General features: G+C 42.5%; 2 protein-coding genes, 1 long non-coding RNA gene and 1 pseudogene across 7 annotated transcripts in view; 3 read left to right on the top strand and 1 right to left on the bottom strand.

The window, feature by feature from the left end:
* The first annotated feature begins 4,301 nt into the window (after positions 1-4,301).
* Positions 4,302-33,421, top strand: NUCKS1 (nuclear casein kinase and cyclin dependent kinase substrate 1). Of its 2 annotated transcripts, none has more exons than XM_016140742.2 (7): positions 4,302-4,514; positions 20,084-20,133; positions 21,832-21,937; positions 23,890-23,945; positions 25,820-25,972; positions 26,909-27,058; positions 27,983-33,421. In XM_016140742.2, the coding sequence occupies exons 1-7, from the start codon at positions 4,498-4,500 to the stop codon at positions 28,180-28,182; spliced, it is 732 nt and encodes a 243-aa protein (XP_015996228.1). In that variant the 5' UTR covers positions 4,302-4,497; the 3' UTR covers positions 28,183-33,421. The 2 variants fall into 2 exon arrangements, with proteins under 2 accessions (XP_015996228.1, XP_036090318.1); XM_036234425.1 differs by having other exon boundaries at positions 4,315-4,514; positions 26,912-27,058.
* On the top strand, positions 10,081-10,199 carry LOC118613050 (annotated as a pseudogene).
* Positions 33,422-49,364: 15,943 nt separating the features above from the next.
* Positions 49,365-55,428, bottom strand: LOC107508770. Of its 2 annotated transcripts, XR_004955092.1 has the most exons (4): positions 55,335-55,428; positions 54,652-54,811; positions 51,291-53,088; positions 49,365-50,392 (listed from the first exon to the last, which is right to left on the bottom strand). It is a non-coding gene; the product is annotated as an uncharacterized LOC107508770 (long non-coding RNA). The 2 variants fall into 2 exon arrangements; XR_001596384.2 differs by having other exon boundaries at positions 49,365-53,088.
* SLC45A3 (solute carrier family 45 member 3) overlaps positions 55,336-64,493 on the top strand; it is a 20,026-nt gene continuing 10,868 nt past the window's right edge. Inside the window, exons 1-2 of one of the 3 annotated variants that reach the window (XM_016140731.2) lie at positions 55,341-55,430; positions 63,554-63,663. The gene's annotated coding sequence lies outside the window, so the exon portion shown is untranslated. Of the gene's footprint in view, positions 55,431-63,553; positions 63,664-64,365 lie in introns of those variants that run through there. The other 2 variants (XM_016140738.2, XM_036234424.1) reach the window with 2 other exon arrangements.

Here is a 64,493-nt window from a genome sequence, read left to right as displayed (position 1 = left end):
CCTTGGACACCCGCAGTGCTGAAAGATGATTGTTACTATTCTCACTGTCATTTTCTGGTGTACACTGGAGCAATCTTTGTGAACTCTGTTCCCAGGGCTTAAGGATGGTTGTGTTCTGTTGCAGGAATAAACCAGCAGTAGGATTGGGGGGATTTTCTGTCAGTGAAGACAGTGTGAACCATTCTACCTCCCACAGTGCTGCACTTTCACAAGTGAACCCATTTTTTTCTTGTTATTATGCCAATAGGACTGATTTAATTATTCCCATTTTACAGATAAAGGAGCTGAGGCTCAGGAGCTTAAAATTTGCTGAGGTTACCTAGGTAGTAAATCATAGTGCTCAGAGGCAAATATCCTTGATTATAAGTTCAGTGCTATTTTTGTTATATATACCTTGGGGTCTCCCCTTTCAGCAATGTTCACTTCAGAATATTTGTCAGTGATTTAGATGGATAAGGCTCCTTCAATGTTACAAGAGCAAGTTTTCTATGGATTTTATTGGCTTCAAGCAAAACAGAAAGTGTTAGTCTTTGGGGGGTTTTCCCTTCAATTTAAACTAGATGTCAAGTTGTAGGTCGTTTTGTTTTAGTAGCGGAAATCCACCTAAATGTAGCTCTTAACATTCTTAAAGGTAGAGAGGAAATGGAAGTGTAAAGCCAAAGAAATGTATATTTGAGAAAATGAATTTAAAAGTTTAAATTGACTTTGGCCCCACCTTTTTCCGACTGTGACCTGAGGGCTAGGGAGCAACCTCCTTAATCATGAACCTATCTCTAAGCAGGTTGCTTGGCCTTCGGGATTGCAGAAACACTAACCAGACACACAGCTTTCCCGTCCCATCCTTCTGCTCTGCGTGGTGGGGCAGAGAGAGTCAGCAGGTTGGAGGTAGGAGTTAAGAGAGGGGGAAAAAAAAAAGCCTGGGAAAAGCTTTTTTTTTTTTTTTTAACTTCCTGGCAGGGTCTTCAAAGAGAGGTGACTTTCTGTGTTCCTGTGTCTGTCTGTCTTTAGACCAGGTTGGCTGACTTTTATGAAGTCCCAGAACTAGAAGTGCCCTGCACAAAGTAAGTGCTCAAAAATTCTTATAAAGCCCCCAGCTTCTATAGCATAGCATTGAAGGAAATAGGTCTTTGTTAGGGACAGGAAAGAGTCATCTGTCCTACCCCTCACCTCCAGCACTGCTACTTCTTACTGTCTTTAACAGGGAAGAAGGAAAAGGCTATTTCTCAAAATATAACTGAAATCACCAGAGAAATTAAGCATTGAGTTTAAAAGGTCATTAAATCCCACTTCCAGCAAAAAGGAGTACCTGACTTTTCTGTCTCCTGCGCTTTTTTTTGTTTTCATTGTGTGTGTGTGTGTGTATCCATATTCCTTCAAGGTTATCCAGTGGTACTTCTAAAATGTAACCTATCATATGATCAGTGTCTTTCTGCAGTTTCCAACAAACTGGTTGTGGTTGAGACAGGTCCCCAGGGTAGATCATTTGGAGATGGGTTAAAGGGAGCTTACCTTGGAGATTGCATTCTCAGTTCTCTTGGCAGCCAGGGAGACAGTTCTTATAGGCAGACTTCTGAACTTATCCCCTAAGACAGCAGTCCCCAACATATTTGGCACCAGGGATTGGTGCTTCTATGAGAATCTAATGCCTAATGATCTGAGGTAGAGCTAAGCTGGTGGAGCTGATGAAGCTTTGCTCACTCAGCCTGCCACTCACCTCCTGCTCACCTCCTGCTGTGTGACCAAGTTCTTAACAGGCCACAGACTGTTACAGGTATGTGTCCTGAGGGTTAGGGACCTCTGCCCTAAAAAGTAAACTAGAAGTTTAAGTCTCAAGTTAATTCCTTCCTAAGAGATAGTGTTTGTTGAAATACTAAGTGAATAAACAAATGGAGGGAAGATGTTAACTGAAGCTGAAGTGAAGAGAGAGGTAGGACATGATCCTCACCTGGGAAGAGTTAAGAGCCTTCATTCAGTGGCCATCTGTATATTGGTCTTGAGCTAAACTATCAGACCAAGGCCTGGAAGATCTGTTCGGAACTTTCTGCCTGCCTGGACATGTTGAGTATGGCCGGTTCCTTTCATTACCTAAGAAATGAATAACAATAATTCATTTATTGTTATTGCTTCATCTCACAATACCAAATAATGGTATTTGCTAAAATAATAGCAATCTGCGCTAATAAAACAGCTTCCAACAAAGTCACTAGTGATCACTGCACGACCCTGTCTCTGCACTGGCATTTTGACAATAATATGGCTGACAAAATATTAATCAAAATATATTCGGCTACTATATATATATATAAAAAAAAAAAACAAATATTGGCAAGGATGTGGAGAAACCAGAACCCTCATGTACTTCTAGTAGGAATGTAAAATGGTGCAGCTGCTGTGGGAAATAGTATGCCGATTCCTCAAAAAATTAAAAATATAATTACAATATGACCTAGTAACTCTTCTGTGTGTATACCTCAAATAATTGAAAGTAGGGGCTCAAAAAGATATTTGTGCCCTCTGTTCTTGGCAACATTATTCACAATAGCCAAAATCGGGAAGCAACCCAAGTATCCATTGGTAATTAATTGGGTAAACAAAAGATGGTATATACATACAGTGAAATATTATTCAGCCTTTAAAAGGCAGAAAATTTTGACACATGCTACAACATAAATGAACCTAGAAGACATTTTGCTAAGTGAAATAAGCCAATCACAAAAGGACAAATACTATATGGTTCTACTTATATGAGGTACCTAGAATAGTCAAAGTCAAGTTCATAAAGACAGAAGGTAAAATAGTGGGTGCCAGGGGCTAGGGAGAAAAGAAATGGTGAGTATTCAATGGGTAATGTTTCAGTTGGGTTTGCTGAAAAAGTTCTGGAGATGAGTGGTGGTGATGGTTACACAACAATGTGAAGGTACTTAATGCCACTGAATTATATACTTAAAAATGGTTAAAATGGTGAATTTCGTGCATCTTTTTACTACCAAAAAAAAAAAAATTGGAGGAGAAAGAGTGGAGTGGCATGAAGGAGGCAGAAGGTAACTATAATGCTTATCTTCCCTTAGAAATGCCCAGATTTTACAAAGGAGACTTTCAGCAAGGTTTGTGTATGGCATATCTTCAGTTGGTTATTAACAGGCTGGCTGCCTGTGGCTGGGATTGAAGTCTATTTTACAACGGTGGGGTAAATATTAGCTGTTTCCTATAAGGATCCTGAGCTCTGCCTCTGAAGGTTTTAAGCACCCAACTAATGTTGGTGAATTTAAATGGAATGATCTGAGTTACCCTAACTTATTTGACCTAACTCTTGAGCCAGCTACATCTATCCATACTCAGGGATCAGATCATCTTTTAAAAATGGAATTAAACAATTTTAAGCACTTTCGTGGCGCTTTTTGTGTGCCACAGACTGTCCTAAAGGCTTTTCATATATCAACTCATTTAATCCTAATAACCCTATAAGGTAAGTATTATTGTTCCCCATTTTACGTATGAGAAAACTGAGGCACATACGTAAAGTTATATAACTAGTAAGGTGTGGACCTGCGGTTCAAACTGAAACACTTTGTGGCCTCAGAGTTCGTGCTCCTTGTCATTAGCGCCCCGCCACTCAAACAATGTCCGAGACAGGGACTTTAATGACCCTGAAGTGGAACTCAAGGGTCCAGAATGGAGAATGGAAATTTGGGGTGTAGTTATTCCCTGCTTATGATCCTATCTCTCTGCTCCAGCAGCGGCTGGCCCGCTGAGGGCTAATGCTAAAAGAGAGGGGAATAGGCGTGTGGGTTTAAGGTCAAGCCTTTCGAACCTATGGAATTTCCCTCCAATTCTAAAGCAACCCTTCTATGACGAATCAGCTGCCTATCCCACAGGTTTTGCTATTCGTGGACTTTGTCGGTGATTAAGGCAGAAGAAATAAAAGGTAATTAATTAAAATTAAGTGACAATGACCCCCTATATAAATATTTTTTTCTAGTGGTTCCAAGATGCGACCCAAGACGAATCTGCAACTCTGGAATGGAAACCAGGGGGCGGGCCGAGCAGCGACCATTTTTGTTTTGCGGGCGTGCGCTCTCAGAGCATCTTGACTAACAGGACCCCACGGAGGAGGCGGAGCCTATCAGAGAGTGGGGCGGGGCCTGGGAGACGTGATGATTCAAACAGACTAATGAGCTCAGCGCATCTGGCAGAAGCCGCCAATGACCGGGCATGTTGGGGCGGAGCCCACAAGCCCTAGTGGGTTTGGTTGCACGGCGGCTTTGGCGCATTTTCGGCTGGTTTGATTCATCCATTTTGAGGAGACGGGGGAGAGGGGGGCTCGTCTGCTTACAGGGCCCTGAACCAAGGAGCGGCGGAGTTTGAGAAGCCAGCACCTCGGGGTTCGGCGGCAGCGGCCCCCTCGGCCGAAGTTGGGGGGGGTGGGGCGCCCAGCGCGCGGGGTGGGGGGGGTTCTGGTCTTTGGCTTCTCAACTCGGTCCTGTTTCGACAGCGAACATGTCTCGGCCTGTCAGGTCAGTGTGGAGTCTGAGGCCTAGAGCGGGTTGGAGGGGTGGGGGCTGAGTGGTAAAGGAGTGGGGGAAGCAAGACTAGAGTCGGCTCCGGTGCCACGCGCGGCCTCCTCCCTTTCGGGGTTTGCGCGCGCCCTTGAGCGTGGGGGGCCTTGCTGGCGCGCGTGGCTGAGCGGGGGTGGCGGCCGCGCGCCCATGCGCGCTCCTCCCCGCGCCGCTGCAGGCTCGGAGCTGCTCCACTGCCTCCCCCACCCGCCGCACTGGAGCGGGTGGGGTGTTCCTGAACCATCAGTGGCCAGAGGGGGAGGGGTGTGAAGTCAGCGCCCCTACCCAGGCCCCACCTCCTTGGGGCCCGCCCCTTTGAGCCTGCCGGGGAACACGGGAGGGCTCTGGCCCACACTTCGAGGAGAGGCGGAGGCACCGGTGTTGACACTTTCCCCCTTATGCCTGCGTGGGAGTCAGGGGGGTACTTAGCTCTCTCTCTCCTATGGACCGGGGTGTTCCACACCAACGGGGAGGGCAGCACTGCCGCCTGGCCCCGCCTCCATCCTCGGGGGTCGCTGCGGGGCCCCGCCTCCCGCATCGGGCCGGGCGTGGGCGGGGCCCAGCCTTCCCACCTCTGGCAAAAGTGAGAGTTCCGAACCGGGCGCAGGAAAATGATGACCGCTATCTCTCCTAATTTGTAGTTCTGAGCGGGTTAATCCCTCGAGTTCGCCCTTCCCTCTGACTAGAAATGTCCTTCCTCGGGGAAATGTCCTTCCTTTGGGAGGTGAGGGTTAACAGCACCACCCAAATCCCGTGTGGTTCTCGTTCCCGCTAGCGCTCTACTCGCCGGCGTACACGGCTCGGATGTTTTCTAAACCCTCTCTTTACCCCGAATAACTTTTAATAATAAAGGGGCTAGATTTAGTCAACCGTTAGACTTTATTCTGAGAATTAAAACAAGTTTGCTGTTCCTCAGCAGACAGTCGAATCGCCCTTTGCCGTCCTCCTGGCTGGTGTATGGAATGTGCCATTTATGGAGGGGTGTGGCTTAATTCAGTTTGTTGAGGCCTTAAAAGAGCGCAGTTGCTAAATATTACGTTTAATGTAATGTCCGTGATGCTTCCGTTGTGAGAAATTGGCTACTTTCCATAGTTTTTCTGGCTGCATAGGTAAAGGTTTCATTTAAAAATGTTGTAACAGTTATTGCTTCCCCTTCTTCATTCCAAGTTTTGTATTTTGGGAAGGGCAGTTATTTTGATCTGGAGTTCTAAAGAGGTTTGGAACCCGGGAATGAGTTTTGTTCCATACCATTCTGTCTCCTGACTAGACCTTCCTTCTCCAGCTTGTGGTGGTATAGGAGGACTGCGTACTCTGCGCTCGGGTTGGGCATCAGAAGAGTGCTAATAACTTAACTGCTTGACTGCTTTTCTGCCTTCCGATTTCAACCCGCATCTCTGATATCTCACCATCGCAACCAGGAAGAGTTTTGCTGAGTTTTTGGCAAGGAGTCTGAATACACGTTGCAGGTTATAGTAGGCACGCTTTTTTTTCCCTCCATAAAAATTGACCGATGTGCCCATCAGTTTTTGTAGAATATTTTCTTTAGGAGCAGGTCAAACACAGTATCATAATAAAGATTCGCGTCATCTCGATTGGATCTTCTGTCTTATGGAAGTAAATTACTGTGTGATGAAATTGGACTATTAGCTTTCTCTACCTTTTAACTCTAGTTCACTAGGTTTTGGTGACTTTATTGTTTTGACTTTCTTATACTCATCTGCCTGAGTTTGTGATTCCAGATTTAGATTGGAACAGGAACAGAACTTTTTTTACTTGAAAACTGGATTTTTCATATCACCAGTTGAAGACAAATATATTAAGTACCTTCTATAAGTTTTTTGTAGGCATTAGGATTTCTACACAACTTTTTTCTTGCTCAATATGTTGTTAAAAAATAATTTTAACTTTGTTTTTTCCTAATTGATGAATGACGTTAATATATTATGGGATTTTTTTTTTAATCACTTCTAAGTTATTAATTTCAAAGCACTTTGGTTTCTGATAAAGTCTCTTTGTAACTTTTTTTAAGCCTTTAACATACTCATGACCAATAATAAAGCAGAAATAATTAAACTTGAGTTTGGTTGTTTGTTAAATATTTCAGTTAGAAAAGTCCTCTTAGGGAAGTGCTTTTATTTCAAGGTGTAAATATGTATTGAGGGGATTTAACAAAAAATCACTGGTCAGTATCAGAATAATCAGCCTTTTATAAAAACAAACCAAAAAAATGTTAATGAAAACCTTAAAAAACAAAATAAACCAAAAAAAAAAGTTGGAAAATAATAGTATTGGCACATCTTTTTTTGTAGTATGTTTCTGCCCTTAGGCCTATATAGAATTTTGAGGTTTTTATGGTTTTCATTTTAATATTAACCTAAGCAGTTAAAGATGGTTAAGAAATGTACTAATGGCAGCTTGACACCATTTTTCAAATGAAGGGAATGAAGAACTGATCAGCTACAGGGTTTTCCCATAGATGTGTGTAACACATATCTAAGTAGTTTTGTTTATACAGTATTGTTATCCTTACGGTTTATTGGATTTGTTGTATATTAATGAGAGCTCACATATTTTAGGCCTTGGATTCAAAGTTACAGCATAAAATTATAGTCTTGAGCTAGTAAGAAATGTAGGCACATTCATTTTACAAGGACTTACTGGGGACCTGGACAAATGAAGTGCTTTGTATCACACTAATAGGTGCCAAGGTTGAGCCTAAAACCTACATTTCTATCTTGTGCAGTCCTGCTCATCCTCTCTATACACAACAGTCTCTTTACCTTCTACCTGATAAGTACTGATGGTTTGTAATATATGGAACTTTTCAAAATGCTTTTCATATTACTCATCCTTCTGAAGAAGAAAAATACCATTACTTGTAAGAGATGAGAAAGAAAGTTGAGAAAGAGATTTACTGATGTGCCCAGACTAGAATCAAGGTTTCTTGAAATTCATCTTGGTATATTTTGCAGAGATCCTCCTCCCTTGTTGAAAATTATCTAAGTCACTCAAATCAATCTACTTGATGTCTTGCTATCTTGTCTTTTGTTTAGTACTTGAAATTGGAAGGTACTTTACCATTGAATATTTATATGTGAAAGCATAGGGTCTTGTAGGTTGATGTTGAAAATTTAACAGCTTCCCCAGATTCCAGATTGCTTTCATTTCCAAAAGAATTATGTTTGAGATGTCTGGATTCTAAAAATTGATGTACTTTCTTACCAGAAAATTAGTTTTGAAAGGTACTCAGTTAAAGGGAAAAGTTAGAAACCTAAAAATTCAAGGTAGCTTGGGGTTTATGATACCAAGTATGAACAGGAAAACATTAAAAATTTAGTATTCTAGTAAGTGTGGTTAAAGTGAACCTGGTTCCTTATATCTCTTATTCTCTACTCCCAGGTTATGTGTGTGTGTGATTTTTTATTAACCTTGGATCTGTGCATTTGATTATTACTTATGTGTCACTTTACTCCAAAAAGACAAACTCTTCTGTAGTTTTACCTTCAAAGATATGTCACATAATAACTTGCAAAGCCTGAATAATGGGAGTTAATTTCATAACAACACTTAAGTATTCAGCGTTTCCCAACGTACATGCAGGTAGTTAAGCTGAGAATTATAATAGTGTTTAAAGTGTAGCTTTTAAAAGTAATTTGTTAAACATTTACTGAAAATAAGCAGAGCCATTGTGCTAGAGGCTTTTACTTTATCTTGTTTTATCCTTATTACAACCCTATAAAGTAGGATTTTTAAATTCCTACGTAACAGGTGATTGAATAAGCTTAAAGAATATGTTACTCAAGGTCATAGAACTATTAAAGCAGAGCCAAGATCTGAACCCAGATTTTCTGAATACAAAGCTGGCATTCTTTCCATGGTGCCAGTCTTTCCTTTCTAGTATTTGGCATGAAGATGGTCAAATGTTTTTTATTTAGTAATCTCTCTTCAATAGTGAATACATTCTGTATACATAAGTTTTTAGCTCTATGTAGAAAATATTTAGGGAAAATATGGCCCAAATATTTTAAATAGTTCAATTCTATATTCAAAATAATTTTCAGAGATAAAGTCCAGTTCCTTCATTTTATCACTTATGGCTTTGAAGCCAAAGGAATAAAAGTGTAGACATAGCAGCTAGATTTAGACTACATGAGTTTTAGCTGTTCTCCTTTCTACTAGATTTACATTTATTGATTTTCAATTCTACATGGAATGTTTTACAGATCCATAGTTCCTTGTTTGAAACCATTGGGGCCATATATATTTGGAAGTTAATATTTTTGCAAAAATTTTTAAAAGGTGACAGTGTCTGTCTATATTAATATACATCACCAGTGAGTCTAGGGTAGTGCTCCTATCAAAAACATTACTATCTCTCTAGTAAAACCTAAGAATTTTCACACACACACAAAGCTAAGAAGCCCCTCACTGTTTTTGTCAAATCAGGTTTACTATGTAAGTTATGAATATATTTTGGTTTTTGAAACTTTGTCTAAATTGTGGATTAAAGATTTTGAACTTAATCAGAAGTTCATTTCTCAGCCTTCAGTTTTAGAAAAAAATAAAATCATGTGGCAATTCAATAGAGTTATCACTAAGCAACTCTTTGTGCTAAAATATTCTGCCAGGTACTTTACACATATTTCAAAACTTTGAAACAACTCTTTAAGCAAGGTATATATTATTCCTATTTCATGTATGAGATAGCCGAGGCTTGGCTAAATTAAGTGTCAGGCCCAGTTCACCTAACTTATTAAAGAGGTGAAGCAGGAATTCAAATCCAAGTGTGGCCAACCCAAAGCCAGTCTGTGCGATCTTTCCTGTGAGACACTGCCACTAGGTGTTACTCTTGCGGTAGTAGTGTACTTTGCCACCTCTGGACGGGGTTACAGTTCATAATGTGACTTTCGTGGGGAAGACCAACTTTTAAGTGAGCTTGGGGGAGGGGTAGTGGAGAAAAGGACAATTTTTGGAAGGAATAGGAGAATATGTGGAGGTATTAAAGGAAGATGCACTGCATGTAGAGGAAGGAGCAATGAAGGAGTATGAGGCTTTTGTAGGAAGACGTGAATATTGGATGTGGTGTTGCTTTAAGTGTATACATTTCATACTACAGAAAGGTATTTATTTCCCCCTGACTAGAACAAGTGAATAGATTCCAAAGCCACCTAAAAGATGCTATAAGAAAATTAGTGGGTCCATTCTACATGGAAGTGTAGATGGGGAAATGCCAAACAAAATGATAGCTAACTGAATTCATTTTGTACTGAAATAGGTATAATCAATTAGGATTTGTCCCAAGAACAAAACCTAAAACCTGTAACCGATTCATCATGTTAAAAGACAAAGAAAAACCATGACATTTAAAAAGGTTCAACAACTATTGTAACACTCATTAGTATATTACATTTAGAAGGAAATTAATTTAAAAATGGAGGTGATTGAACTTCAGTTACAAACTAAGTTGTTGAGTTTTTAGTGATTTAAATCAATTAGCAGTACTCTTGCTGGGAGGTAACATGGAATCTACAGCCATGCTCCCCTGAACAAGCTGGATTCCGTCTGATATTGGAAGCTAAGCAGGGTCAGGCCTGGTTAGTACTTAGATGGGAGACCACCTAGGAAGACCAGGTGCTGTAGGTGTGAAAAATAAAGGATTGTAAGATGACAAGGTCCTTGCAATCTATGAGGTCAACTAAGGGTTGCCTCACCTAAAAAAAAAAGAGAAATACTGGGTATCAGGAGACTTAGGTTCCAGCCTCTGCTTAGGTTTTATACAATGGAGATGTTTGAACTCCACTTGAATAATAATAGTACCTTATATTTACAAAGCATTTTATAGTTAAGCTTTTTCTTATAGGTTTCTTCTACCTCTAAAATAAAATTAATATGAAGGAGAAAGTAATTTTCAATAAAGAGATTGGTTTTACTTACTTAATTTATATATTTGGTCTGTTTTTCCTAGAAATATAAAACAAGGCCACCATGTTCTGTTACTCCAGGACACCATATTCTATCCACATCATAGTCCATGCGAATGGTGCCCTTCTGGAGTTAATAAGATTTAGAGTCTGCATAGCCAGATGCTTGCAGTGCAGACTTGGTTACTTGAACTTAACAATGAAGTTATTGAGCATGATGTGAACTATTATTCCTGTTTGCATTTTAAAATTCTTGGCTGCAAAGGGAAATAAATGTAACTCATTACTCTAGATTATAAAGAAGTATCTAGAGATAGCCTCAGTATAGGAGACAGCAGTGTTATGCATAATAGAAAAATACATTTACCAGAGGACACTTTGGTCAAACTGAGGCATCCCTTTGTCTTAAAAAATGTGTCACTATCTAGATTCTAGGAAGTGGAACTGATTTAAAGAATTGCATTGCCATGTTTTTCAATAACTACTATGTAAATAGCCATAATTACAGGTTTTTGAAATACTTGAGGTGAAGAGACCACAGGTTGCCAAAGAGTATTTCAACTGGGTATAACATTTCCAGGTGCTTTGTAGTGCATATCTATTTTTTTGAATTTTGTACATGTTCCAGTTACCTGCTGAGCAAGGTGATCTGCAGGTAGATTTTATCTGTCAAGAAAAAAATGACCCAGTATATGATTTACTTGAGAAATGAAAAATTTGCTTGATTGAGAACATAAGCCCTGCTTTTCATTGGGCTGGGATAACACACACCTGTCTGCCACAGTTATGCAGCTGTAAAGATAACAATTCTCTAAAATCGGAGACTATCAGAAACTTTGCTACTTGAAATCAAATCAGTAAGAATAAAACCTCACTTTTGTCAGAGCTAAGTCCTTTTGACATGGAGAACCAGCCTCAGTTTACAGCTTCAGAGCTTCAGAGCTTCAGAGGAAAGGTTGCTGAACACAAAATTCCACATCTACCTTAACTTTGCCAAGAAGTGGGACAAGAGGTCCACTTTGCAGTCCAGACTTCATTTGACCCCTTTACACACAGTCCTATTGTGCTTTGAGTTTATCAAGGCTCTGCTTCATTTAAATTTCACCTAAATTCTACCCTCCCCCAAATCCTATACGTTTTCCTATTTTAACTTCCTAAATGCTCCACACTTCAGATGTGCTATTGACATCATTGTAATGAGTCGATAAACCTGATAAACCCGGTTGTAGGTCTACAGATTTGTCCTGTGCTTAGGTTAAGACAATTGGAGATTCTGCTGAGGTTTCTGTTGCCTTCTCTACTGCAAGCAGGGCTCCGCTTGATAATGTGTACATCTGAGACCCCATCAGTTCTATCTGCTTGAAATTTCTGTCTCTAATGCCTTATGGTTTGCACTGAACTTCTGTTGGCAAAAATCTAGTCCATTTTATTTATCTGATACTTTATCTTATTATACTCGCTGAAATTTGCGTGTGACTTTTAAGCATATTGATAGAAAAAAAGATCTAGTGGGGGATTGTGACAATTATAAACAGATGTGCCTGCCTCATTCAGAACTCCTTCACTCTGATCCATTTTCTGCAGAAAATTGAAACTTGCTTTTCCTATTTGACATAGTTTTAGGAGGTCTTCCTATAATTTTTTTGCTTGTTTTGCATTTTGTTTTCTTGTATCTTTTTAAATTGTATATTTCATTGTAAATAGCAATAAGATGCAGTCAAAGCAATATATCTTCACCAAAAGGAACTTAAAGCTCAAGATAAATGAAACAATTGTAAGAAATTACCTTGAGTTGAGTTCAAGTATCCTGATTTCTATGGCTAACATTTTTGTATCCTGGGAAATTCTGGCATATGAATAATCTTTGAAGGATAGAAGAATGGAGGGGTAAATTCCTAAGTTTGTGTGTGTGGGGGGGAGATAGTTAATATGCAGAAACTTTAATGGCATATAAGTTCTGTAGAGGAGTGAGATTTGTGAACCTTTAGGCAAGGAAGATTTGAGAGGCAGCAAGTGCCCTGTAGGGTGTAGGATTGGATGGACCTGAGTTGGGAAGTTGACTTTACATTTACCATGGCTTGTGGCTATAATAAAGTTACTTAGCCTTTTGAACATTAGAGTCTTCAGATAAAATTGAATTAATGTTAATTAGCTCCCCTTGGGAGATTATTGTGAGAATTAAATGGGAGTTTAGGTGAAGTATCTGGCTCAGAGTAACTGCTATTGTAATTATCGACAAAAGTCAGCATGGATTCGCACACACACACACAAATGTCTCATATCAGTATCCATAATGTTGGCTTTCTGGAATATCTCAAGCATTTGATTCACATTTTGTTTTTCAAATATAAGTAATTTAGCACTTCTCTTTAATGCCGGACTTTCAAAGCTTTAACATGTTGAAGGAGATGATAATATCCAAATTGACATGACCAGGAAACCTTTAGAAAACCTATCTTGACAGAACACAAGTTGGAAAATTCTCTAATAATGAGAAAAGTTTATAAATTTGAAATTATAAGGCACGTTCCTTAAATTATTTTAATTAGCTGAGTTTTATTTTGTGATTCCTAGGAAGGTTTTGTTTGAACAAAAAGGTTTATTCCTAAAAAGTTTAATTGTTGATTTAAATGGTCTCATTTGCTTTTTAAATTTTTCATTAAAAGAATACTGTTAGTATACTGGGTTTCTCTTTCAGCAGGAATTTTGACAGCTGCACATGAGGTCCTTGTTGAGGAAAATAAAGAAATGTAGACAGAATGATAGTTCATTGTGATGGACTTGTGCCTCAGTAGCCATACCCAGAGAAGGCTGATTGATGTCAACCTGTAAGAATATTTCCACTGATGTCTAAAGGGACTTTGATCTTGGCCTGTGCTGATTAAGTTTGTAGATAATATGAATTTGGGAAAGACAGAAAAATATGTTGAAATGAAGTATCAGTGTAGAAAAAGTTTTCAGAGTTGGGGAAAAGAAGGTTTTAGTCATCGTAATTGCAATATCCAGTCCAGCATGTGCTATGACTGTCCAAAAGGCAGTCTTGGATTGCATTAGTTCAAGTGTGGAATAGAATGGGAAATGGAAGGTCATAATCTTGATGTGTTCACACACACACACCCTGTGCACCTCTCTCACCCCAACACCTTTTTAAAACCATGTATATATGTTGATAGATCTGAGGTGGTGCATAAAAAAGCGTCTAGGTCATGAGGGTGCTTGAAATATGCGATGAAGAAGAATTAACCCTAGTATTTAGCCTTGAAAGTGGAAACTCACATAAATTTTAAGGGCTGCTCTATTGAGGAGTTAGATTTAGACCATGGTAATCCTAGGAGGAAGACAAGACAGAAACAATGAGTGGACTTTGGAGGCAATTTCACTTCATTGAGAACTATTTCATTATTGGAGTTTTCTTAGAATAGGGTGCCTTGGGAGATCATGAGAGGTTTTCAGTCATTTCCTTCTAAGGAAACTTATTTGTTATAATTTTGGGTAAGACTGGATTAGATTGTCTAAAGTCCAATAGCTCTAGCTCTAGTGTTATAACACACATGGTATCATCGACATCATAAGACCCTTCCGCGCCCCCCCACACACACACACACTGGGCACCACACATAAATAGGTTTTATGAGTACTTAAGCTGGAAAAAAGTGATTTTAAAAATATACGGAACTTAAATAGGAAGAGATGATATCCTTTTGTGGTCATGGATCAATAACAATCATTTTTTTTGAAAGGTAAAACTAAAAACAACTTTAGAAATCTTTCTTCAATCCACTTTTTAGTCTAAAGCAATGGCTCAAACTTTTTTGATGAGATTCCATTAAGAAGTAAATTTTACATTGAAGTTTGCTACACACAATACCAAACACCTGAAGCAAGTTCAGGGACTTACCATTTAGGTGCAGTTTTCACTGGTGTTTCCTATTTGCTTTTTCTTTTAAAAATGCTGGTTATATGCCAATAAATTGATTTCAGGACCCGCTAGTAGATTGTGACCTATAGATTAAAAAACATTTTCTACAGGATCTCACTGATCTGATGAAGTGAGATTTTTACCACCTAGGTAATTGGTGAAGAGTTATATTGGCTGTTTTGAGTTTCCCAAAGCTCAGATTTCGAACGTATTTTAAGCGCCTAATAAGAAACTTTAATTTCTGTAGCGTTAGCAAGGTGGCTTTTTTGTTCTTATTCTTAGTCCCTGCATTCACCACAACAGTGTAACTTCTTCAAGGTAAAAATGGGAGTACAATCAGCTTGATTGATCTAAGATAAAGTAGTAGATTGTCAAAAAGTCTGTTTGCTTTTGAAAATAGTTTTGTACTTTTCTAAATGGTATAAAGCTTAAAGTGTCAATAATTAAATGTGGGTTTATGTTTAAAAGTTCTTGCTCTGCTGGAGATTGCTTGTTATCTTTGTCCATATTTTGATATATATCTTCATATTATTATAGAGTAGAACTGAGTTTTGTGCTCTTAGTTGTTTTCTCATATGTAAAGTTAAGAAGTCAGATGAGAGCATCTCAAAGGTATGATAATTTTTGTCTGAAATACTATAATTCTTGATGCTTCAGAATGTTGGTTTTGCACCTCACATTTCAGGAACATCATTCATGTGTTGGTGTTAGATGGTTGCTGCTATAAGAAAGAAAAAGCATTTGGGGGGCAGACTTGTCAGTATGTCAGTATTTAGTAGATAGAAGATGATTAAGAGTGGAAGAAAAAGATCCTATTACTTCTGAACTGTTCGAGTTACCAACTTTTGGTACAGATCTCTTCATGTTGTCTAGCTTCCCACTACCTTTCATCTCTGCACTCTAAACTGGTGTAGATGTGGGACTTCTCATCTCAGCTCTCTGGTGACCATCCAGGAATGGATTCCTTGTGACTGACTAAGCTACATTTAGAATCTAGATAGATTGTATCAGCTTTTAAAGTAAGAACAGGCACATAATTGAAGGTTTCATGTTCCTATTTTTTTCATTTAAACATTGGTTTTCCTTGCTGGGTTATAGTTCTTTCTAGTGCAGGCTTTTAGACTTCTTTAGCTGGAACTCCAGTTGATTTGAGTGATAAAAATTGATCTAATTTGTATGGTGGCTTTAAAATAGTTACTTTCTCTGACCTAAATGTTAACCTGAAAACTTTATTATACAGTTGGAAATAATATTTAGGGGGGGGGGTATTTTGGTATTGCATTTTAATGAAATAAGCAATAAACTTTTAAGATGTTCTTTCCAAATGGTACTAGAACCAATATTCTAAGACACATATTTTTAAAACAATGATTTAATCACATTCAAATAATTAGGAGTGTTAAGAGTGTTCAAGATTTAGTGATATTCTGGATAGAACAAATTAGTGCTTACAAGTAATAAGAGCTGCTATCTATTGGATATATGGTTGTGTACCTGGCATTCACAACAATCTTGAGAGATAGGTATTATTGCTGTTTTATAGGTGAGGAAACCTTGGTTGTGTACCTGGCATTCACAACAATCTTGAGAGATAGGTATTATTGCTGTTTTATAGGTGAGGAAATCGAAAGTCAGTGAGGGGAAATAACATGTTCAAGGACATACAACTAGTAAGTGACAGAGCCAGGATTTAAACCCAATTCAGAAATCTGTTTTTTAACCTCTATGCTATATTCAAATTTTGTTTTGTCCTCCGAATTCTAGTTGATGCTCATTTTACACTGAAGAGTATGTTTAGCTTTGGCATTTAATTTATGTACTGGTATTTGAGGAAGTAGGAATGTTTATTTTCCACTAGGAGTAGAACTTCCATGCCCTTAGACTTAAATGTTACTCTTAAGTATTGTGCTTCTATCCTAGTATATCTTGTCAGTTTCCAGTCTACATAAGAATATGTTCATCAAAAATGTATTTCAACCTAAATAAGGTAAATCTCCAAATAGTAGAAGTAGTATGTTTTGAATAGCAGCTTTAGAAGGCAGGCAATGAACCAAACTGTTATTATAACTTGGTGACATTGTTAATGAAACCTGTTCTCACAGAACCTTTATTTAAATTATTCTTTTGTCTCTTTAGCATTTATAAATGGATGCATTTTTTTGACTACCCATAAGATGATATTGCTTCTATATTCATATTTTGTTTTACTCAAGTTTTATAGTTTTGTCATAAATGACGTGTATTATATAAGATAATTCTGGCCATTTTCGCATCATTGAAAGTTAAAATATTTTGTGTTTCAAAGGAAGGAGTAGTCTTCCAATTTGATTTTGAAAAATTTTAATTTAATTGCTCATATAATGTCACTGTAGTCTACATGGCATTTTTGTAGTTCTTGTTGAAAACTGGGATAGAAAAAATACTAAATAGATGTTTTTTAAATTTCTTAGATGTAAAGTAACAAGTTCTTTAGTATGGAAGAAACTAAATTTTCTTTGGTCCTTAAGGGTAGCGGAAATTAAATGTCTGATAGGTTGAAAAAACTCCAGTTGCACATACATCCTCTACTGATCCCCATTCCCACCCACATCCTTTGCAGATGCCAAGTCCATTCATTCATGAAATGCATTTCTTGAATTTGGTGTTCTGAATGGAGAGACAGTTCCTATCCTCAAGAAATTCAATTTAATAAAGAAGATGGATATTTTGTAGGTTATATAGTACCAACGGATTAAAGGTGTTGAGGTGAGATTATATCTTATAAGAGTGGAAGTGATATAAACAGCATTCTAGACCAAAGAGCAGCATGACAGTCATAAGGAACAACATGATTGGAGAAATTTAAAGTTCCTGGGTTGCTTGATTTTTAAGTGGCAAGAGATGAGACTTTGAGATGGAATATTATCCTCTAAAGTATCTTATAAAATTAGATTTCTAACAGAACTCTTAAATTTGGCCCTAAGAGCAAAAAGTTCAGAAAACATTTGTGCCTACTTTTTTCCTCGCTGTGTACCAGAAATGTGGGTATAAGATATAGTTGTTATCTTCAGGAAGCTCAGATTAGCGAAGGAAAGATGGTGCAGTGATACATTAAGCTATGTAGCATACAAAAGGGTAGTAGGTGACGGTTTGCAATTGAAAAAGTCATCTTTTTCATTAAACTTTAATAATTATTTACAGAGTAATTTTTTAGATATGTCAGCAGTTTATGTCATCAGTTTCAACAGAGGAAGATCTGAGGCCCAGAAAAATTAAGTGATTTGCTTGAAGTTCTGGAATCAGAACTCAGAATTCCTTAGTAAGATTCTATACTTTTTACTGTATAATTCCTTTCTTGGAGTGTTCCCTAGTAATAGACTAATAGAGTAACTATTGTTGACGTACTGTTAGAAAGTTCTTTATGTTCAACCCACTCTTAGTCTGATAACCAAAGCTAAGCAGGTTTGTTTACTACTAATTTTCATTTCAAGGCCCTAGAGTGGCTAACGTGTTTTCCCTTATTCAAGTTAAAAATCTAGTTTATTCGATTGTTCTTCATATGATATACACTTCACCATTCTAGTTAGCTTTCTTTATATAGTCTCAAAGGATGTATCTATTGATTTGATACCCAGAAATTTTACCAGTACTTTAGTGGTTACCCCACTAGCATCAATAAGGTAGAATAATTATGCCTGCAATTTCAGAACCTGTACAAGAATTATTAGAGATTAAGACTTAAAACTTCCTCTTCTGGTTACTTTCCTTCCCCTGGTTCCATGTCCCATTCTTTGCATTATGATCATAACACTGTTTCTTATGGCATCTGTCATTAAAAATCACTATTTTGCTAGCACATGATAGGCATTAATTACTACCCCCCCAAATACTTTTTTTAGAAAAATATATATTTTTTTAATTATGGTAAAATAAAATTTTTCATCTTAACAATTTTAAAGTGTACAGTTTAGTAGTGTTAAATACATTCACATGTTGTGCACCAGCCTCTAAAACCTCTTACAACACTGAAACTGTACATCCCACTAACCCCATTCTCTCTACCTCAGCTCCTGGCATCCACCGCTCTTTCTGTCTCTATGAATTTGACTACTTCTAGGTACATCATATAAGTGACATTAACAGTCATTTCTTAAATTAACTTTCCTAATAGAATGGTATCTTTGATATATACACTCGGCTTATAACAAAACATGTACAATGGGTCCTTGAACACAGGAGTTAGGAGTGCAGAACCACCCCGCTCCCCCATACACACACACAGTCAAAAATCTGAATATAACTTTTGACTCCCCTAAAACTTAACTGTTAATAGCCTACTCTTGATTGGAAGCCTTACTGGTAACATAAACAATTGATTATTACTCTTGTGTACTTATTATAGTACTGTATTCTTACAATAAAGTAAGAGAAATATATCGACAGTATTGTACTGTATCAATACCCTAAGTTTATGTCATGTTTACAAAATGTAAAAAAGTCTACATATAAGTGGACCTATGCATTTCAAACCCACATCATTCACAGGTCAACTGTAGTTAAAGCATACTTTATAGATTTGCATTTTGGCTCATTGAGGCAGTCAATTGAAAAGATAATTCATTGTTGGTAGATTTTCCTAAAGAAAAACAAGGCAAACTTTGGAATTCAAAGTTTTCCTAAAGCCAGGGGTGTGGCTATAGGAAATCCAATCCTCAGCTAAACCTCAAACATGTTTTCAGAATTCACCTCTACTCCCGTCATTTTGCATGTTGTATGTAAGCTGTACCTGTGCTTGAAATCTGTCCATTCTGTCTTTGAATTTAAATGGTGTCTTAATCTATAAACCCAGGAATATCCCTCTACTCAGGTTTAATGATAGCATGTTTCTCTTAATCCTTTCAGTTCACTTGTTTTTCAGTATCTAATTACAGTCATCTAAGGTATTTTGGAAAGCCAGGCTATCTAGAAACTTACATGGAAGCTCTTACATATCTCTAGAGGAGGAATTATAAACTTACATAGATTCAGAATATGAAGTAGGAAAATGGAAATTAATGTTTGCTTGAGATGTTTTAAAAAATGCCTTTCCTAGTAGGAAGTACTTAACATCAAGTCAAGTAGATACATTGATCTGTGAGACTTTCATATTTTTCTTACAGACCCTATAATAAAAAGCATCTTTTGAATGGATTATTTTTTTCTTCTCCTTTTTTCATAAGATTTAACTTACTGTCATCGTAATATGTATATCATAATATAATTGTATTATATTTAAAAATCACTTTGTCTTGAAAAAAATTCAGTAATACTTTGTTTATCAGGTATACATGTGTATGTGTATATAGCAGTAAGAAAAAATAACATTTACAGTTTTGGTTTGTGCACATGTGATATCTGTATATAATGAATACAAATGGTACCTTGGCTCATATTGCTGTTTTATGTATGCGTGTTTTGGGAGGTGGGAGGTTGTTTCGTAGGAAAGAATAGTATTTGAGCTATCACTGAGATGAGCAATATGAGAATTGTAGTTTTAAATACTTTTAGCTTAACAAAGTGAGATTTTTTGGCTGAGGTGAGAGCTCGTTGAAAAATAATTTTCAGAGAGCTAGTTCTTATTCTGTTTATGAAAAAGAGAAGTGTGTTCTAATATCTTAGAGAAGTCCTTCATATATTTTTATGATCTTAATAAGAATCTCTTTCTACAGAAATAGGAAGGTCGTTGATTATTCACAGTTTCAGGAATCTGATGATGCTGGTAAGTTTTGTGATTTCTATAAATATAAATTGGGCCCTACTAGTGAAACAATCACCAGCTTATATACTTTTATTATGCTTTTGGAGTAAGTTATATTTATTTTTTATTTTTAGACTACTTATGTATATAAATTGCATCAGGATCTGTGTCACTCAAAACAACAGTTGAACTTGCAAGAATTTTAACTTTAACTTAGTAAATCATTGATGTAAACATGTGAATAATTATTTTTCTTACCTGCTTTTGGAGTCTAAAGTTTTAATGTGCAGCAATTCTGATGCAGTGTTTACTAGTTAATATACATCCTGTTGTAATCACAATTACAATTTGTATCTTATAATGAGGAATACTTTAGTTTTTTGCATAGTAAAATAGGATGAAAGTATTTTGTGAAACCACTTTGATTTGTGAACTGATTAATCATAGGAGTAGTGTGTCTTAAATCTTAGCCATAAAAGGGTTTTTTAGAATATATCCCTAATCTCATTATTTTCTGAATGTATTTATTTTTTTAGTCTAATATTACTTTATAAAGATAGTATGTACACGTGAGAAAATTTAGAAAATGGAGAAGTGTATAAAGAATAAAAACAGTAACATAATCCAACTTCCCAGAAGGAGTACTAACATTTTTAAAATGTTTGCTAAATGTTTGTAGTTACTCATTTAATCTTAAGAACAATCCTGTTAAAATGGAATGTGTATTATTATTATTATTATTATTATTATTCCATTTTAATGAAATAGATAAGGAAACTGAGGCAAAGATATTATTACTCAAGGTCCTTTAACCTGCAAATGCCCATTTTAACCATTTTCTTGAAAAAGCTTTTTGACTTTTTTTCCCCTTTTAAAAATGTAGTTGAAGCCTTGCAACAGAATTTTTGGGTTCTTTCACTCTCCCGCCTCACCCCTAATTATGAGTATCTTTCTCATTATTAAAAGTTACTTGAAATATTCCTATTAATGGTCATATGAAATTCCATAATGGAACTTATAATATATCCAACCATTTAATACTTAGGAAGCTCTAGACTACCAGATCCTCACCCTGTATAAATGGCGTAGTAAACAGGTTTGGAAATAATCACCTTTTAAGGTGGGTTGGTTTTCTTTAGTACTATAATAGTTTTCAAAGAAATAAGAAAATATGGAAATGTGGGAAATTTTTAATAAAATGGTAAGATGTAAAATGATAAGAGATTTGGCTATGGCTATATGAAAATATACACGTGAGGGAGTGGCTCCATAGTGTAGTGGTTAGCATGTCTGCCTTACAGACAGAAGGTCCTGGGTGCAGGGTGGGGGAGCGGGTGGGGGGGGGGTACCAGCTGCAAGCACATGGGAGGAGACCCTCCCCCGCCACCACCACCTTCAGCGATCCAGTTCTTAAGGGGAACTAGCAACATCCATAGGTCAAGGGTGAAAGTGGGGAGGGGGGATTAAAGAGGGGTGAAACACACACACACACACACAAGGACTAGTGAATAACATGCAAAAATGGAAATAACTGAATTAAGGTGGCAGAACTGGGACGGAAGGATCTACTTTTTGTAATAAAGGAAAATTGGGAATTCCTGCCCCCTCACTGTTTAAATAACATGAGAGATAATAATTATCTCAGTAAATGTAGTGGTAATTTCATCTTGTAAAAATTATAATATATAGTTCATTGAATTTAAGAAATGCTCTGTTTAGATGAAGATTATGGAAGAGATTCAGGCCCTCCAACTAAGAAAATTCGATCATCTCCCCGAGAAGCTAAAAATAAGAGGCGATCTGGAAAGAATTCACAGGAAGATAGGTAAGATGCATTATTAATTTGTTCCTGTTTACACTGTCAGCCACTCAGAGATGAGGGTAGTTTCTGATCTCTAAAATGGTGGAATCTTCATTTATTTTGAGAGGACAGTTGCAGTCCACTTAATGTTTCGCATATTTCATCTTATTTTAGGCAGTGCTTCTGAGAGTAGAAGCTAGCCCCTTTAAGGCCATGAGGCTTGCTTGGACTCAACCTGGAATCCAAGGTGATCTCCAAGAATGCCTTTGTTTCTCCCTCAAACCTCTGAACATAAGCAGAAAGATTTTTTTTAAGAATATAATTTGTTACCTAAGGTTAGTATTGACATTTTCATTGTAGTGATAGCAAATGAGTGATCTTTTCCATTCAGTCACAAATCTCTGGTAGAATCATAACTAAAGCTTATAGAGTTTTAAGTTTTATCGTCTACTGAGTTTTACTATCTATAATTTCTACTTTGTGTGGATAATTTAATCATTTGGGGCAGTTTCCTTTCCCTTAGTTTTATAAATGAGTTCAGATCATTGTAATTTTAAGTAAAATTACCTCGTGAGACCTGGATGTTTTGGCTTTCACTTCTGCTCTTACGGATATACACATATACTCTCATATTCATTATGGCGTACGTGTAAGGCCTCCTTGATGATGACTGATGATAGCTAATACTTAACGATTGTTATGTGCTAGTCTCTATTACATGCTAATTTATATTATCATTAATTCTTACAACCTTTATTAGGGAAAGTGATCATAATTTAGAAGGGTTCAGTGATTTGTCCAAGGTTGCCCAGCAAATGGACCAAATTTTTGAAACCATGTCTGTTGGACTCTGAAGTCCATTTTTTAAGTATGAGCAGTTCAGAGATATAAAATAATATTTCTTACTAATTCTCCTAAGATATTTACCTTTAAGCACTAAAATCACTATAATAAAGCCTCATGCAGAAGTCTTTCTATTCTTCCCATTTACAGGCTGCTAAATCTGTGGAGATAACAATACTAAATACACTTCTCTTGTGTTTTCTGTTTGCTTGTGTTGCTAACCTTGACAAGACCTGCTGTTTGAGAAAGGAAGACTATGAAGACAGTTTTTATATGAGTGTTTCTTTTTTTTTTTTTTTTTGATTGTCAGAATTTCTCATGGAATCATAAAATTTTAACACAGAAAGAGTACCAAGTAATTTGCCTGAGATCATAAAACAAATTAATGATAAAATGGGACACAGACCCAGATTCCCAAGTTGATATTTGTGAGGACGTAAAATGTGCACCTTTATGACTTAAAAATTTGTTTCCCAACTTTTCATTGAACTTTGAAACTCCTTCTTGTTTTACTTTGCAGTGATCTTGAACTCACTTGTATTTTCTCCATGATGCAGGGCAGGCCTATGTGGTCATGTTTCTGAAGTAAAGAAATACTGGAGCAAAAAAACATTTAGTTAATTGACATGTTTTCATTTTGTTTTAGATAAATGTTTAGACATGTTGTAATTTATATAACAATTCCAATTTTCTTTAATAATTGTATTTAGGTGTTTTGAGTCTATGTTTGGTGCTCTCCATTTTATTTGCCACTTTACCACCATTGACACATTTTATAATAGTAATACTTTTATATTCTGCTTCTAATAACAAAGAATTTTTTCTTATTAAGTGTTCTTAAGAACTAGACCTTATCCACAGGTAAGAAATTTTCAGCCTATGTTGAGATACCTCATTGGGTCTTTGGAAGCAGTTTTTTCCCAAGTAGATAAAATTGCGCTTATTCACCAGTATCCCTATAAAGTAGGTGAACAAACAATGGAAGCACCTTCACTCCTCAGCATCTGTTTGAATGTTTTATGTATAAAGAATGTTTTCTTTGGTGTTCTTAATGCAGTCAGATACCAGAGAGCTTACATTCCCTTAGATTTTGCTCTAGTAACTTTTCAACTTTTTACTCTTTCCCCTTGCAGTGAGGATTCAGAAGAAAAAGATGTGAAGACCAAGAAGGATGATTCTCACTCAGCAGGTAATAAACAAGTTTAATGTAGTAGATACGATTCCCTTTATGTATTTATTCATTGGACATTTTAATAAGTGGTTTCATTATAATGCCTGGCACTGTTATAAATACTGGCATTACAAAGATATGTTTTCATTTTTGAAGAGCTCGTAGTGATTCTCAGTCCTGCTGTTTTATAAGTCACCTGCAAAGGTTTTTAAAAACATATTTATACACCTTTCCACCCCAGGATTTCTGATTCAGTAGCTCTAGGTGGGACATTGGAGCTTTGTGGGATTTTGGGGGTTTTTTTTTTTAAGTTTTTACAAATTATTCTCATACATAGTCAAGATTGAAAACCATTTATATGGACAAATAAAAGACATCAAACTAAATCAGATAATAAGAACATATATAATACTAAGCGAAAAAGAGGGGAGTGATCAACTGTGGGTTGAAAAGCAAACAAAGATTAATTTCAATTCTACTTTTTTTTAGCTGAGAAGTAATCCTTTGAAGCAGTAGCCATAAAGAAACCTTTTTTTGTAAGAATTTTTTGACTTAAAAGAATTGATGAGGACACTCTGTGACCAAATAATATAATAATCTTGATTACTTATTGTTGGTATTTATATATTTGTTTGTTTGTTTTAACTCTTCTAAGAATTGAGAATTTATTTCTTATTGCTCCCAACCACTTCAGTTTTACTTATTGTCCCCTGTATGCCTTTCTGGACGTCCCTTTAAAAACGAGACTGCCGTTTAGCTGATATGTAGAGAGTAGACACAGTTCCACTGAATTCACTCCACTGAGCTGTTTTGCTTTTCTTTTCAAGTCCACTATCTGACTGTTAAAATTGAAAAGTGATTATTTTAATATTTTTCACTGTCTAGAGATGTTATGATAATATGCACCTTTATTCATCTGCCTTGTGCACCTTAATTTGAATCTTACATTTATTAGTTTATTGAGCACTTCAAGATAAATAACTCTATGCTAGTATTTAGCATAGCTCCTATCAGGTGGATTTAGTTTTGAGTTTACCAAAATCAGCTTTATTCCCTGTGTCTACTTGTCTCTAGATGAGGTTTTTGGAAGTGAAAGTGATGAACACTGATCATGGCGAGGTTTATAGGACTACAAGTGTTTCCAGAAGAGTAACAGCTAAACTTTAACAGAATAAAGGATCCTCGAGTCCAGGAAAAGGACTGTAGGTAGAGACTAATACAAATTACCTTGATCTAGAGCCAAGAGACTGGCAGCCTGCCCTTTAACCAGCTTTATTCACAAATACGACTGTTGAAAAATTTTTTTAATTGACAGATTATAATATATGAAAGTAATTTTTTTATAAGCTTGTATTAAGATCTAATTGATCTAAATATGTGCTTTAAGATTTCCCTTAATCTGTCTAAATTAAAGTGGCCACACCTCACTCATTGAAAAGGAGAGTAGTTTTGCATAATTTTCAGGTATACATGTTTCGTATCTTGGAATAAATATAATTGAAAGGCAGTCTTCCCCTCATCTACTATTTATATTTATTAACTTTAGTTTTTGAAAACTGTGACCATGGATTTGAATGTATTTGAGAATTTCAGGGCAAAACAATGAAAAAGATTTAAAGTGTGTTATAGGAAGGATGTATTCGCAACTAAATTCAGCTTCATTATTACTTAAAATTACATGCCTAGGTTTTATATGTAAAAGTGGGATACATAATCTTATTTTTGGAATTTTAATTCCTCTTGTAGGAATTTTTAAGGGTAAACTTTACCTTTTTTTAATGAAATAAAGCTGCAGGATATATCTTGTATTGGCCACTGCATTGGTTTTTCTAGTTGGCTGTCAAATAGACACACAGCTCTTGGATCATTGCATCATAATTTTGATATTTCAGAGGACAGTGAAGATGAAAAAGAAGATCATAAAAATGTGCGCCAGCAACGGCAGGCAGCCTCTAAAGCAGCTTCTAAACAGAGAGAAATGCTCATGGAAGATGTAGGCAGTGAAGAAGAACAAGAAGAAGAGGATGAGGCGCCATTCCAGGAGAGTATGTAAAGTTGGCTTGTTAACTTTGATCATGATTTGGTCAAGGTAGTTTGTGACCTTGATTACTTAAGTGTTCTTTGTGGATGCAGAATGGTACAAACAGGCCCTTAAATTACTTACTGTTAGAAGAGATGACAGTTTGACATCTGCTGATATTCTGAAAGAAAAGATTCTCGTGATTATGATGTTCATCATTTGTACTCAATATTTATAAATACAGTTAAATGGTGTTGTGTTTTAAGATTTATATTTGGCCTGGTAGACAAAAAAAAAAGTATTGATGACAGAATTTAGGTGTTTCACAGTTTACTCGGATGAATTAGTTACGTATATTGCTTCGTATGTAGTTTTCTTGTTTCATTTATTCATAGTTGACCAAATCAGTTCAGTTTCATTTCCCTGGTCTCACCAACACTATATGGCAGGGGTCTCCAGCCTCTGGGCCATGGACTGGTAGTGACTTGTTAGGATCTAGGCCACACAGCAGGAGGTGAGCAGTGGGCGAGTGAGTGAAGCTTCATCTGTGTTTGCAGCCGCTCCCCGGCACTAGCTTCACCACTTCAGCTCCCCTCAGATGATCAGGCTTTAGATTCTTATAGGAGTACCATTCCCTGCCAAAAAGGTTGGGGACCACTGCTATATGGGAATGATATAACTACCAAAAGTTTTTTGATGGCTTTAATTTGTATTCAGATTAAGTTTTATTTCTCCCTGTTTTCTACCTATTCTTCAAACAAGTCAGCAGTGTGACCCTCATATGTGTACATGTGAGGCCAGTGACAACTCCAGCCAAATTGGAGGTACACCTGCAAATAGAATCCAAGAGTATGTTGACTCTCAAATCCCATCCTCCAGTCATTCTTAGCACTCTCTCCCTTTGTTCACTTAGAAGGATATATACATTAAGTTGGACATTAAAATTCTTATTTCCTCTCAGAAGATTCTGGCAGTGATGAAGATTTTCTAATGGAAGATGATGATGATAGTGACTATGGCAGTTCAAAAAAGAAAAACAAAAAGATGGTTAAGAAGTCCAAACCTGAGAGAAAAGAAAAGAAAATGCCCAAACCCAGACTAAAGGCTACAGGTGAGCTCTACAGAATTGAAATTACTGCTTTAAAGAATTTCAAAGACCAATAAACTTTTTCTATAGAAGTTCTTCATTAGGGCTTGGCATTGGGCACATCGTTTATCAGAATAAATGAATTCTGAAAAGATCCTTCTACACCTGGAGATATCATTTATTTATTAATCAGGATACCAGGCCCTCCAAGAGTCTGGTGACTTAGCCCTGTTGTACATAAGCAAGCTTTGGGAATGACCAGTTTGTGTCAGGCACAGTGTTAGAAACAATGTGTCAACATAGCTATTACTGCCCTGTTTTTCCACCAAGATCCCAATCCTAGCAGCTAGTGCATACTTGAAATTGTGGAAATGTATACCTACTTAGTACATTTAAGTTCCGTGTTCTGATCCTATCCTCTTTGCTCGCAGAATAAAACCATACTTCACAACCAGCATTCATTTTCCTTGAGCCCTGTGGTTTCTGCCAGATATTCTCCTAGTCAGAGCTAGTTTGTCATTAAATCAGAGTGCTCGATTGGTTTATTTTATTCTGGCAAATAAAACTGGTGATTTTTAAACCTTCTACTCATCACTTCTTACTAATGGGAATCTTGCAAATAGCAAAATTATTTGATGGCTGCAGTATCTACTCAGATCGTTGTATCCTTTCTTCTTGACCCACTTTTTAAGCAAACAGTTTTTAATTTCACAAACCAGTAAGGATTATGTGAAGTTTCTGTAGCATCCTGTTGCTTCATTACAAGCATCGCTGCTGACAGCATTACAGTGCTGGTGAAAAGTGTTTGGAAACCAGTGCCCACTTTGGTTTTTAGTAAGTTTTGGGGTTTCGTCTTTATAGATGTCACTCTTACAGATTTCTTTTTTTGTAGCTGATTGTTATTAAAGACGTTTTCCTTTCCCCAAATTGGTATTTTTCTTCCCTCAGTGACACCAAGTCCTGTGAAAGGCAAAGGGAAAGTTGGTCGCCCCACAGCTTCGAAGGCGTCAAAGGAAAAGACTCCTTCTCCCAAAGATGACGACGAAGAGCCCGAAAGCCCTCCAGGAAAGAAAACATGCGCAAGCCCTCCACCTGAGAAGTCCGGGGACGAAGGGTCTGAAGATGAAGCCCCATCGGGGGAGGATTAAAAGTGGTGATGGTTTGGAGAGAGATTTTATTTAAAAAAAAAAGAAAAAAGAAAAAAAAAAGAGGGGAAAAAGAAAACCTACTTAAGGTAGAACATGGTTTTGGCTATGGCTTAATTCGTGGGCTTTCAATGCTTTTTTGTTGTCGAAAATAACATTTTCTCTCTCTCTCTCTCTTTTTTTTTTTTTTAATGAAAACCATTGTATGTTTAATTTACCTTTTTGTTTATTGGTCTTCTCTTTGCCACCACCCTCTCTTCTTCCTTTTTTCCAATGAAAGCCATGTCAAATTAATCACTGGATCAACTGTTTTATCTTGTTTTTGTTGTTGTTGTTGTTGTTGTTGTTTTAATGAAAGGTATTACCACAGTTGTAAAGCAATAAGATTTGAGATGAACACTATGGGAATGTTGCTTTTTGCTAAATGGTAGCAAGTTGAGCAGTAATCAAAAAACAAGAATTTTAGTTAAAAATGATTGCTTCTTTCTCTACTTGGACTTAAAAAAATCAGTTGTCATCTAATATATCTATACTCAAGTACAGATGTCTAAAAAAATCATGACTTTAAACTTCCACTCATGAGGCAGGTAGGAGATAAAGATAGATTCTGAATTGTTACTAAAAGTATTCATATTTTCTATCTTGGGGACAGGGCAGGGAATGGGGTTACCTAACTCTGATTGAGGGTGTGTGGGGTTTTTTTCTTCACTTATTATCTCAAAGAGACTCAGAGCCAGTGATCCTTTTATCTTTATTAAGAAACTTAAAATAAGAAAAAAGGAGAAAAAAAAACAAGGGCCACCAAAACGTAAATCACTCTTGATTTCCTATTTCATTCTCTAATGATTCATGTTCTAAAATATATATGTATCTATTCTTCTTGGATAAAATTTTACCAAGGATTTAAAAAAAAAAAAAGAACTAGAAAATGGCAATAGTTAACACATCACAGTGGATTTCTTCTAAAACTAACGATGTTTTAGGTTTTAAGCAAATAAAGTACCAGTTAATGTGAAACTCGTTCACAAAGACTTGAGATTTTTCCTTTATGAAAACAGAATTGAAATTCTTTTATACCACAAATGTGCGTTCAGATCTCATGACCCGTGCTTAGTTTTTATTTGGGGATAGAACATTTTCCTTCTCATTCACCTGTCTTCCCACTTCTTCATAGAAGCATGGTATGAAGTACTTCTCTTGGCTTCCTGCTTCTCACAGGATACTACTGTGCACCTCCCCCAAGGCCTACCAGCCCTGTCATAGGACATGATTTCTCCTGGCTCTGTCTTCACATCTTGTGCTTGATAGAAACATGTTAAATGCTGCTCTGACACTATTAATTGCTTTTGTTTTTTTGCTGGTACCCCTGCTTACTGCTCATGTTGCTTAAAGTAGGAGTTTAAGGGGTTCAGCAGGGCCAAAAACATTCAGGAGGCCTCTGTGCAGTTGATAACAGACTTAACATGCCTTATGATAGCAGTCAGGATCTGTAAGTTTGATCCTCACATCCTGATACCATGAGATTCTGGGAGCAAGGGTCGCGGGGGCCTTTGTGTGCTAAGAAGTTGAAAAATCAATGATCAGTGAAATTTAACCTGCCTTTATCTAGATTTGTTTCCTTAATGTCTTAGGTATGTGGTTTTCTTTCTTTTATTTAAAACATGTTTTTCTTAGACAACATGGCTTTCTTGCAGATGTTCCTAGAACAAAAGGTTAAGGAATATTTTTAATCTGATTTTTAAGACACTTTAAGGAATATTCTGATTTGTTTTGTTTTTTAAACACCCAGTGGCAAAGAGTCATTTCACTGTTGCACTATGTGTTGAATGAATTCGAAGATTTTAGTACTTGGCCAAAAATGCAAAGCTTGAGCATAAGTAGCAGCTGGATTATTATCTTTCATATAGTCATCTTTATTGTTGTGAACTTGCTAATGAGGGTGTTAAAGATTATTTGTTTGCTTAAGCGGGTTTGTTCAGGTATCCAATTTTAACAAGGTTCGTGTCCATATAGTAAGAGACCTATCAGTGTTTTCCACCATGCACTTCTATTTTTAGGGGTTTATAACTTTAAGTCTTACATTCCTAGTAATATTTGGGCTTTTCTTAGATTGTTTTGTGGAAATTGGGGGAGGGGTCTTTTAAAACTTTAGCCCCCGATATTTTATGTAACATAGTCTCTTTAATATATTAATCTGCACTAACATCTCTGTGATATACGCACATACTTTAGAGGTAATCCTGTCTTCTAGGTTACTTGTGTGCATTTGGTTGGGCTTTTTGTTTGGGATTCTTTTTTAAAAAATTAATTCATGAGATTAAAAAATGTATTATATATTTCTAGTTGACTGGACAGAAGGATCTGTGTCCCCAAGTGTGACAGGCTTGAATGACCTTTGTTTTCTCCACTTTTTACTAATGATTTAAAACACTCTAGTCTTCCCCTCAAATCATGCATGCAAATAGGAGGGCAGCTGTGGTGTCTCAACTGGAAACAGGTGCTCAATAGTCAGGCTTGATAGTGATATCAGGACAGGTTACAAGCTATAAGCTGATAGTGACTGGCCATTGGCACCACCCTTGACTAAACTCCCTCTTTTTCTCTAGTGTGCCTATGGTGACATGGCAATGGCATTCAATGTCTTGTTTTGCAGTGCTCAGGAAGTGGGGCATTTAACTTCGAAGGTGCTTGTTTGTGTTAATGAATTCTCTTTGTTAGAGCTCTATTAGGTTTACCTCTGGAGCATGGATTTCAGCAGCTGTGCTGACACTACATTCTGGTTCTTAAGATTTTTTTCTTTACTTCCCTCCCCAACACAGAACTAGACATGGGTAGCTTGCATCTTATTAAATCTATCTGTAACTTGCTGCAACTTTTAGTCCTCCCCACCACAGATGAGAGTCAGTGGAGTGGGCCCGAAGGATACATTCTAATTTCAGTAATGGTAGATTTATCCTGCTTTCTAAAAACATCTCTCCCTTTCGTATCTCTACTCCCTATTGAGTCCATAAAGGAAAGTTAACGGGTGTGTCCTCCCTCAGGGAGGTAGGAGGTGGAAGTCTTTTAATCTGGAAAAATAGTTGTTGATTTCCCATGAAGGAGCTTTGATAATGAATTTTCTTCCACAATAACTGATTTGCCCCAAGTTCAGTCCTCAAGTCAATACTTATTCTTGGTACTGGTTCAAATAGCATTTTCTTACAGGTAAACTAATCAAGAGTGGAATTTGAGGTCATAATGCAGTAAAGTTTTTGACACTCTTATGGATATGATCAGCTAAACTGAACTTGATACTTAAAAATTTTCTTTTTCTCTTTATCCATGACCATTCAAGTAACAAGTGGATTTTGGAATACTAGCTAAAGAAAGGGAATTGTGCTTTTCTTTAAACAAACCAGTTTAGGAGATGCTTTGAGAGTGTTAGAAGAGCAAGAGCAAAAGCCAATACCTAGAGCAGTGAGAAAACTTTATAAAAGATCATGTGGCCATTGGCACTGTTGTAAAAACTTAATTAGAGTTTCAATTTGAACAGTTCTTTCTGTGCCTGCATCACCAGTAGCTGCACTGAGAAGCAGAAATTATCACCTCAAGAGTTTGGAAAGGAAGAAACCTGGGCTCTGGTCTTTATGGCATTCAGACTTAGATAGTTAAACACAACCAGTAATACACATTCTCCACCAAGGGATAGGGAAAATCTAATAAGCTGGTTGCTCTTGAGGTTAGAAAACTATCCTTTTCTCTGTACTTGGAGCTGAATTTATGTGGAAAGGGAGGATTATCTATAGCCAAGTTTAAGTCTGCAACCCGTTTTCCCTTTGTCTTGGGATAAACTTGATACAAAATGACTGTTTTTGAACCCCAAATCTCTAAGTTACATTTTTTTTTCAAAGCCTAATTCACAAAATCCACAGTGGTGCTGACTGTGTATTAACCACTATTGGGAAAAGTCCCGTAAACCTGTCTGTTGCCATGCCAATGGAGTGACTGAGCTGGTGACATCTGTTTGAGCATGCTTCGTGTGGCTGGTGGAATTCCACCATTGTGCATACACTTTGTACATCAGGGGTGAAGGGAGGGTTTTCTAGATTTATGGGGGGAGGGCAAAATTGGGGGGCGGGGTGTTCTTTTTTTCAGTGGGGTGTAGGGGTATAATACTCAGCTTATGCTCTAAATAATATGTATAAAAACCCCTGAAGTATTGTGTGGGTGTGTGTGTGAATGTGTGTATATGTCTGGCAATTAAACCTTTGTCTTCTGGAAATTAGTGAATTCTCTTTTTTTCCTCCAGAAGTATTTGTTACAAGATTTGTAAATAAGAGCTCTACTTAGTTTGTTTACCATGAACATGTTGCAGCAAATCTTATACATCTAATTCCTACATTTAAGGAAAGACTTGCCAGGTTAAGCAGCAGCCAAGTTCTCGGTAATTGTTTGCCTTGATTCATTTTTCAGACTTCATTTTGCCAGCTCTAAAATTCCCAGTCTTCCTTAATTTTAGTCCTTAATCTTTTACATTATGAGCAGGAAGTGTCAAAGAGGAACCTGCTTAAATGTATTTAATTGTAAATCCATGGGCTGAGACCGGGGCATCCCTTTCTTAATACTGCAATGTTGCTACATACTTGATCAGACACCAGAGGGTTGGGCGTTCCTGCAATACCTTAACAGTGCTGAAGTCTGCAGCATGGTACTAAGGAAGTAAAAGTTTGAATGTAACCACTTTATTTAAAAGGTGTTTTTTTGTTTTTTTTTTTTTTTTTTTTTTTTAATTTAAATGAAATGGAGTTGAAGTGAACATGATTTTGTTGACCATGTTCGTGAATTCTAGATGCAACATGCATTGGTAGACTTGTGTGACGGTCTTTTGTGATACTTAATTTTTACATATCCCAGTCTCTGTATGTATCTGCATAGACAAAGATAAAACAAACTCCTGCTTTTATTGAAGGGTTTCCAGGACTGCGTGTCTGCTCCTGAGCTCTGTTTTAAGTATGTGTATCCTTTGCTTGTATTTTGTATTAAATAAGAAAACCCTTTATTGTTGAGCATGTTGGCATTGTCCCCTTTATTTTTTCCTTTTTTTGGGACATACGAAGCAAGTTATTCTTTTTTCTGTATCTTTTTTTCTTTTGTAAACTTTTTTTGTTTTGTTTAAAAATGGCTTTATAAAAGGGCTTTTATAACCCAGATGTGTGCTCTGTGTACTTCTTGTATAATACTCTCAAATAAACTGACTTATGGAGCTGCTGATGATCTTTGCCTGTCAGCTCCCAGTCCAGCCTGATTTAAGGGATGGGTGGGAACCTGCTTTTTTGAATTCTTAAGAAACTAACAGTTACCATCACTTTTTGGTAATGAGAAAAGCATATCATATTTTAAAAGTCACAGGAATAACTAATAATTCAGAGTGGGACCAAGAGGCGGTAGATTCACTCACCTTTCATCAAAGCATTGACTGGGTGCATGAAGATTCCTAGTTAGTGTTTTCCTCAGGTGCACATCGATGTTAGAAAGTGTGGAGGGCAGAATTCCTTCAACAATCAAAGGATAATGTTTATGTTCAAAACATTTGCATTAAATTTCAAATACCCATAAGAACTACGCTATCTTGCAATATTAGAATTAAATATTCTTAGGTGGTAGAAATGGTTCAACATCCTCCTTTAGAATTGGGCTGGTATTGTAGCTATGAGTGCTTTTATTTTCAGCCCTTCCCCTTGTTTACATTCTTACCTTGTCATGCAAATATTTAATTAACATGTAAACTTGGCTGGCTTTGAAATTAAATGCTTTTTGCATGCTGTTAACCCTCTGGTTATTTCTTAAAAAGAGCCGTTTGTCCCAGGTCAAAGTTGACTTCGCAAGAATTTTAACCAGCCATGCCATCTCTTGTAGGTGTTTTATGATTAACATGCCAGAATTCTGTTTCAGTACAATGCTGAAGAAATAAAGTCGTTTAAAGGATTTCAAAAACCCGGTGGACAAACAGAGGCAAAGGAGTTTCGTTCAGTAAAACATTTGGAGCTCCCTAGACTTCTAACCATGAGCGTTATTATATGGTAATTTAATACTATCCGGTTTATGAAGGGTTTATTCACATTATGTCATTCAGTTTTCCCAACAACTATGAGATGAGCCAGATGTTTGTTTCTCCAATTCTGTAGAATGTAAACTGGTTCAGGTAGGATGCACTTTGATACACCTCTTACGTGGTAGATCCAAGGGTTTGAATCAGGTGGTTAGTTCTGTGTACTTTAATTTGTCTCAGCTCCTATTGTATAAATGGGCCCCTTGAGCCTTCCTGATAACTGAGCATTTTGCTGTTCTTGAGCATGCCTTGGTAACATTTGAACCAGTCCAGTGAGTTACATCAGAGATTTTAGGGGCAGTGGTGAGGGGAATCTCTTCAGTGAGAGATGAAAATTTCTCATTAAATACTTAAATCTACTTGAGAATTTCTGTGGTCCCTAGATATGAAGCTTCAATTTATTTAAAAGCTTTCGTTTTTTGATGTTAAGATAGTGACTATACAAGAAAATACTAGTCATCTTGACTATACAGCCCTTCCAGTAGGGGGCAGTGTTTGTCCTTAGTAGGACCCTTGCTCACCCCCTCTGTTTTAAATGCCTTCCCCTGGGCTCAGTGTCCACTGTTTAGGACACCCTACCACCTATTTGGGTTAGGCAGGTTCTGTGATCACTGTGCCAACTCAACATGCTACTGTATGAAGCAGCAATATGTTGTGGATTTTAAATGCAAAATTGTACCTCTTGATACTGGCACAACCAACCGCTTATGTTCTCTTAAAACTCCCAAACGCTGTGTGAATAACATCCCAAAATGAAAGTAGGTGTATGTTGAGAGTTCAAAATACAGCTGTGAATTCTTGGCCCTAGTTTGAAACAGGTGTTGCCTTTTGAAATTGCCCTCCAGCTCAAAAGCCTCGTCTCTTGCTCAAGCATTACTGATACATGTTCGCATACAATGAATACTGAGACTTGTTTTCAATGTAAGTGGAACCCTTATTTTGGTAGCATGCTTCCCTTCTCGTTTATTATCTTAATAGAATGGACAGGTACCCATTTGACAGCCCTGGCTGGGCTACTACCAGGAGAAATCATTACGGGCGTGCCCCTTGTTTCAATACTAAAGTCCTGGACAAATATTGTGAAATAAATGCCATGTTAATTCTGGGGTCAGGGAGTGAGAGGTAAGCCAGTTTCCATCCTAGTAAAGCAAATAATTAAAATATGATAGTGTAAAATGTTGGAAGTAATAGTCTACCTTGATTTAGGTCGAAGCTAGTATGCAGAAATGATTTGTTTTAAAAAAATCTAAGGAATAAGTAGATCGAGAATTATATATATATACACATATGTTGAATATATATATGTGTGTGTGTTTGTATATACACAGGTCTTTTTATTAGAATGTATGAGACTACTTCCTTGGTTGACATGGAATATAACATGTCTAATAGATAAACCTTTTCCACCTTGAGTAGGAACAGGAATATGAAGTTTATAGGTCCTTAGGACTTCCCTGACTATAAGAAATTAAGGTGTAAGGTGGATGGCTTAGGTAAGGCTCTGAAGGAGGTAGAAAGTCATTGGGACAAGAAAAATGATGGCCTAAATACAGGATAAGATAACTACCAGTTTGGTAAGTAGCTGATTGGTTATGTGGTAAGTCATTCTCACCTACAACAAACTGAATGTATAGTGATACAATTAATAAAAAGCAGATTGTGAAACTTTTGTCTTTCCCAGACAGCGTGCAGAAACAGTGATACCCTGCATCCCCATTTTGTGACTGTACATCGATTCTCTTATAGTTCACTATTTCAGCTTAATGGAATGAAACTAAGCATTTTTAAAGTATGCTTTTACTTCTAAAGTAATTAAGTATAATAATAGAGCAGAGTTCTTTTATAAGATATTAAATGTCTTTAGGAGTCACAGAGGACTTGGCTGATATTCTATTTAGATCTTGGAACATAATCTGGGGCTTCAGTAACCTAACTTCATATCTAATGCATGCCACATCTCAGTTACAAACTCCAAGCTTCCCCTGTTCAACAGGCTTCCTCCTGCCTCTGACCTAATTTACCACTATCTCTTTTCCTTCTCTTATTTTTGCGAATGAATAGTTTCCATGGGGTTAGTTTTTGAGGCAAAAATATTGTTTATACGTGAACCAATAGGCCTAGAAGTGGTTGGAGAACCAGCTGTCCTAAAGAGCCACACACTTGGCCCAAGTACAAGATAAATAGCATTTCCTGATAAACCTGGAACAATGCAGAACTTAGATTCTAAAGCCTCATTGTAGGGAAGTGCCAGTGTGACTTCACGTATATAGTATATACATGCACAAGCACCTAGTTACAGAGAGTGGTTGTCCTAGACTGCACAATGAGCCAGTCTTGGGCCATCAGCAAAGCATTCTTTCCTTCTCTCATCCTGCTTTTTCCCCATTCTCTTCCCACACTCTCAGGTGAAGCAATAAGACCTACTATTTGGCTTACAGGTTACTCACTCTTCTTTAGATGTCAATACCGTTGAGCAGTCACTGAAAACCAGGTGATACCCCATTTGGAGATTTAAGTCTAGATGGGGATATACTAGTAATGCCAGACTGTGAAAACGATAATTCCTAGAACTTCTCTTGCTTCTAGAGTTCATCTCTGAATTAGCCAGCAATATTTAGTGCCGATGAAAATTATGGTGACTATATTCCAGACCAAAAGTTGGGGACTGTGATATAATGAAAACTTTTGTCCTACTCCCGAATAGGAAAAACAGTCTAAGATAGAGTATGGATCTCAGAATATTGCCATTTCTGGGATATTTTTATGGTTTGAGGAACTAAAGCATGAAATATTTAAAATTAGATTATCCCAGGAAATTTATGTGACAATTATAAAATGCAGCAGATGTTAAGTAGCAGAGTCGAGAATAGCACCTGATACTATAGCAAAAGAGCTCTTGTTTGATTGAAACCCCCATGTGCCTTTCCTCATCTTGTGACCTGCTTTAGAGAAGCATTTGTGGCAGGTGGTGGATGAAGCAGGTCAGTTTACAGGGTGATCTTCCTCTCCTCCCAACAATTGCTTGCCCAATTCTCCTTTTTATATAAATAAGGATAATAAGTGACTGATTATCCTCCACTTCAAAGGGACACTGAGAATGAGTGAGGCTGTGTGCACCTAACTCCTCCTGGGGGAAAAGCCATGTATCTATTCACCTAAGTTGCTGTTGGCATTGTAGACCAACTGGCTTCAAACAAAAGCAGCAATGTACCTCTAGGCAAGGTCTGTTCCTGAGACAACCTCATTCCTGCAGAACTGAGATCCTTTTGGCTTTGTCTCGGAAGTACAAATGAGTTATTTATTAGTAAGAGCCCTCTGGCAGAAGGGTAGGGTAAACTTTAACCAGCCCACAATTTAGGGTGGCTTTAGAGGGGAGGAAAGAGTGACAGTAACTCCCAAGTTACCTGCACTAGTAAAAGGTTTTTTTAAATTAGTGTAAATACGCAGGACTGATTGGCGTTTGAATATTTCTTCAGCTTCTCATAGGAAAAACTTTTTCATGTAATGGTTACAAGCTATATTCCTAGTTATGGGACATATTTCGAGTGAGGGAACACTCATTTGGAGAGGAAAACTTACTAGAAATACTTGTCAATAGCATATTTTTGGTATACGAAATCACCATTTCTGTCTTTGGTCAGTCAAGTTTAATACCAGAAAGGAAGCCACAAAATTATTTCCTGGAGCCCTTCTTTATCAGGGACAGACCCAGAGGCTCAACTGAACTATTTGACTGATGCCATGTGATATCATGTGTTCTAGAATGCTTTTTTTTTGGGGGGGGGGGCAGGGGAGTGCCTATCAGGAGACACGTTTAGAGATGAACAGCATCTTGGCAACTGAACCCCAGAGATGAGCTACAGGATGGATGCCTTTCCCCAAATTCTCTTCAGTCTTTGGGAAAGAAAGACCTGATTTTAACAAATAAGGAGGAGGTATTTTTGTAAAAAAAAAAAAATATTTCTGTATGTAAGTTGAGTAACAGACTGTATAAATACTGAAATTCTGGTCAGGAGCCTGTTATCTTATAATTCCCTTCTTGTCTAGATAAGATAACTCCCTGAAGTCAGAAGTCCCTCTTGTCATGTAATCTCGAGTGAGGAGATTAAACTGGGCATTTTGGCTATGGTAAAAGTTTCACTTTTCTCAACCCAATTACCATCTCTGAGTTCTGTTAGTGTGACACTAACTTGACACATGCTTCCCCCTCATTAAGCATTGGATAAGTGTCAGCATTTAAGGTCATGAGAACTGGGTTTTGGTTCCCTCTTAAGAGTACTGTATTAAAAGAAAACTTAGCTGAAAACTAGGAGAGCCTCTTCCCCTCCCTCCCCGCCCCTTTCCGGCTTAGTTTTCACAACGTTCTTATAGTCAGAAGGCCAGCTCGGCCCCTGATCCACACATGAGCAGGTTCCCCGTGTGAAAGCAGATCAGGGTGAAGGACCAGCCTGAAGAATAAGGAATCCTGCTTTCCCTACTCGCCTGACAGGCCAAGTCAGTTCCACTATGTCAATCGGACTTTCAAGAGAGATTTCTTTGTTTTGGGGTGTTTGTTTTTGTTTTCTGTTTTCAACATAAAATTATTAATTGAGAACACCCATCTTCCATTTTCTAATCAATGCGATAAAAAAGTAAAAGGCTAATAACTAAATGCAACTGTTATGTGTATCAGAAAGCAACATACTAAGTGTTCTGCGATTTGATACACCTTGGCTGCCCATAGAAAAGTGCTTTAAACCAGTGATTCTCAAAATGTGGCCCCCAGACCAACAGGTGGGAACTCATTCAAAATGCAAAATCTTCAGCCCCATCCCAGACCTATTGTTGAATCGGAAACTCTGGGAATGGGGGCCAAAAGTTTGGGTTTAACCAAGTCTTCCAGTTGGTTCTGATGCACACTGAAACTGCTGCAAGTTTCTCGCATGCCGAGAGATCACTTGGACCAAATCCTTGCCCTTTTCTATGTATTGGAAAAGGCAACTTGGCCTAAAGGATGTTGAGACAGACCAGTTATTGCACCTGTCTGGGATCAGCTCAACATCACCAATTAAATCCTGTTTGCATATTTCTTTGCCTTCCTGGAAATAATCTTTTTCACTCTAATGCTTCATCCCTCTGTAGGAGTCACCAGAGATAAACCTTACCTTTCCTCATTTATGAATCCCACTGTCATATACCTCTTCTTACATCTCTGCTTTTTATCCTGTGACTTAAGAATCCTGCCTGCTATTGTACTTCTTACAGACTCAGGCCTTGGTTTTGAGTGGTTTTTTTTCTTCATTGTCTTTCTGGAAAGACAACTGGACCTAGAAAATGCCTTTGACAAACCACAGATATTCGTGTTAAGAATGGAGCAAAGAGAACATGCATGTAACTTTTAATAATCTACATCTTGCCCTGGAAAACTCATGTTGGCTGTTAACTTGTACTTTTTCCAACATTAAGTCTTAATAATAGCAGCAGCTTCTGCTTTTGAGTGCTTATGTTCAAGGAATTAAGGAATCGTCTTGAACATTTACCATGCCTTCTACCATTAGTCCTACTTCTACCGTAGTCCTATGAGATACAGGTAGTAGCCGTATCCCCAATTTACAGAAAAGGAAATTGAAGTCTACAAATGGTTAAAATAATGTGATCTGTGCCCCAGATCACATAACCCGACAACCACCACATTCTGCAACCTTTTTATTGACTATGGTCAACACTAATCAATTATATTTTGTTTCCCTTCACTTGTTTCCCAGAGTATACACCTCTAGCAGAAGCATCAGAAGAGCAGGAAATTGTCCAAAAATAGATGAGAGAGATGATGGGGGAAAAAAACTCCAGACAGAAAAGTCAGGGACCTAGGTTTGAGCTCCATTTCTTCACTAACCAGCTAGGCCCTTTGGCAAGACACTTACCCTCCCTGAGTCTCAGGTTCTCTGACTTCACTGTGTCACTCTGAGTTGCGAAGCTGCCTAGCAAGCATCCTCAAGGTAGCACTTCCCTGCGTGGGATGAGAAGTGAAGGCCTCAAAGGCATAGGCAAAGGCATAGGCGTGGAGCATCCTCAGCCGCTGAAGCACAATGCCTTTCATTTTTGTTGCTGCAGGAGATTACATTTCTCAGACTGTTTTGTCTTGAGGGTGGGATGATGGTGTCGTTTTGGTAAATAAGTGGATGGAAAGGAGAGCTGAGAGCCACTCTTGTCTCAAGGCTTCTGGCTGCCTATCCTTTGTGCCTCTCCAAGTGCCTTTCTTCAGGCACTATCTGTTTATACTTCCCCTGTGAAATAGCTGAAAACAACAGGCTTCTTCTGTACAATTTGGTACTTATGGATGGAGCCAGAGGGTCTCTAACATCAGGAAGGGCACAGACCAGGCCTGCCTCAGCATGTGTTCTTGGCCTTTCAGATCTCCCTGGGTAGGCGGGGGAGGAGGGGTGCAGGGTGGAAACAATAGGTAACAGCAACCTTCATGAAACATTAAATAGGGCAGGCATGCGCCCCCACTTAGCCCTGCTAAGGCTGCAGTGGATTCCTATACAGGAGGTGGGGGCAGGGAGGCCTGGAATTTACATCCACACTTAGGTGGATAGACTACAATTGCCAGCCTAGAACAGACCTATGGCATCTCAGTCTTGGGGGTAAGGGGTGCGGAATAGCTGATGGTGAGTGGAAAGTGCACATAAAACTTGAAGCGGGGGCGGGGAGGATGACAAAGAAGTTTATCTAGGAAGTGAGTGGCTCTGCCTCTGCCTCCCGACACAGCATGCTCCGAATTGAACAAGATTGCAAAGGTATTCCATATATTCTAGGACACCTAGGTTTTCTTTTTGAGTGTGGCCTGTGTGTGTGTATAAGAAACAGGCAGAGTATCAAGTGTGCTTGGGAGAGTGGGAGGCTGGAAGAGGGGCTTCTCCTCTCTCTGGAGTCCCTCTCTTGTCAACATAGCCAAAGAACTGCCTTCACTCTCCGGGGTCCTCCCATTTCCCCAGGCTAATTACATGCCTCTTTATGAAAGGAAATAGTTTCTCAGCTGAGCTGGGAAACTCAAGTCCCTGGTGCCCCCTGGCCGTGGGTATCATGGGAAGGACAAGAAAGGAAGCAGCTGCTTATACTCCTTGCCTTCTGCCTTCCCCGGGAGTACCCAGCCCACGCTGGAGAAAGGGAGTGTCCCCTCCTCCCAGCAGAAGCCTGCAAACCCGCCACTGGGCATGGCCTTGACAAGGATGCTCTGAGGAAAACCCAAGGAGAGAATGAGATTAGGTGGTGGATACAGGCTGTATATCAGAAAGGCCCCTGAGGAAGTTGAGTTGTTTACTCACAGCTCCTCAGCTGCTGCCTGGGAGTGAGAGGGAGTGTGGCCGTCACCACCCCTGCTGTGTACAGCTGCTGGGGACAGAGCTGGCTGCTTCAAGGTTGGCTGGAGTTGGGGGGAGGGAGGATGGGACACAGTGGGGAGGCAGGGGAGATTGGCTGAGGTCCCAGGACTGGGCTGGAAAACCTTCCTCTCCCAACCAGGGCCTCCCTCAGTCAGCACAGTCCCTGGGAGGTGGTTTTAGAAAATAGTCCCGAGTGGGACCATAGGTGAGGGGGATGCGGAGGGAGCAGTTGTGGGAGCAGGAAACAGCTGGGCTGCTGCTTCCCTGGAAAGGTTACTCACGAAGCAGATTCCAGGATGTGAGGGTTATGGTTACCTTCCCCTTCTCCAGTATAGGAGAAAGAGAGGGAGAGAGAGAGAGAACAACCCCTCAGTGGTTCCTCAGTCTCTTCAATACACTTACCCTCCCTGAGTCTCAGGTGGGACCACACCAGACAATCTCTGGCCTCTGTTACTTCCTCTGAGCCCTGATCTCTGGGCTACCCCAAGGTTCTAAGTGCCTTCCCCTCCCAATTCTCTCAAAAAACGCCTAAGTTGAGGAAACTGGGATCAGGAGGAGGAGTGAAGACTAACCTGAATTTATGGTTCTTCACTGACCACCCAGCAATTTCTTCCCAGAACGGAAACCCTTTGCTCTGCCTCTATTACATTCAGCCCAGAGGGAGATAAAGAGGTAAAGGAACAGGGGGCACAGCAGAGACTGTAAGCCCCTCGAGACCAGAAGATCGCACAAGTCTTTTTTTTTTTTTTTGGTAATTGAGTTTTAATTGAGATCATTGTAAATTTGTATGTAGTAATAATAATAATAATAATAATAATAATAATAATAATAAAGAGCTCTCTTCAGCACTTTGCCCAGTTTTCCCCTGTGGTAATATTTTGCAAATGTATCGTGCAATATCACAACCAGGATGCTGACCCTGATAGAATCCCCCAGTCTTATTCGTATGTGTGCGCGTGCGCGTGTATTAGTTCCATACAATTTTATCGTCCGTGCACTGCCGGGGACAAGGGCCCCTCGTGTTGCCCTTTTAGAAACACACCCACATTCCCTATCCCTAGTCCTTGGCAACCACTGTGCTCCATTTCTGAAGTTTTATTTCAAACATATTATATAAAAGGAATCATAGCACGTGATTCCTCCCTGGGGTCGCCTTTTCTCTCAGCATAATTCCCTGAAGATCTGTCTAAGTTGTTCTGTGAGCTGGCTCCTTTCTTTCTGTTGGAGAGTAGTAATTCACGGTATGTTAGGACCACAGCTTGTTTAACCGTTCACCTGTTGAAGGACATTTAGATTGTTCCCACTTAGGGGCGATCGCAAACAAGGCTATGGACATTCGCGTCCAGGCTTTACGTGAACATCGAGTGGTTTTTTATCCCGCGACAGCATCGTCTGGGCACAACAGGGACCCTCAATTCCTTAGTAGTGACTGAAGACCATGTCCAATGACCCTTCTGTCCAGGTAAGGGTGAGGAAGGCCACGAGAACGATGATGGATGACGGTGGTTAACTTCAACCATGAACCAAAAGTCAAGGCGCTGTCTCAAAAAAGGATTGATCAACAAACACAGGGTCATCAGTAGCATTAAGTAGTTGGGGCGACAGGAGAGCAAGATTGTATGTAGAAACAAAAGGTAAGGCTCGATATACAGGGGGAAAGAATGAGGACCGTTGACAAGCAGCAGATGACAGTGTGAAGTGACACACACAGGAGTCACCGGAATGCCGGGGTCTTGGAAGCAGACCTGGTTCAAATCCCGCCCCCGCCAGTTTTTAGCTGCGTGTTCTGGGCAAGATACTTAAATCTCTCTGAGACTCCACTTCCTGATCTGTAAAATGAAGATAAATATCTTTCTCATAAGAGACATAAGGAATAAATAAAACAGGATATATAAAGTTCTTGACTCACAGTAACCCCAAATACATGTTAGTTTCCACCCTCTCCCTTCCCTCCCTGCGCGGAGGTATCGGAGAGTGGGGCTGACCTGGAGAGACCGCAGGAGTCTAGTTTAAAGGAAGCCCCTAGAGTAAGAGGGAGGATTTGAGCAAAGGTGGGGAGGTTGGACTCAACAGTGGGCCGGCCGGCCGGCCGAGGTGCAGGCTGCTTCTCTGCAACACTGGTGTCATCTCAAAGCACAGCAGGACAGGGCCGATGGGGTTCAGCCCCTAGGGGTCACTGGCTTCTGCTACCTCTTGGCTGGATATGCCAGGCTGTTTTTCCTACTTGCAAGGTGAGCTTCTCCTGGCTTTATTAAAGCCCTGAGATGGACAGTGAGCGTCCTTCTTTGGAATGGCTCCTGGGATATGCTGGGTAGGATGCCTCCCCCACCAAGCATAAGCAAAGTGTCCATAAACCCACCCTCCCTTCAAATTCCAAACCCCAAGCAGCCAAAGTGCCTCCAACGCCTTCCAGAAACTGCCTGGCCCCAGCACCGCCCTCCTCCCAGCCTTGCCTTTGACCTGACAAAGATGCTTAACCTTTTGATCCCATCATGGGACTGTCCCCAGCCCTAGGCCACTGGAAAGGGAGAAACAGAACCCTCCTTTCCTTATTCTTGCTCTTGGGGTTTGTTTGTTTGTTTTGTTTTGTTTTGTTTTTGTTTTTGTTTTTTTGAGCAAGGATTACCTGCCTTTTGGGTCTCTCCTCTGGAAGAGGAAATCGAAGGCTCTTGACACACTGTTTTCTGTTCTCATCTGCTCATCCTGCCTCTGGCACCTCCCAGGTCCAGGCTGGGGCCAGAGATGTGGCTGGGAAGAGCCTCTGGCCTTTGAAACCAGCACTCGGGAGGACAGGAGGCAACAGGGCACTCGCTGCGCCCCCAAATGCCTTGGTCTTCTCATTCTGCCAGTTCTTTCTCTCATGGCCCTTTGGGTCTCAGATGGCTTACCTTCCCTAGTGTGGGGAGATGGGAGAAGGAAGATGGAGACAAGGTTCCTCTTGAGTGCGACCAATCAGAAGGAGCCCTCCCTATCCCACTGAGGGCTCTCCATGCCACTCTAGTGGTCATAGCAAATGTCCTATTTTGCTCCAAACTTCTTTGTGCCCATCATCACTTTTTCCACTGGACTTCTGAATACTTCTCCCTGCCAAACTCATACCTCCCAAAGCAATCTGTAAAAAAGTAAATTAGATTAAGAGCCTTGATTCCTAGTGTCTTCGTGTTGCACAAGAATGAAATTCTTACCATCTGGTTTCTGCTCACTTATCCAACCCCGTCCCTGCCTCTTTACTTTGTTCTGGCTTTCTTTCTGTCTTACCAACTGGTCCTCAGGGCCTTTGTGTCTGCCGTTCTATTTTCCTAGTGCTTTCTTCTCAAATCTTCCTGAGGTAGGCTCCTTCTTTATTTTCAGGATGCAGCTCAAATGTCACCTCCTCGGAGCATGCTTTCTTCCTTGACCTCCCTCCCCAGCTCCTCCCACAGGCCCTCTGATTCATCGTCTTCCTTTTCTTCCTTCATAGCCATCTGAAGTTCTTGAGTTATGAATCTGTGTGCTTTCCCAACTCAGATGTATACACAAGACTTAGGGACCTTGCTGTTCCTTTCATTGGTGTGTCCCAGCACCTGGAAGGGGCTTACCCAATATTCTGTTGGATGCTAATAAATTCCCCTGAGGTTGCAGTGGGCAGAAAAGGCCCATAATAAGGGCAAGATGCTAGCCATGGAGACTAGAAAACCAAGAATAGGTTTGGACCTCAGCTTTGCCACATGTACAGCCCCAGACAAGTTGCTTTTCCTCTTTGAATTTAATTTTCCTCGTATGTTGAATAGAAGTGCTTCTGGATGTCTTCGCGAGATTGTGGGGAGGATGAGAGAATTATGTGAAAGTACAAACTAGATATGGAATAAGCACCGGTTTAAAAATAAATTCACAGGGTTATCCAAAGATAGGAAAACGGCGCCTGGGTGCTGCTACACGCCGCTCTCCTCTCCATTCCTTTAATCAACTTCATCATTCTTTGCGACACCCAGGGCAACGCTGATGGCGGGATAAACAGAAAACTGCCACTCGCAGGCCACATCCAGGCCACCGCCAGCTTTTGTGTGGCCGACAAGTGATAAAAGGTTTTCACATTTTAAGTGGTTGGGTAAAAAAGTCAAAAGAAGAAGACTATTTCATGGCACACGAAAACCGTATGAAATCCAAATTTCAGCGTCCGCCAATAAAATTTGACTGGAATACGGCCGCACTCGTTCATTCGTGTGGTGTCTGTATCTCCTTCCGAGCAGAGTTGAGTCGTTGTGACAGAGACCAAGTGGCCCATAAATGTTTACTATTTGGCCTTTTATAGAAAAAGTGCGCAAATCTCTGGCTGATTCTAAATGTAGAAGGGCTTATCTAAGAGGCCGTTTGGTGGCAAGGAGGACAGTGTGGCCGCCTCGCGGATGGGTCCTCTCGGGCTCTCTGCTTTGGGCGGCCCTGTTTCACTCCTGGCCACACACACAGTACTAGCCTCCTGGAGTCCAGAGGGAGCCCGAGGAGAGCTGCACCCCTGCCTAGGCTTTTGGAGAAAGGGCCCCAGAGCAGTGCCCCATAGGAGCCCTATGTCCTACTGTAGCTCATCTAACTTCCCTCTTCCCTTAGTTTTTTTTTCTAGAAGGTGGGAGGTGGGAGAGTTAAAGTGGCTTACTTAATCTCCCTAGGGTGTCAACTCTCAAAGACAAAGGTGACCTACCCAAGGGAGGAGCACTAGGCACCCCCTCTCCTCCCAGAGGCTGTTCTGTGTTCACACGGCAGGCCCCCCACAGAGCCCTGGTATAGTCTTCTTACAAAAAAAAAAAAAGAAAAAACAGGAGAGCTAGCTGCTTCCAGAAAGTAGAAAGTCTGCTCCTAATGACAAGCCTATCTCTCTGGGGAGCTTATAATCACCCTGGCAGCCTCCCCGTTCGTGTGGTAGAGACATCAGCCAATGGAGCCCGTGAGATTCTTGGAGGCTGCTATGACCTTGGGGATGGGGATGTGTGTGCACGGTCTTGGGGCTGTGAAAAGAAGGGACAAGAATCAAAATACACACACAAAGCCAGGGTACTGGGGCTGAACAGGAAGCTGGGAGCAAGGGGGCCCTCCAGCTGCTGTCCCAAGGGCACGGTAAGGGCACAGTGCAGAGCTATGCCATTCCAGTGCCTGCTTCCTTCCCCAAGCCCTCCTCCACCATCTCTGGGAAGTCTGGAGGGGTGGGGCCAAGCCCCCACCACTGTCCCGCTTCATCTAAGGAAGAAAAGACCCGTTTTACCAAAAACTTCTCGGGGAGCAGAGACAGAACATTGTCCTGTCTCTTGTGTGCTCAGGTCCTGGCACCCAGCAGCCTCTGTCCTCTTGGGCCACCTCCCTTAGAAGTAGACATGGTCAAAGGACTAGAGGTCAAGGCCAGGCTCCAACACTTAGTGTAGTCCCAGCAAATCACTTCTTACTTACTTTTCTGAGTTTATATTTCCTCCTTTAATAACACCTGTCTCCCAAGGTCATTGGGAGGACCAAATGACGCATTGTATGTGAAACCATTTTGAAACCATAAAGCGCAGGAAGGAATGTTCCCGGGAATAAGCTATGATCTTTGTGCCCACACAAAGAACAGTGTGAGCCTACTCATTATACCAACCATGAGACAGACCCAAAGTGTCTCAGTGACTCTGAGATAACCTTAGCATAGCATACCCCAAGCAGAGCTTGAGGGGCTGGAGGCCTCTATCTCTAAGACTTTGTATACCATCTAGGAGATGTGAGTGAGAGGAGGAAGGCTTTGGAGATGTTATCGCAGGCTCCCATCACACCCTGCTTGTGGTCTGATCTCAGCATCTCTCTGACAGGGCCCCAGCCTTCCTGTGTCAGTTAGATGGAGACAGTATTCTGCTTCCCGCCAAGGCCAATGCACAGCCCCTCCTGGTCCTAGTCTCTCCTCTGCTGCTCATCTGCTCAGGGCTGGGAGGGTGAAGGACAAGTTTTGAATATGGAGATTTCAGGTGGCCCCTGCCTGTCCCCTCTTTTATTCTCAGAAGGTGCTGGTTCTAGAAACCCCATGTGAGCCCTGGGGAGCTCAACACAAAGGGAATGGGCCTGGGCTCTAGTGCAGCTCTGCTACTCTGTAGCCACAAAACCCTTTGTAAGTCCCCTCTCCCGGTCTGTATCCCCTTCGGATAAAAAGTAGAGCTGATGCCTTTCCTCTCTGATGCTTAGAGTGGTGAAGGGCAAACGGGAGGTGTCTGCATGAGAGCTTTGCAAATGGTGCCATTTACATGTGAGTGACCGCTTTTTTATGGAACGGGGACTCAGACACAGACTGGCCAGGTAATAGGACAGAACTGGGCAATGGCCCTGAAGTGGGGGGTCTGGGGGGGATGGAGGCAAGGAATGGAGAGAAAGGGACAAGGACAGTAATTATTTACTGTTCTATATCAGTTGCTAAACTAAACACTCTCTGTTTCTCACATAATCCTGTGGGACAGGAACTATTATCCCCACTTTACAGAATGCAATCTAGGCTCAGCAAAGTTAAATCATTTACTCCAGGTTTACTGCTAGTAAGGGCAGAGTTGTCCAGCAAGCCCAAATCTGTCTAACTTCAGAGTCTTTGCACACTCCCAAGTCTCTAAAGAAACTATTCTGGGTGTGTGTATAGGGTAAAAACGGGGATAGAAGAGTGAACTGGGTAACGGAAGGGAGAGACAGGAAGTGTTTCTCAGTGCTGGGCACAGTGCCTGGTCCACCGAAGTTGCCAGGGCTACCGTCAGCCCATACAGTGCTTTTACGCAAATTAGCCACAAGCCTTGCCTAATTGTGCTTGTGAAGTGAATAACATGTACAACTGTATATGACAGCCCCAAGAGGCACTCTGAAATGAATTAAGTAAAGAAAAGAAAAACCAAATGTCTATGAAACAATGGGGTTGAACAATAAAGGGTAACTGGGGATGGGGAAGAAGAAGAAAATGTGTGGAAAAGCATGCAAATGAGAGGAGTGTCAAAGGGGGCTGTCACTGATGAGAAGGAAGGTGAAGGGAAAACTTTATTTAACTGCTCCAAATCCAGACCAGCCACCTGTTAAGCATACCTTCGGTACTGCTTGCTCACTGCTGTTTCACCTGCTGGACCATCAGCTCTGGACAACAGGGAGATGGATGTTCAAGTGTTCTATCTCTTCATGTCTCACTGTACAGAGGAGGCATCTTTTGACCAAGATGGCTAGATGGTGCTCAGTCACTAACTTGTACAACTGAACATGGCAGCCTGAGAGGGACTCTGAAATTAATTAAGAAAAAAACAAAATCTAAGCAATAGATTTTGTGGCTTATTCCTCCTCCCTTTCCTGGCCTTGGAGGCCAGCGGCGGTGGGGGTGGGGGGGCTCCCACCAAATTTTTCTGTCTCTCTGGAGCTCCAGAGTCTGGGGCTGGTGGTGGCTCTACCCAAATACCTGAACTCAGCCTTGTGCCTCTCTTTCGGGCAGGCCTGGGGATGGATTGTGCAAAAGAGACACCGCTCCCTGAGGCAAGGGGTTAATTCACAATCTAATTACTAATTACGTAGTTGCTTGTTATCTTGAGCATTGCATCAGGACCGTGAGAATGGCTTTACAGCCACTTAAATTAGTATCAGCTCCCCTAACCCGCAGACAGGCACACACATCCAAGTACAGCAGTAAATCCTAGCAAAAGGCACTTCAACCCCAGCCTATCACCCACAACTCCTAGCACCTTCAGGCAACTTCTTCCAGAATGGGAAAAGCTGCTCAGCCAGCAGGATCCCTAACATGAGATCCCCAAGGTGGGGCCTGCCATGGGTGGTTTCGCCCAACCCTTATGCCTGGGCTGCACTACACTGGACTCACTGCACTGGGCTCGGAGAGCTTGGGGGGACGTGTAGGGAAGGGAGGTTGGAGATTTTACACCTTACCACTAATGCCCAGGGAAGTCCCTCCTCTAGTCTGACTCACATCCCTTCTTGCTGCAGTTCTAGTGTTTGCCCTCTTGTTTGGTCTGCCTTGCATTTGGTTAAGTAAATAGTGTGAGAGCACTCGATGGTGGGTACAGCAGACTCTTCCTCCTTTCATTCCTGCCTTGCAGCCTAGAGTCAGCCTTACAGGCAGAATGGGAACAAGGCCTTGGGGCTTCTTCCCTTGTGCCCTTCTGCCCCTTCCTTGACCCCTCTATTTTCTCTACTCTGAAGACTGTGGAGTCACAGCAGCAACCAAATCCCCTTTGAGCTCCTCAGCCTCCTGGTCTGGGCTGTGTCCGGGCCTGCTGCTGCAGTTACACACCACCAAGGCGCAGAGCTGATTGTAGCACGGCCAGAGCAGAGCCCTGACTTTAGCTGCCAGGCAGGGACGGCCTGGCTCCAAGCACACACCCAGGTGAGAGGGCTCAGGCTCTCACTTGCTTCAGCTCTGCCATCTCAAGCCAGTTACTTTACCTCAGTGTCCTCATCTGTAAAAGGAGGTGGTACCTGCCTACCGTAGAGGTACTTGTGAAACTCAAACCTGATGTCTGCGAAAACGCTTTGTAAGCTGCTAAATACAGCCCAGAAACAAAAACCCGCTCACAACATTCCCTATCTGCCCATCTTCCCTCGGTTTTTCCCACGGAACTGGGATCGTTTATGACCTCCGGAGTTGATTCGTACGTAGCCTTGAGATTTTCCATTCGCTAACATGCAACACCCACTTTTTGTACCACCTTCTATTTCCCAGCGAAGACTGTAACCTCCAGGAGGGCAGAGGATGCACCTAGGATGTTCACCTCCAGCTCTGCACAACATCATGTTTAGGATTCTGCACGTAAGACAGAACGAAGAACAGGCACTGAGATTCTCGTCCTAAGCATATTACTTATGCAGTAGCCTGCATTCTTTCCAAGAAGCTTCTGCACAAAAATAGAGACTGAGGTTAAATGACTTGCTTGCAGGCATAAAGTTACTACTTCCTAGCACTCAGCCTGATACATAACTGTTACTTAATAAATGTTCGTTAAGTGAGGACTGAATGACTGGATACACCATTAGTGGTATGGGTCTGTGATTCCAGAGCCCACATTTTACTATACCAGATAGTCTCTCATTGATTACAGGTGAAAGATCTCCGTGGGGCTGTGGAGCTGTCAGCTCTGTCGCCTCTGGCTGTCTCTCCCCATTCTCCACCCTGAAGTTAACCCCTCAGGCATCTGAGCTCAGCAATGCAGAATCCCTGGTATTCACAGCAACATGTTTACCTCCTTGCTACAGGCATTTCACAGCCCAGCCCAGATAACTAAGCATCTTCCCCATTTAGAGACCTAGAGGGAGATTGTCTGGTTTGTCCCAGTCGCTGAAATCCTTAAAGGAAAGGAGACAGGTTACCATTTTTGCCTCTGCCTCATTGCCACGAAGGACTCCCATCAAGTATCTAACCCCAGTCCCAGTCCCTCCTGTTACTTCAGTTTCTAAAACTGGCTCCAGTTTTAGGCTTCTTGACTTGAGCATCTTGCCGATGTCCCCCAAATATGGGAGGCTAACAGACTCAGTTCTGGCCTTTGAGAGGAGTGTGGATGAGTTTTATTGGCTCTCAGAGCTGGAAAGGACTATTGTGCTCATCGAGGCACGCCCCTTACCTGTTGCCTGAATGCCATGCAGATTCCCCAACCCCAAGCTTAATCTTTTTAAGCTGCTTGGGACCTGCGCCTTAGTGAACTCACCTATGATCAGGTGCCCTGTGACTCCTCTGGTCTAGGTTGGTCCTCTGAAGCCATTCCCTTTCAACACTGACTTTGCGGTCGCCTATAGAAAAGCCAACATCTTTTCGTGGCAGACCAAGCTCAATATCCCTCCACCTCACACCCCTCTGCTCTCTGCTCAGCCATCGGATCGCTCTGTTTTGGGGGCAGTTTTCCACAGACCTGGGTGGGGCCAGGAGGAGGACTCAGAAGGAAATCCAGAGGAAAGTTCTCCTTCTAGCAGGATTTCTGTTTTTCAGGAGCAGAGGGGAAGTTTCTTGAAGGATATACCCTTGAAGGTGTTTGTTGTTTAAAAAAGCCTCCCTGCATGGGGCACCACTCAGATCAGACTGGGACTGCGTAGTGAGGCCTGCATTCCCTAGCAATTCTAGGGCTCCACCCTCCAGCAATAATGGTCAGTGGGAGCACAGGCAACCTTGGAACTAGAGGCCATGATTTGAGAGGAAAGATGCAGCTGTCCAGTTCTTCTTTCAGTGGTTTCAATTTCTCTTCTGTACCCACAGAGTGTTGGGTGATGGTGGAAATATGGTCCGGTGTACGGGTTTAATCCCTCCAGTTCTCTCTTCATATTCTCAGACGCTGCTCCTTTTTACTTCTTCATCCAAACCTCTCAGTTAAGGAGACCACGGAGGGGGAGTGGGTTTCCGCTTAGGTCCCTGATCACCCTCACCCCAGCCCTTTGAACAGAAATGGGGTATAGGAGTACATATTGGTAATTTCTCATCCCTCTTTCTTCCTCCTTCATTTTATTTTATTGTTTCCCTTTTAAAAAATAATATTTATTGATTCTTTTCTGTGTACAACAACAACTGGAGATCCATATAGAAAACTTAGAGATGCATAAAAAGTTCTCTAAGATGCCCCGCCCTACCCCCTCGCTGCCCAAATCACAATTATCCTTCCCATGAATAGAAAATCAGTATTCACGTTTTTGTTATCTTTTTAAAAATCAGTTCTCTCTCTCATATAATTTTTAAAACTTTTTGTTAGAATGTTAGATTTATAGAAAAGTTGCAAAGATAAAAATTCTCATATGCTTTTCAACCTGATGTTAACAACACCACAGCACAATTATCAAGACTAAGAAACGCTGGTGGAACACTATTCACTAACCTGCAGACTTAATTCAGTTTCTACCGGTTTTCCACTAGTATCTGTTTTCTGTTCCAAGACCCAGTCCAGGATGTCAAACTGCGTTAGTATATATCTAATTTTTAAAAATGTATATTCCATTGTGATTACTATTTTGTAGCTGGCTAATTTCATTGGTCATATATCATAAATATTTCCCCAGTCAATTAAAATTCTTCGGTCATCACCATTTTTAATGTTCCATTATATAGATTTGCCATAATTTGCTTAGCCAATAGCTTATTATTCTGCATTTAAATTGTTTCTAATTTTTCACTACTATGAAGAATGATGAGATGAACACCTTGTGCATACTTTCGATGTACATATCTCTGATTATTTTGCCACAAGCGAAATCCCAGAAATGAGATTGCTGTGTTCAGGGGACCCATCTGTCCCCCTCCTTTCAAAGTCCATAGCCAGAATGTGGCCCTGCTAGTGGCCTTTATATTTAAGGAGTGCTTGCCCCTGACCCTGAGGCAAGCAGAGGAAGAAGAAACCTCAAAGGGGACCACAGCCTTTGGATGATGGAGATGGCAAGAGGATATGGGAACGCCAGGGAGCTCCAGGTCCTTCATGGTTTCTCATTAGTCTTCTAGGCTAACCAGCCCTAGTTAGGTATCTTATCCTGTAGAAAGAGAATAATGCTTGCTCTGAGCCCAAGGATAATGGGAAGGGGCTGTGGGCAGAGGGTGGAGCAGAAACTGCTAATGCATTTTTTGCCAGCATCTCTGGTTTCTCCAATATCCAGCCAGACTATTAGCAGTTCCCTAAGGATAGCCTTGCTCTTCACATCATCTCCCATTTCCTATAAATGGGAAGTGGCTAGGGAGTAGGTGTGTGTGTGTGTGTGTGTGTGTGTATGGAAGGGGAGGAGGAGGGGAGGAAGGGAAAGAGATGTGGTGGTTTTCCTACCACTTAGTGGGGAACTGAGACCCACAGAAGCCATTACTTGTCCAGAATGACCCAGCCTGGTGAGTAGTATTATGGGTGTTGAAACTTTAAAGCTCTGAGGTCAGAGGCCAGGCTAAATGAGGGATTGTGCCTTTGCCTTGTTTCTGGAGCTGAGACTTCGTGTGTGTGTGTGTGTGTGTGTGTGTGTGTGTGTGTACTGGGGGGATAATGATTGAACTGAGGGATTGCCTCAGTTTATCTGAAAATGATACCCATCTCTTGAATGTCATAAGGATTGAATGAGTAAAAACATTAAAATCATTTAGAACAGTGCCTGGCACAGTCAGTAATAGTTAACTTATTATTTTTACATGAGGAGGCTACACCAGCAGAAAAAGGGGGAGGAAGCCTTTTCACAGCCAAGGGGCCTATAGCACCCTGTGCTGGTCAGGGACTAGAGAGTGCATCCACCTGACATGGTAGAGAAGGGTCACTTGTGCTGAGGTGCTGTGACCCAAGGTGGCCAGGCTGCTAGGTGGGGTCCGGATCTCACACCATGATGTTTTCTCACAAAGCGTAAGGTATGTAAGCCTTTGGCCAAAAATTAGAGAGGGGAGAGGGGGCCTCCTACTCTTCCGAGGTGGACAACTCCCTCCTGCTCCCAGTGCTCTTTCCCCAAGCCTGGAAAATACCACCATTCACTCTCTCGGGTCTGTAATTTTCCACCTGACCTGGAATTCCCCCTGACTCCTGCCCTTTTATCTGAGGCAGTGGGAACACCAGCCTAGGGACCCAGGACTCCACCCTCGTCTCTGCTGGCCACAAATGGGTATGCCAAAGGCTCTGGAAAGCCACTGGGGCCCTGGAGGGTCACCTGCCGGAGGGGTGAGTACTCCCAGTTTTTAAATTAAACTTGTTTAGTGATTCAGAAAGTAGATTCTTGATTTTTCTCTGCTCTCTCTGGCACCCACTCTGTCTTCCTCAGGCCACCAGGGCTCCACTGTTCCCTCTCTTCTCTATTTCCCTTTCTTCTCTGCCTCCCAGGTGGAGGTGCCCTTAGAGATTATCTGGTTAAGTCTTCTTGTCACGGAGGAGGCCCAGAATGTGGAAAGGACTTGCTCCACATCACATTTGGCGGGTAGCAGGGTCAGCATTGGAACCCAGTGCCCCATTGCCTAGTCCAGAGCCACAGCCAACTATGTCCTTCCTTCAAAGGTATTTTCCTGTGATTTTATAGTATTCGAGTCAACACCCTAATAAAACTCCGTGGAGGAAAATGACACAACTTGGTCCCTACCCCAAGGCCAGCCTTGACCTCCGGTTTTCTGCCTCCCACCTGCCTTGTTCCGCTCTCCTCAAGGGCATTCTGGAAACAGGTATCTGTTGGGATCTTGTTCAACGGCTGACAAAGGGAACATTTTGCTGGCAAGTATCGCCCCCTTTTATCCATACACACCCTAAGGAGAGAAAAAATGGAATTTGGCTTTTAACTTCGGGAAGAGAGATCGAGTTAGCCATAAGGAAGCTCTTTCTGCCTCAGAGAATACCAAACAGTAGGAAGAGTCACTTGGGGAGGATGTGACATCTCCTTTCAAGCGCTGGTCCTGGACGGGCGAGGTGCTGCTCTGCCCAGGGACAGGGGGACGGCCAGAAGAGCACGCGCGGGTCATGGTCACAGACTGGCTCCGGTGTTGGGAGGTGCTCCGCGAAGCCGGGTCGCTTGTACCTAAATGTTCGGGTGGCGAGCGACGAGGGGGCGGTGCGCTGCCCTGGGTAATGACAGGGCAGCCTGGGAGCCACGCGGGGGCTGCCCGTCGCGGTCGCCGCTACAAAGACAGCTTGGAGACCTCGCACTTTCTTCGCTCGGGGCCCAGCCCCACCCCTCCGGACCCCCTCTGGACACCCCCCACCTCCGCCCCGCCTCGCCCCGCCCCCTCCTGGCAGCCCTAGCGCGCATGCTCTCTCCCCCCGCGGACTAACCTGGAGATTTAAAAGCCGCCGGCTGGCGCGCGTGGGGCCAAGAGGGGGTCGAGGTCGTCGGCCCCGTTCCCAGTGACAGCCGCTCGCCTCAGCCAGGTAGGAGCGCACCCCCTCTTCTCCCAGGGGCACGGCCCCGGTGCGGGAAGAGGTAGAGAGCTGTGCGGCCGAGCCCCGCTGTGTCGAGTGCTTTGCGCCCCGCCGGCTGGGTCAGCTCAGCGGCCGTTCGGGCGCCGCGTCCCCGCGAGTCCCAGAGGAGGTGGCTGGGCTGCGGGGCTCCGGAGTGCGGGGCGCCGGCTCAGGTCTTCGTGGGGCTGTGTTTTTCCTCGGAGGGCGAGCTGGGCTGGAGGCGTCCGGGCCCCCTTGTCCCCGGCTGGTCGGCGGGCGGGCAGCGGCGGGCGGACAGGCGCTGGCTCCTGTTGCACCTCCCGCGTCGGAGTTTTCTTTGGAAAGTTGCATGTATTTTCTTCCCTTGTCTCGGCTTCACCGGAAAGGGGCAGGATGAGTCACTGCGGTGTGCACAGTCCCGGACTTGGGAGCTGGGAAAGGGGCCGACCGCCGGGACGCCGCGGGGAAAGGTGACTGAGCTTCTTAGGATATTAGCCTTGGAGCCAGGCTCTGGGCAGGGAGTTGAGGCTGGCATGCGTGCGCGTACGCTCCCCTGTCCGCTTCTGAGGGGAGGAGAGAAACCGGGGCCGCGCGTTCTCCTCGCCTGCCTGCCGTGCTCAGGTAGGGGTGGTGAGGATTCTGAGATTAGCGACCAGGTGTAATGAAGTGATACCTGGGCCCTCACTGCAGCCTCTCAGGGCTCTAGGCTTAGGCAGAGCCTTGGCCTGCTGGAGAAGTCTCCAGGGACCTGCAGGACCTCCAGAGTGAAGGTCAGTTCTTCTCATAGTCTGCTGTCTCCTTCAGGCGCCTGAGCCCTGTGAGTTCCTCTTGCCCTTAACCTCTGAATCAGCTTGCATCTTCCCGGCAGGCACTCTTGACCTGCTCAGCTTTTCCCTCTCCCCAGGGCCACTCCCCTGTGCTTCCTTTTTTTCTCAAGGGCCCGAGTTGGGGGTAGGAAAGGGTTTAGCATGATGGGTACCTGGTGAGGACTCGCCCTTCGGGCTGTTACGCAGACCCAATCCAATGGAGCAGGGACTAAGAATAGCCCAGCTGCTGACTTGCCGCCCTGGAGTCCGCAGCTGGGCATAGTGGGTGGGCCCAGAGTGACCCTTGCTGGGCTCCTGGAAGTGTTGCTTAGGGGCGAAGGTGAGGCCCTGGGGGCTTCTGGATGCTTCTCCTGATGCACTTAGTAGATCTTCTTTCAGAGTCAGACAGTCTTGGTGTGGACTCACCTGCCCCAGGCCTGAGGAACGAGCTGGGTTTTGGGGGTGGGGAAGGCAGTGCCCCGGGGAGGTGCAGGCTGGATGCGAAGCCTGAGAAAATCCATAGAGCAACTTCTAGGGAATGAGTCTGACGATATGTGAGGTCACAGGCCCTTTAGTTGGATGGGTCCCATCCCCTCATTCCTCCCTTATCTCCTCCCACCAGGCCTGTCGTGGAGCCAGGACTCTGTTGTTCTAAAAAGTGCTCAGAAAAATGGAGCTTGAGTCAGCAGGATGAGTCTGAAGATAAAAATACAGCTGTGGATGAATGTGCAGCTGTGGACATACAGGCCCCAATTTAGTGTGTGTGTGTGGGGGGGTGGCATTTTCCTGTGTACTCGTGAAGTGTGTGGTAACCTCCCTGCCTCTCCTGAATCTCTGAATTACCCTGAAAGAGGAGGAAAAGAAACAGGAGGAGCTGGACAGCGATCTTTGGTGGCCCATGGAGGTCCTTCCAGGCCACTATGTGGTAGAAGGATGGAGCGGTTTCCCCTTTCTCAGCCTGTCTGGGCCTCTGGGGAGAAAAGGCAGAAAGGCGGGATTGCTGAGGACTCCAAAAGTGAAATTAAGCACCATTATCATCTAATGGCACAACATTATGGATGAAAACCCAGACTGTCAGAAAGACAGGGTTTCTATCTCGACTGTTCTAGCTGTCGAAGTTAGTTAACCTCTTCTAAGCCTCAGATCCCTGGCTACAAAATGTGGATCTTAATAATAATGATGATAATATCTACTCTATAGCTTTGTTATTTATAAAATAATAACTATAACAAATATATAATTATAAAATATAAATAATTATATCTTTATTAAATCATGCATATAGAGCAGGGGTCCCCAACCCCCAGGCTGCAGGCCAGTACCTGTCCATGGCCTGTTAGGAACTGGGTCACGCAGTAGGGGGTGAGCGACAGGCCAGCTAGCAAAGCTTCATCTATATTTGCAGCTGCTCCCCAGTGCTAGCATCACCGCCTCGGCTCCACCTCAAATCATCAGGAATTAGATTCTTGTAGGAGCACCGGTCCCTCGTGCCGAAAGGTTGGGGACACCTGATATAGAGCACTGGACTGTGTGCCTGATAGGAAATACATGCTCAATAAATGTTAGCTAGTATTAACCATATCCACTCTATCACGTATGACTGAATGGACAGCAGCGCCCGGCATGAGACTCCATTCTGGGTTTTTGCAGTAGACCTTGTTTCTTTGGGAGCAAGGTCTCCTGGACTTTGGGGAGTCAGTATGACTAGGAAAGAGGCTGAGCTCTAGCACCCAGTTGTCTGGGTTTGAATCCTATTTCCTATTGCGCAAGTTACTTTACCTCTTTGTGCTTCTACTTCCTCCTCTGTAAAATGAGGATAATGGTACCTACCTCACAGTATCGGGAGGGTTAAAGGAGCTAATGTAGGTAAAGCTCTGAGTACAGCAGCTGCAGGTAAAAAGAGCCTGATAAGTGTCAACTGCTGTTATTTGGTGACAATGGAGGCAATCATTGTGGTTTACACTTAGAGACCAGAGTTTCTTAGGAAGGGAATTAGACCATATACAACTATATGTAAGCTGTGAAGGACACACATGCAGTTGAACTTGTGGTCAATTTGTGCAAAGAACACACCAGGACTGGATGTCCTGATCTCTCCCTGTCAATATTGTGTATGTCTTGTTTTTTATTTTGTCCAGTAACTTCTGCCTCATTTATCTCCTCACGTTAGTGGTGATGGAAGTGAATCATGAAGTGATGAAGACGAAGATATATCCTGAAAGGTCAAGAGCCTTCTATGCAGAAAAGTTGTTGTGAATTTTAGAGAAACTATAGTAGGGAAGGGGTGTTGTGAATTTGGGTTCAGCTCTGTACTCACTCCCGAACCCTTGGGATCCTTTGCACTGATTTCTGGTGTTTAAAAGGAAAACCCAGTCTGGCTTTTCTTTGAACATCCAGAGGCCCTGTTTGCTGGACAGCAAGGGTAGAGCCTGGACCAGTTGGTACCAGGCCCAGTGTCTCAAACGCTGATGCCACTTGACTCCCAGCAGTAGAGCTGGAGTGTGGAGCTTTGTCCAGTGTATTAAGTGTCCCTGCTTGGGGGCAGGGGCTGGTGACATAGCCATCACGAGATGGCCCTGATATCTGGCCAGAAGTTCCTGTTTAACGTTTTTCTACTCTGTGGCCTATTTCTTCCTTCATGGGAAAAAGTGGCACTGACCCTGAATGACTTGTGGGTCCTCTTGCTTCTGATGTTGGCGAAGGGCCTGTCTTATCTGTTGGCCTTGGTTTCTGTGTCTGTAAAATGGAGATGGGAATATTCGCCCTGCAAGGTTAGGGCAAGGATTAAATGAGATAGGCATATTTAGCAAAGTGCCTGCACAGACCAGGTGCTCAACCCATGTTTGTTCCCTTTCCCTTCCGTGTTAATTCTGGAGATCAGTCTCTGAGAAGCTGAGATGAACCAGCAAGAAGGGGGTTGGAGACCAACCCATGGTCCCTCAGCCCCACAGTCCCTCAGTCACCAAATTCAGGTTAGAGCAAATGCTTAGCCAAATAGGACACTCTCAGGAGCAGCCAGCCTGAGGCAGCAGTCCTTCTTACCCCAGTGCTCTCTGTCGTGGCCCCCGCCTCTCTAATCTCAAGCATACTTTGAGCTGACAAATAGTGTCCAAGCTGGCAGCACCTGGCCCATCCCTAGGGATCTGGCAGTCTAGCTTCCTAGTCTTGGCTGTTGTCGCTGGAGCAAGCTGAGTACCCGAAAACCTTGAAGGATGGCCCTGCTTGGATCCCAGGCATGCTGGTTAAATCACATTGGACAGGAACCCTGATTCAGCCTCGCCTATGAGGCCTTCTGTTGAGCAGCCTCCTTCTCGGGGGGCCTGGGCAGGGTGTGTGCTCCCTGCTTTCCGGGAAGTGCAGAGCTGATGAGTGGGGGTGGGGGACAGGGAAGGACTACAAGCCAGACCAGGGGGACCAGGATCCATATCCAACCCTGAAGACTGCTGGGTGAGTGCTGGTGAGATGAGGGAGAAAATGGGGATCCTTGACAGCTTGGGTTCCAGGCAGCCCTGAAGGAGGTGTGGGACTTGAGCTGGACAGGGCTCAAGTGAAAGGAGAGGCAGTCCGGGGAGGTGACTAGAGCACGCTGACTGCTTTGGAAGTGAAAACGGGGCCAGTGCTGATGAAGATTCCCATCTCGGGCCCAGATCTGAGGGTAAAACACAGTCCCACGATTTTGGGTCTGGTATCTTTTCAGCTACACCTCAGTGGGGAGGGGCCAAAGGAGAGGTGGGTTGGTGTGGAAGTCCCAGGCCTCCGCAGCTGTGTTTTTCAGACATCTAATTCTTTCCTGCATAGTTTCCACCTGCTCATCTTTAAAGATTCTGCAACACGGCTACCTCCTCTAGGAAGCCCAGGAAGAACTGAACCTGCCCCACCTGGGGGACTTGGGTCTCTGCACTCTGATGGCATTTTGTCTCTGTGTTCCCAGCGCCTTCACAGTGGGCTGCCACATAATTGGGGCTCAGTAAGTGTTGGATGGATGGATGGATGGATGGATGGTGCTCTTTTGGGAGGTTCCTTTGCACACATGGAGGCATACCTCCTCCTAGTGTGGGCAAGCTAGGGCTCATTCATTAAAAAAAATAAATAAATGATCACACCTGGCTCACCACTGAGTGACCGTTTTTGGGAATACCTTTCCACAGGACTGAGTCTAGCCCAGAGCCCTCTGCTGATAAATGGGGCTGGTCACCGATCCTAAGATATCAGGGCTGAAAGGTCCTTAGAAACCACTGAATTTGAGATCCTACAGGTGGGACATGAAGAGCTGGGACCAGCATCTTGGTTTGACTGCCACCTCTGCTCTACTCACCTGTGGGTTTGTCCAGACCCTCCACCCCCTGGCCTCTTCCTGTGTACCTCACCTCTAAGGGAGGCCAGCGCAGGGAGGGGACAAGTGTTTTCTGTGCTGATGAGGAGAGCTGCTTGGTCTGGCTGACTGGCAAAGTTCAAGTTCACTAGAAAGGAGGCCAGTCGAGGTTTCACTTTGCAGGGGCTGCAGGAAGAGAAGGGAAGAGGGAGAGGGAACTTGACCTGGAGACTGTGCCCAACTCCCCATTCTCCCATATTCCTCTTTCCCCACCCTGGACCAAGGAGTTTCTCTGGACCACTACCCAACTTCTTAGGGAAACATTTATTGCGGCCCAAGTAGAGAACAAATTTGATTACCAGTTTCTGCCAGGAGCAGAGTCCAGCCCTGGGAGGGAGTAGGGAAAAGGGCAGTTCTGCCCCCAGATGTCTTGGTTTCCCAGCTCAGTTTCAGGTGACCACTGACCCTTGGCACTCTGCTGTGTTTGAGCAGCGTGAAGGCAAGCGAAGGGCGGACTCACTGTGATGCTCTTCTCCACCTGGTTTCCCTTGTCACTCTCTGTGGAGTGCTGTGACCCCGCCCCCCTTCCGTCCCAAGCCACGTGGCCTTGTCAATGAGCACTCATTGGGCACCTGTCCATGGAGAGCCCCCTCTGTGCGCGGGCTGGTACGAGGTGGGGTGGGTGTGAGACATATAATTGTACCGTCGTAAAGAACCTGAGACAGCATCTAGACTAGTTCTCATTTTACAGGTGTGGAAACTGAGTCCCAGAGAGGTGAAATGGCTTGTTCAGGCTACACAGCTACAGATGTTGCTGTAACTGAACTCCCTGTTGTGGCTTCCAGTTCAGATCACTTTCCAGATGGTTTTTGAATGGTTTGAATTTTCCATTCAACCCTTTTTATCTGTGCAACCTTGGGCATGTTAAAGAATTTCTTCATTTTTATTCTGGTCAAGTAGGAATATTAAATAGTACCTACTTTGTAGGATTGTACAAATGGTAGAAATTACAGAGAAAAGGTATGTCAGGTACCCAGCACATGCCAGAAACCTCCTGGACAGTTAGGAGGTGCAGTTATGATTATTTCCCCTGTGGATGGGAACCACCCTGTCTCATAACTTTGGGATGTTTATCCTGCCCTCTGTCTCCATTCCTAGCCTCCGACGCTAGGCAGGTCTGCTGCAGTGACCTCTGCTTACCTGTTGGGGCCAGCACCTGGGGAGGCATTTACATTCTTGGCATTCCTCTTGCTTCTGGGGACTTAAAGAGGTGCTGGTGTGGGTGGGGGAGGCTCCAGGTTGAGAGGGGAATGGAAGGGAGAAGAAAGGGGTAGCTGGTCACCTTCCGACCTCTGCTGCTCCTGCTTGGGAACGAGAAGGCCCCCTCTCAGGTTTCTCCACTGAAGAAGCCCAGGCAGCTGGAGGAGAAGCTGCTGGGACTTCCACATACTTTCCCTCAAACGCACCGTGAAGTTGCTGGTATTGATCTAAGTTGCCTTGCCTACCAAATGGGTATATTCTTTGGACCCACCTCATCGAATGGCTGGAAGATTAAAATGCTTCAAAGAGTGCCTGGCATGTAGTAAACCTCAGTATTAACTGCTATCATTAATTGCATCTGAGGAAACTGAGGCTCAGGGAGGTCAGTTAACAAGGTCACACTGTCGTAATAGGTGTGATAGGCCAGGCTGAATGCCGAACCTAGACCACTGTTACGGATCCTCCAGGTTCAGTGGCCTGTGGCCCCTGGGGTAGACGAGAGCTCCAGTCTAAGAGTACCAGTTGTCTTGGCTTGGAGTACTTGGTCAAGGTGACCTAGTGTGACCCTGGGTCGCAGCTGTTCTCAGAAAGGCCGTCTGATTGAGAGGCCCATTGCCTGGAGTCAGATGTGTGTCTGTGTTGACTGTCACCATGGGATGGCCAGGTGACCCTTGGGAGGGGTGCTTCACCTCCGCTTAGGCTGAGGGGGACTGACTGGCCAAGGTGAGGGTCAGGCCTGGCCCTGGATGGGGAGGGGAGAGGAGATCGCAGCGGCTCAGGGGACTGCTTCTTGTCCTCTCCCCTCCCCCTCCCAGCCTCCGCCAGCATTTGTTTCCTTTCTGAAGCTGGGGCAGTGGAGGGGGGCTCTCAGACTGGGCAACAAAAGCAACTTTCCTCCACGCCACTGCCACCTGTTGGGTCTTGGCACATTGGGGGTGAGTGGGGGGAGGGAGCAGTTGCCCTTTTCCCAGTGTCTGCAGTGTGCCCCCTCAGGCCCCCCAAGGCCTGGGATTCTCTTTGCTGCCCAATGTGACAGGGGCTCAGGAGCTGGAGGGGGTGGGGGGCCCGCAGCAGCTGGAAGGGAATTGAGTGGGAAGGGGCCTGCGCTGGCAGCCGGGAGAGAGTTTGATGGATTACTCTGCAGGCCGAGAGGTTTCTCCCTAATCCCCTTTTGTGTCCTGGCCTGCAGCCCCCTCACTCTCTCTGACAAGCTGCTAAGCAGAAGGCTTCCAGTCCTGGTGAAGAAAAGGCGGCACAGCAGGCGAACTCTAAATCCCTGGCCTCTGGGCCCTGGGGGAGGTGGGGGGAGCGGCGGGGAGGCAGAGGTGGGGGAGCGTTGGAGAGGGGAGAGATGCCCTTTTAGGGAGGGGAGAGGGTGGATCTTCCTCCTTTCTTAGAGTCCCTTGAGGTGCAGAGGTTGCCTTCTGAGTGATGTTTTCTGGTGTCTGTGGGAGCCCTCCAAAGTCGTGGGCCTGGGCTATTTGTGTAAATCACTACATTTTATAGGATGGGCTCGGGAAAGCAGACCCTTGCTTCTTTGGAAGTATTTGAGCCCGTAAAATCAAAGACTAAATGTGGGATGGCAGGGACAAAGCCATGTACGGTCTAATCCTGTGCCCCCTTCCTCCCAGCTGCCCAGCTCGGAATTCCCACAGCCCCGAATCCCTGACAAGGGACTGACAAGGGAGTCTGTAGCGCTGGAGAGCTCATTGTCTCACAAAGATGTTCATTTGCAGGTCTCCTGGCTGGCCAGCACAGCTGCTTTCTGGGGTGTCCCAGGGTCCCTTGTGGAGCTGCCATGAGGGTGGAGCTCATTTTGGGAGTGCAGTGTGCTGGATTTTACTAGGTAAGGCCAAGGATATGGTCCCCGGGAACAGAGGCAAGGGGGTAGGTGACAGGGAGGCTGTGCAGGTGAACCCTCCGACCCCTTCCCTGCCCCCAACTAGAGGGCCTGGGAGAGCTCGACCGGGAGAACCAGATTCTGGGGGCCAGCGCTGTGTGGAGGAATGGGGGTGCTTCCTACCTTGAAGTCTTGCAGCCTCTACCTGCGTTTGCTCCCCACCCTCGGTCCCGGCCTGAGGCGAGACAGCCATGGGGAGGGTGTGTATTGGGGCGATTAGCCTGGAGTCACCCCACCCCTTTCTGCGGCTGAGTCATTACCCCTTTGGCTAGCCTACCCCGGCCCCAGTTTCCTTCTCTGTGAGGAGGGGCTGCCCAGCTGGGGAGGGCCGAGGGGCCGCTCCCCTGGAGCTGTGAGAAAGCAGCGCTGTCTTTGTGAGTATGGAGGGAGGACGGCAGGGTCTCGGGCTCCGCGGGGTCAGGGTGGGGGCTGCGGCCCCGTTTGAAGTGCCTGGGCGGGGTGCGAGGACGCTGGCCCGCATAAAGAGGCCATAGAATTGCAGCCCGACACCGGCCTGCGGCAGGGCTGCCCCAGCCCCAGCTCCCTCTGGCCTCTGTCTGTCCGCGGAGGGACTCTGCTCCCCAGCCCCCCACCCCTGCCCCGGCTCCACCTCAGCCAGGCGGGTGGCAAGAGCCCCTTCGACAGCCCTCAAAGGCCCCTTTATATGTCCCCTGCCCCTCCCTCCCCGTGCAGGGAGCTGCAGGAGTGGGCTTCATGGCCTTTCCTCCCAGCCTCTCTACTCTGTCTTCTGAATTTTGGAGAAAGTTCAGGCCAAG

The sequence above is a fragment of the Rousettus aegyptiacus genome, unplaced genomic scaffold (genome assembly GCF_014176215.1).
Source record: "Rousettus aegyptiacus isolate mRouAeg1 unplaced genomic scaffold, mRouAeg1.p scaffold_m13_p_17, whole genome shotgun sequence".
Lineage (NCBI taxonomy): Eukaryota > Metazoa > Chordata > Mammalia > Chiroptera > Pteropodidae > Rousettus > Rousettus aegyptiacus.
The sequence above is the reverse complement of the archived record's forward strand: the minus strand, read 5'-3'. Positions and strand labels throughout refer to the sequence as shown.

Coding starts and splice junctions, on each gene's coding strand:
- NUCKS1 (XM_016140742.2), top strand. Junction 21,938..23,889: donor AAGAATTCACAGGAAGATAG/GTAAGATGCATT, acceptor TTCCCCTTGCAG/TGAGGATTCAGAAGAAAAAG. Junction 27,059..27,982: donor ACCCAGACTAAAGGCTACAG/GTGAGCTCTACA, acceptor TTCTTCCCTCAG/TGACACCAAGTCCTGTGAAA.